Here is a 72,089-nt window from a genome sequence, read left to right as displayed (position 1 = left end):
CACAGAATCACAGAATAAACTGAGTGGGAAGAAACCCAAAAGGATTTTTGAGTCCAAGTCTCAGCCCAGCACAGGAGACCAAGAGCCACACCAAGTACCTGAGAGTTTTGCCCAAATATATCTTGAACTCCATCAGGCTTGGTGCTGTGACCATTTCCCTGGGTAACTGCCCAATCACTCTCTGTGTGGAGAAACTTTTTCTAATATCCAGCCTAAATCCCCCCTGACACATCTTCAGGCCATTCCCTTGGGCTCCATAGAGAAGAGATCAGTGTCTGCCCCTCCTCTTCCCCTCATGAGGAAGCTGTAACTGCAATGAGGTCTCTCCTCAGTCTCCTCCAGGCTGAACAGACCAAGTGACCTCAGCCTCTCCTCACACGGCTTCCCCTCAAGGCCCTTCACCATCCATATGTTCCTCCTTTGGATGCTCTCTCATAGCTTTATATCTTTCTTATATTGTGGTGCCCCAAAGTGCACAAAATATTCAAGGTGAGGCTGCTCCAGAGCAGAGCAGAGCTGGGGAATCCCCTCCCTTGCCTGGCTGGTGATGCTGTGCCTGATGCACCCCAGGACACAGGATCCTCCTGGCTGCCAGGGCACTGCTGACTCAAATTCCACTGGCCATCGATCAGGACCCTTTCCACAATGCTGCTTTCCAGTATTTCATTCCCCAGATTGTCCATACATCCAGGGTTGCCCTATCCCAGGTGCAGAATCCATCACTTTTCTTTGTTGAAATTCATGTGGTTGATGATTGCCCAGTCCTCTAACTAATGTTAGATATTAGGAAGAAATTATTTTCCATGAGGGTGGTGAGACACTGGAAGAGGCTGCCCAGGGAGGGCAGTGTGTGTCCCAGGCCTGGCAATGTTCAAAGGCAGCTTGGATAAGGCCTTGAGTAATCTGGTCTAGTGGGAGGTGTCCCTGTGCATGGCAGTGGGGGTTGGGAATAGATGATCTTTAAGGTCCATTTCAACCTCTTAACATTCTATTATTCTGTGGAATATAATTGTTTTTGCAGAGGCACCTTCTCCAGGCTAATATTAGAGACAAGGTAATGAGGTACTTTGAACTTGGTCTTACCTGATTCAGGGATGAGTGTTCTATTATGTTCTCTCCTTATTTTACATATTTCATTAAAAGAACCATTGATTTCTTTATATATTCCTATAAACAGGATTAATAAATGCTCAGTTCTGCTTCATGTTGTATTTGGTATAGTTTTATATCTAGAAAAGTTAATTTAATTGATTAAGATATGCAAATGCACCTCAAGTTTCATGCTATGGATGGAGAACAGGATGTTGTTACTGTTGACAAAAAGAATAATGACATTTTAGTTTTCGGTATTCACTGTAATATTGTTATTAATAATCAGCTTCTTTTGGTACTAAGATCTGACTTAAGACCGCTTATGTTTGATGAGTCAGGGATTTCTTAGTGTTTCTTTGTTTTAAGGAGTCCATTAGCCCCATGAATTAGAATTCAATAAGAAAGTGGAACATGATATATGAGCTACACCTATACAGACAAGCTGATCATTCTCTGTTTTGCTTGAGGGTCCAATTTGTCTGGTTAACATCTGTGAATATACATTAAGATTCAACCTCAGCTAAAAGTACTTTTGACAGAGAAGCCCAAGTGGGAACGAGAACTTTATGCAAGGCTCAACACCTCACCTGCCATACGGACACGGAAGCAGTCTGCAGAAATGCCCTCTGGCTGAGGGCCACAGGGCATTTCCCACTGTGGATTAGAAAGAGGACACTGTCCCTGAGACCCCTTCCTTCTGCCCTAGTGTTTTCTGAGAAGTGACAGAGCAAGGACCTTAAAGCCAACAGACACCACCAGACAGTTTCTCCTGCACAGCTTGATAGCAGCACCCTAACTTCCACAATTGAAACCTGTTTGCTAGCACATTTCATATTTCACATTGCATGCAAATGAATTAATCTTCAGAGCATTCCTATGCAGTAGGTAAATGTTGCTCTTAAATAAAAAACCCCAACCAGCCAACTCATGAGAAGACAGGAGACAGGCAGTGACAGGAAGGCTTCTGAAATTGCCTTGCATCTGGGCTCAGAATTCAGGAAATCTTTTCATTCCTGCTATTGCAGAGAGGTCATCTTGCTCTTTGATGCAGTCTAGAAAATGAAATGAGCTATTAAAGTCTGGATACATTGCCCCATTAAATTAGAAACATTTACAAGCCCAGCACTGCACATAAAACGTAGATAGCACTTTTCATGATAAAACTACAACCAGACTTGGTTTCTTCATTTTGGATAGTGTGACCTGTGGTCTCTCTTTTCCATCTGGCTTGTGGTTTACTGCATTATGTAATTTTACATTCACTTAAAGGCCAGCCAAAGTAAAATACTTTGCTGGAAGTGAGATGTAAACAAATGTTTGATCTTGCCCTGCCATTTTTCTTAGGTCTTCTGCAGACCTGGGTTACAACATGCCAGTATTCATTAAAGGAAATATATATTAGAATCCATACTGTATTGCTCATAAATATTTCAAGGTACCTGCAAACCTAGGTTAAAAACTATCTTGTCTTAGAAAACTAAAAAGACAGCTATTGTACACTCTTCTTCTTAACACTAAAATCATGTTCTGGAGTAACTAAGTGGACACATATGAATATTTATTTACAATGTCAACTTTAACCACTGCTTCTGCATGCTAGCTTGAAAGTAATCAACTAAACTAAGAAAAGAAAACAAGGAATTCTCACAAACCTTGTTGTTCTATATCTAAAATCTAAACTCCAAATATAAATTATTGAATACTTGATAATAAGAGCCTAAGTATTTTTCCCATATTTTTACTTTAAACAGATACTGTAGATACAGATGTAGTCTTTTTGCATTTACATAAAGCTGGTGTTATTAGGAATATCCACATGAGAGAAGGTTACAAAGATGATCCTTGTAAGAAGGTGAATCAGATAGCATATATTGTAATATAGAGTACTTTTTGCTGTAGCTGAATGACATGTTTAGAAAAGCTGATACTTTGATGAGAAGATCAACTGCACAGTATTCTCCCAGAATCTTCTCCAGAGTCTCAATGCAAACTAACATAAGGACACAACATATGTGTCAAGAGAAATAAACACACATTAAACCAGACATTCATTTTCCTCAAACTACACTCTGAAATCATATGCAACAAAATACTGTGAAAAGATAGGAGTGCAAATTTTACAGCAACAGTCACATTTCAGATAAAGAAAAGCTTTTGTATGAAGTTGTACCCACAGTCCCCAGCATAAAATATTAATAGTTCCAGCTATACTGCTTTATAACTGAGGAGGAAGTGCTCCTAGGAGAGAATAATTTGATTTAAAAAATCCTGATGTTCAACAAGTATTTAGTATTTGTAATTAAAAATGTATATCTCTTGGCTAATATATAGGAACATTGGTGAAATATGTTTGATGATTTTATTCAGGTGTGTGATCAGAGCTTAGTATAAAGAGCCTCACATAAAATTGCAAAAGAACTATTGCTGAGCTCATATACTGAGGCAATAAATTATTTTACTTTTAATAACTTGATTGCCCTAAAATGCTCTTCCTTGTTTTTTGTGCAAGGAGGACTCTAGTTAAATGCTGTATTCGCTTGTTCTCTTTTTTTAAAATAGTCTGGGAGGAACTGAGTGTCATTGTCCTTCCCCTTGCTATATGCTCAGGTCAGGGATTTTTTTTTCTCACAGAGCACTTTTGCTTTACTCTGCCTCACCTCCTTACAATGTCCAGAAGAGCTGGCAAGCTGCTTTTGACAACGTGAACCTTACTATGTTCAGTGTGAAAAGGGAGCTGGTTGTGGTCAAATGTGGGCAGCAAGTCGTCATTTAGAAAAGAGCTCCCAACTAATGGATAAAGTATTTTTAAGCATGCTGGAATGGTTCCACAGCCAAGCTGTTATAAATGAATAGGCCTTTTGTTGTGAGCCTTGATCTCTTCCCTCCTTCTCCCTTTCTCCCTCCCCCCACCTCTTTGTCAGGATGAGTCAATATCCTTCTAATTGGGTGTCCTTTCTGGACTTTTTCACCAGATTTTAGGTATTAGGAAAGTTCAAATCCTTAAACACAGAGCCCAGGTGCCCAGAAACTATTTTTTTTCTTTAACAGATTTATTGCTTCAAGAGGCATTCATTTCAGAAGCCTCAACAGTATTGTTATGGAGTTTTTTGCTGCACACAGAAAACGTAAAAGGAACTCAGCTGTACTTCACTGAAATGGCATTATCATCCCAAGAATGAACAAGCTGATTTGTTATGTCTTTAACAAGAGCCCCGTCAACTTCTAAATCATGTTGTGGGATTGTTCTGAAACCGTGGCCGAGTGTGCTTTCAGAGATAACTACCCTGCTACCTTGGTGGAAGCTCTGATTTTGTCATCACATCCTTTCTGACGGCCTGAGGAAAGCGAAAGTGGGTGAAGCCCTCTCTGTCAATAATACCACAGGAGAGAATGGCCAAACTGGAAGGCTGATAGGCAAGACTAAAAATCTGGTAATGGTGCCTCCTAATGGAGACCCCCGCCATGGTCCTGGTGAAGATTATTTACAGGTGTGTTCACTGATTTTGCAAATTTTTGCCTTGAGAGTCTTAACAAATAATAACTATTTGGAATTCACTGGATCCTGGCATGCCAGGATCCCAGACAAATTTAACCTTCCTAGGAAGCAAATTCTGCCATTCTTATTTCATAGGTAATTAAAGGAGACATGCAAAGATTAAGTGTTGTGCTTACAGATGCAGTGAAAGTTTGTGGTAGATTTTAGAAGAGTTGAGGTTTCCTGTGTTAAAAAAAAAAGCAGAAGAAACTATGTTTAAAGAAATGCAGCTGGGACTCAGAATTTTTATAATAAATACTCATGTATTTTACTGTGCAGTCGTAGTCCATCTCCTGTCCTTTCCAGTATGCTTTTTAAAAAACCCCATTAAGTACCATTAAGTATGTTCACCAATTCAGATTTCCTCCCTGTTGTCTCTGTGAATCATTTGTGGATATGAAGTGAAGAAGAAAGATGAAGACAGAAAACTGTTGGAGTAAACAAGGCCTTCTATTCTTTTTTTTTTTTTTTTCCATAATGGTCAGTGAAAAGGATAAACATGCTCTATTTCTTTTCTGACTAACACTCCAGGAAGTGCCAGCTTGCCAGTGGATCAAAGTTACCTGCTTCCTGCTTAGAGAGACTCTCCAAACCTGCCCACCCAACTCTTCAGCATCTTCCACTTTCCTTCCTCATTTCCATTAAATTAAAAGGGTTGAATTTTATATAACTTTAGACAGCTACATATGAGTTCAGAGGAAGAAGGAGAATGATGATCAGAATTGTCATTAGATTAGTTTCCCCAGTTCTAGAAATCACCAGATTACAAACTAATGTTCTGCTGTTTAGTTGTTCAGCTGCAGAAGATATTGTCTCCTTTTAACCTGAGTACCAGTAATAATTTCTTTGTAAAACCCCCACATTAACCAAACATGGCTGGTTTGTATATAGCAGGCTACTGTGTGGGAACGATTTGAGTTTCTTGGTATTCACTGTCTAAATAAATATGAAGTAATATCCTTGCATTGGCCTTTTACTTATAACTCACAACATTAAAAAAAAAAACATCCTCCAAACTCAATTTCAACTTCCTCTCCAAGCTCTTAGGAGATTTTTCCACTAGAGCCTCCCTTCTAATTCTGTAATGGCCTCTTCCTAGGTGTCAATCCTTGCTTCATCTATACTTTTGGGGACTTAAATGAAAGAGGCTTGTTCCCATGAGACCAGAGAATTGCCACCACGCTGGACTTGTTTCCAGCATGTGCTAACAGGCCAGTCTGGCAGATGATAATTGTTACCCTCTCACAGTGGCAATATGAAACTGAGTCATAAATCCTTCCTCAAATCACATATGCTCACACCTGTCTCAGCCCTCAGTTTCTATGCAGGTAACTCCCTGGCAATTATTCGCCCTTAGCCCTGCTCTTAGGGAGAGCAACATTCTCCTTCCAAATTCTATACAAACTTTACCTATGCCTGCCCTTCATGGGAGATGAGCTGGGGCTCTCACCTTCTTTCAGACCTTCAATTACCCAGAAAAATCTGTCTTTTTAATGTTGTTTTTTAAATGTGCTTCTCTTACTGGCTGATGGGAAAATAGTCATGTGGCTGGAATATTCCAGCATCAAATATCTCTTGTGATTATCAAATGCCTCAGCTCCATTTCAGCATTTATGCACTCTCAAAAGCCATAAATTGCTTCGTGTACTCCTCCACTATGAACACTGTCTCTTAATCAAACTGGATTAATAAGTTTAAGAGACAATACCCACAATATATGTGAATTTTGGCAGGTTATGGGAATAATGAGCCAGATGTACAGGAGATCTAAAGAGCAATAAAAAATTGCAAGTCCATAACCTAGAGCTTACACAGCCTGCAGAGAGCAGAAATATGTGCTGTTAGCAGAGAAAGCTACCAACAGGTTCACAGTCATTTACATTCAACATGAAAATGTTTAGATTATTTCTTGCCCCTAGCAAGCTTAGACCTGTTGACAGGGGTAAGTTTCAGTACTGTCTGATATTTGGTACTAACTATATTTTCACTTGGAAAGGCCTTTGTATCCCAACACAGAACTAATATTTTGCTCTAGAAACCCTTCATGTATTGACTTTATAGTATTGTAGAAGAGATTGATTAAATGGTTTAATTCCTGTCATTTCTGAATTTTAAATTTATGTATCAATTATCATCTATACCTTATTTACCCACACTTAGAGAAAATAGTTAAAATATTTTTTTATTCTATTCTGTTCAGGTGCTGTAAGCATTCTTTCTGATAGCTGTCCATAAAAGTCTACTGTACACACACCTTACCACTGCTCAGTAAGTGCATTGGAAATTAAAGTCTTTAACTTCTCACTTATCCCAAAGTACCCAAAGTAAAATTTCACTACATGGGCTATCACAAAGTGCAACATAAGGAAATCCCATCTATGGACAGCAGCATGGAGCATGTGTGTGTTTGTGTTTTGAACCATAAAGCTGTAATGAAAATATTTTATGGCAGGATCCTCTCAGTTCCAGCTCAAGAGTATCAGATCTGTGACCTATGACACAGGCTCTGCTAAACTAAATATGATGCTGACTTGGTTCAGTAGTTCATGGATTCACAAGTGGAAATTAAAAATCTAGGTTATGCTAGATTGCAGGTATGGCCTGTGGTTTGCAAAGACAAGTGAGATATCATAAACTGAACAAATGTAAATCTTCTGATTTTGCACAGTGTATAGTGCAGGTGACAATAGTGCTTTTCCAGTTTTAACAGTTATGTCTTGTTTAATTGACTTAGATGCATGATCAATATCACAAACTGCACATGGCATGCAGAAAACTGATTCTTTCTCAACAGTAATATTTTATGAGATTGGCTGTGGATTTATAAACAGACAAAATATTTTAAAATGAAGGACAGAAATCCAAAGATAGAAAGACATAAGTAGAAAGAACCTAGTCATAAATTAATGAAACTAAACATCCTTCACACATTAAAAAAATAAATTTTAGTACTGATTAATGCAGTGAGAAGCACAATTCCATCCCATTGATACCATATTGTCATTTCAACCTGAACTTGCAATTTTCACAAGTTTCAGTATTTGTCTTTGAAACTGTTACCTGTCATGCTTAATGAAACTAAGTGACATTTGTATTTCTTTTAGTACATTAATATAATTAGAGTTTTAAAAAATCCACTTCAGGGTTAAAATAAATCATAAAACTTCATTAATTATTGCATGATAAGAAGTCCAGCTTGCTGGATTTTTTAGCAAAGTACCATAGGTTTATGCTACTGTTACTTTGTCTCTTTTAATAAATATTGATTAGGATTAAATACTTTATAACATATCTTTTTCCATTCATGAGTTCTAGGCATCCACCTTCACAAATGAGGATAAATGTATAATCTTGTGGTCTAGTGTAGCATATCCTTAGTGCATGCACACTGTGAGTGTAAACTACAGGGGTCTAGACAGACACACAAACATTACAGAGTATGTACAGAAATCTGTCGTGTATTTTCTTCACTTTGTTTTACCAAATTCCCAGATTGTGTATTTCCCTGAAAACTGTAGAGGAAACTATTGCAGCAGTTTTCAAATTGCTGTATCCATGTGTCAAGAATCTGATTTTTTTTTGGTCAGTGTGAGGCCTAAGTCACTCTACTGTTCCCAAGATCAACCACTTACATTGAGAAAAAGACAAAATATCTTCTGCTTTATTTTAAGAAGCTTTCCTGTGTCATGACATCTTGGTGCTATTTATTAGTTCTCATTCAATCAGAAATCTCATACAAGAGGAGAATTTAGTATGTGATAAGGCATGAGAAGCTTTGGATGCCATAGAAGAGTTATTTGTTGGCATTAAACGGTGGAAAACTAGCATTTCTAGTGTTTCTGCTTAGCTTCATGTTTTGTATTTTCCAACTACAGTTTTATATATATATAACAAGAAAATTAAATGGCTGATAAATTCTATGTTTCTGAAGATTAACTTCCATATTTTTCTCATTGTAGCAAATAATTTAAGTTTTTTTTTAAATTCTTAACACACTTGCTTAGGTTATCACTGGTTATTAAGGTGATTTAGTCTGCTGGCATTTATATCTTGGAACATTCTCTGAGAGAGCAGCTAGTATGTTAGAAGTATAAAATAACCAAGTACAAACAATCTTATTTTATTTACAACAATAAAAGGAAAACAAGCCCACACCTCTGACCTCAAAATAACTTATTTTATAAGTTTACAGGAGCCTGTTTATACATCTTATAAATATAAAACAATAGGAAATAAAATTACACTCTAACTTTAAGACTTATACAGCTTTTTCATTAATACTTTAAAATGTTTTAAACAAACCACAGAAAAAGTAAAAGAGAAATAAAGGAATTTTACACTGTAATAGGCTCCTAGAGTAAACTAAAATGTAATAACTTCTTTTAAAGGCAAACCACAAAAATTCCAGTGATTTTATGTCCACATACAAACATACATTCTTTCTCTCTCAATGATATGCGGCAGACATTACACATAGCAGTGAACAGTATCACTGTGCCACCATTCACCAGGCAGGACTGCATCTCCTAGATGGATCCAAAACTACCAGCTATATGGGAGTCACTTTAAACCTCATTTGCATTTTCTGTTTTTATCAGTATTTTAGCTGAGGTATTATGAGACCTTGTGTAAATATTTGGTTCTTGCATAGTAGGTGGTTTAGAATTGCCATTAATTGGTAGAAACTACAACAGAATACTTTTTGGAGTTAGTATCTCTGTTGTGATATTAGAAATATAAAGCAGCTTTCAGTATTGCTTATTAAAATAATACAACTGAAATTATTCTAAAACTAATGGTCAGTATGACAACTATATAGTCCTTGAAATGGTATAGGCAATTTCCTTTTGTGTCCTTCCAGTTATTTCAGCAACTCTATAGAATGAGGAAGGAAACTGGGCTAAAGGCAATTGGTCCTTAGCTTTTCTTTTCCTTCCTGGGGAAAATCCCCATCCTAGCAGCACAGTCACAGAATTAGACCCGACCTGGACCTAATATTTGTATAACTTTCATTTTTCTAATTAAGAAACTGAGGCAGAGGACTATTTTCCTCCATTCCCTGTTTTCAAAAAGTAAAATGGTGTCTTTTTCCACCCTTGCATGGGTTGCCAGAATGGTCACCTGTCAATGTAGACAGACAATAACTTTTTGATACAAATGAAGTTTTGTAATTGTGTTATTGTGTAATATTATTCTGTAAATTTAGTTCTGTTCAATGTAGAGAACTGCATGTTCCTGACAGGCAACAACCCCCTCCATTATTTTAGGCAAATAAATAAATAAACAAAATCATGACAGTTAAAATACTAGTGGAACTAACTGAGAATAATATTTATATTTCTTTATTCCTATCATCTGCATTTTACATGTATACTATCTAAATGAGCACTTGATGCTAAGGGTTTGCTCCAGTCATCTATATGGATACCCAAATTAAACACCAGGAGCATATCTATTCGGGCAATTAAAAGATCATGATACAGAACAAAAACCCTTCCAAAATATTTTACTTCAAGAAAACTATAATTCCCAATTGATGTTGTACTGGCAATTTTTTTCTTTTTTTTTCAGTTGTCAACATAGGGGTGAGAAATAACTGCAAGATAGCACAGTTGTGAGTGAGAAGCATGAGAAAACAAATTCTGTTTCTATGTATAGCAATGACTTTTTATCAACAATTTGGCTGTGCATTCAGTATTATGGGCTCATAATATGCAAATGCATTTGGCTGTTAATACACATTCACAGCTTACATGTTAGTGATTCCAAAGGAACTGTTACAATATATGCTCTGAATATGTATGAGGAATAATACACAATATGGAAGTAAGAGCATTCTATATTATGAAAATATAAAATAGAATGCACAGTGTTTTTAATAGTCATTCATAGTGTAGTCTCTTGCAGCTCAAAAGGAGCATCTGTACTCTGTATTATCAGCTCATATTAAAGATGTACAGAATTAACTAAATTTTTATAGATCTTAGGATGTGTTACCATGACCTCACACAGCAATATAACATATAGTCTTCTGTTCCACTGCATTATTTATTCTATTTGTAAAACATTCTTGGTTCAGTATTTTCAGATTTAAAATCTTTGGGAACAGATTGATTAGATACTCTTTTCACATAGAAATATTTTTGGTTTTGTAGAATTCTAGATAAGGTATTTTTAAAAACATCATTTGATATTGGTGATTAGTTTGATACTGCTGAGAAAAGGTAATGTAAATTTCATGAATACTCACAATTGTAAGGAATGTGCATGAAATACTAATAAAGAATAATGCCAGATCCAGATGCTTCTCAGGGTGGAAAAGCATAAGGAGCCTTGTTAACCAGAAAAGCATCAGAAATATTTGGTTAAATTTTTTTTGTTGTTATATGCTATAAATACAGCCTCTAGGATTATGAGGACTAAATATTGCAGGCAAATTCATTAAGTGATTATAAATTCACTAAGTCTCTATATAACTCATATTACAATATTCTGTGTTAAGCTAGCTACACTTTTTAATCAATATTCTCTTAAAATTCCTACCCAGTTAACTCAAAAGATGCTGTTGCTCATCACTTGCCTTTGCTGAGATGATCTTTAATGTCACTACAAGTTCCAAATAATCTTCCATGCCTTAAAAATTGGTACAGAGTTTGAAAAATTAGTTTTTGCTCAATTTTATTTCTTCTGATGTCCTAAATAAGTTTTTTATTAATGAAGGTACAATATTAACTGCAAAGAGAAAAGCTGAATAACTGAAGGAATATATGCAAATTAATTAACTGTTGCAATCCAGCACAGCTGTAATTGTATACTGAACACTTCTTGACTTATTTGTAGGGATGTAATGAATTACTAGTTAACATTTTGTTGTGATGAACCATCATTTTCCATGCCTCAATATATGATCTGTTATTTTTCATGAGATCTATTACCTGCCTGAGTGAGCTACTTGCTTGAGCTTGCTAGGGAACAGCTGAAACTACCCTCAGCCAGGCCATGTGATGTGCTTTGCCCTAAGCAGGACAAAGCTTGAGCTGAATTCATCTTCATGCAACTCCTTGAACTTCATTGGAGTTACATCAGAAAAAAATTAATCTCGGTGAATCTTCTTTGCTTGACTTAATAATTCAATTTTAATGAAATCTTTACCACCTTTGTTAGACAATATTTTACAGAAACTATTTCTTATACTACTATATTTCTTATACTTAGTCTAAACAGAAAAACAAAATGGAGAAAAATACCTTGAGCTGTCAGAAATCATTAAACCTCATACTCCCTTTCTCCCCACTATAGAGTCCATCCCGTGGCAGAAAAACATCAAACTTGGATAAGGATTCTTTATCACAGGAAAACATCTTGCCCCCAGGTACAGCCTTACTGGAACAAGATGCTCCTCTAAAAGATAATGCATATCTTTATTTCAGTTCTGGTTACAGAAGGAGTTAAATCTGCATGTCTCTAGTTTCATTTCAGACATCGACTGTTTATTTGTTTCTGTTAGTGCTCTTTGGAGTGGATTTCCTTGGCCTAAAAGGGGGCAGTTGCCCTGCTAGGACCAGCTGGTGTCTAAGGCACCATCAATCCCACAGCACTTCATGCTTTATGAAGTACAAATCCTCATCTACAACACAGCTGCAACCAGCTTTGCCCTGGGCACCTGACAATTTACATGGCTTTTTAAAGGATGCTTTCGCAGAAGGGTAATACAAAAGCTAGGTCACAAACTCCAGGAACCAAAAGTACTCCAAACCAAGCACAATAGTGATCTTCAAGTTCTCTTTTACTGTCCTTTTATGCATATATTGTGGGTATTTCTGCTTTTAATCTATATTTAAAAAAATAGTTTAAAAAATTTATAAGGCTTCAATTGTAATTATGTTAGTTTTACAATATAATTTGGTTTTAATTCCAAGTTTTTTTATTTAGCCCTTGTAAGTATAACTGTCTTTCCATTTCAGCACTGCTGCACTATAAAATATTTAGGACAGAGATCCTGCCATGATCCTAATACTGAAAAAACTGGTGAAGTTTAGAATAATACACACATGTTAAAATTACATATTACAATGTTGAAAATCATGTTCTCAGGCATAGCAGAAGAATAACTTGAACTCACAAGTACCGAGGTACAAGCAATCAATCACAAAAAAGATTCAATAATATTATTGCCCATTATTCAGAACTATTTAAGGGTGTTAAAAGGGAAGCAAAATGTCTTCGGTTCCTCCTGACAGAAGGAAATGAGCATCAGTTAAAGAACAGCCTTGGGGAAGGAAAGGGTAGTGTTAGGATGGAGGGAAAATTTGAGTACCTAGACCTTCATTGATCCCTAAGTAATTGTTATTGACCACATTTTTTATCTGAAGAGTTATGTACAATTTTCCTACAGCATTTCTGAGATGGGGCGTCTCTGCCACCCGCTACTTCCTCCAACACAAACTATTTAAAATCCAAAAACCCCACAAACACTAAAAGTTTGCCTTGGAAAATTCAAACTCAAAATATAGCTTGAATTTTTTAATAATGTGAGTAAACAACCTCTGCAGCTGTTTATTTTGGAATGTTGTGGGCTTACTTTAAATAAACAACTTGCATCTTTCTGGAACAATTTATTCTGTTCAGGGACAAGTCTATTTTGACTGCAGGTAATATCTTTTGTATGGATTGTGTTGGAGCTCAGTCTAGGAACAGTTGATTAACAATTTTGTTAACCATCCTGAAAACATGGGATTATATTGTTCATTTAGTGCACTTTTAACAGAAGTGTATTTTAAAGAATCTTTATAATAGGGGAAGATACTTGGACTGTGTTTTCCATGGTGATGGGTAGTGTGGGGTTTTTTTTTTGCCAGGTGTGGTTTTGTGTTTTTTTTTTTTTTTTGTTTTTGTTTTTCTGGTGTTTTTTTGTTTGTTTGTTTAGGTCAGGGTGTTTTTTTTTGGTGGTTTTTTTTTTTCTTCCTTTCATGAAATGTTAGCTTGCCTACAAACTATTTATTTTCTATTTACAAGGCTTTTGAATTTCTCTTTACATCAATCCTAAGATTTGCCATCAATTGTCTACAAGACCTGAATTTTATTGTTTAGTAATCAGACTATATCAGAATACATTTGTGCAACAGCCAGTAACTTGGTTGCTATAGTAAGATACAGTATACCTCAGATTTGTAGCCTACTTGAAAGGCTGATGGTGTTAGGATCTGAACTGCCCACTTCCTGAGAATTGTCAACAATATTTTACAATGATATGTATTTTACAGGAAAGTAATCCAACAAATATTTGAGATTTGCTGTGCATTTGTTATAAGTACGCTGTACAGGAAGTACCAATGAGCTTTGCCTATCTGTGGTATCTCATTAACAGGAACCACATCTGGACCCATCTTCTTAAAATCACAGCCTTTGGTATGCAATGTGCTGCCTATTGCATAATATTTTTAATGTACAATTTCAGTGCATTGTGCTTTTTGTGTATTGAATTATCTTACCTTTTCTTAATCGGATTTTGTTTAAGACTGCCTCCGACTGCATCTGTTGTACTGTCTGCTGAAGATCCTGTAAATTCACTTAGTTAGAGCTTTAAACTCTACAACTGAACCTTGTCAGGGTGACCTCTACCCATCACCTTTTTAAAGAAGATAAACTGAACGTCATGGGAGTTTACCATGTGGGTTTCACAGATAAGGTTAAAAAAACCCACCAAAATACCAACCCTGGGTGGTATCAGCTCTCCATAGGCATTTATTATCCAATGAAATATTTTGGAAGCAGGGTGTGGTTGGCTAAATTATTGCTCGTCCCACAGCTCTCCTCTATGTTTCCAGTTTCAGAGAGAAAAACACAAGCTTGTATGTTGAGAGTGAGTCATAACCTTTCTTCTCCTACTGACTCTCTTGGGAGTTTGAGGTAAGTCATTCTACCTTATGTTTTGATCACTCTGCCCCCAGGACAGCAAGGAGGGGAATGTGGAAAGTTATGCAATGTTTGCATAGATGAAAAGTGTAGATATAGACACCAACATTATTATTACATAGTAAAATAATAGCTTTGTTGGCCCCAAATGAATTTTTTTCACACAGCTTCTTTTCTACATAAAACATCTTTTTTCTCCCCCATTCGCTATATAAATGTTTAAAGAAAAACTATGCTGCACCAAAAAAACACCTTAGGTTACTGAAATACTAAAAAATTATAGTATTTTTCAGAGGAAAGCATGTGCACCTTTCATCACACTTCTCTTCTGCACCAACAATGACAAAAATAAAGCTGTAGAGTGGTGCAAAATTACTGATGACTTCTGAAATAAGAGTTAGCTCTGAAGGGTGTGGAGTTCACATAGAACTGGCTCCTAGTCAGGTATTTACACTTCATCCCGGTTGTTTTGCAAGCATGTCAGGGAAAGGCTAAACTTTAAGAAGTTAACGTTTAAAAACTGAGCATATTGCTTAACATGTGTGATATCAAAATAAATATCTCTATCAGATATAGTCTCTCATGTTAGGATGCTGACAGTCTATAACTTGTATATTTTATATTCCTACTTTTGTTTCTTAAAAAATATATTTAGATATCTCACTGGCATGAGACATAACAGTAAACCTAGCATATTTACTAAACCATAATAAGATAATCTGCTTGTAAATTTTAAGGAAAATACATTTTAAACCTGGACACACTTGATTGAAAAAGGTGACATACTGTGTTCCCATAAGCAAGGCAAAGCCTGTATAGACACCAGCACATGTGTGAGCAATAATCGCAGTACCCTAGGCTGTGGGCAAGAACAGGGCATAACACTGATGATCACATCACACTGTGGCATGGGAAAGAAGTGTTATTTCCCATATGGAGAAAATCCCGGTAATACTACTTGGCAGCCGGTAGCAGAGGAAGTAGTTTGCACTTAAGGGTTCTACTTTTGAAAACTGCTTGTTCTATTCCTCGTGTTGAGTATTTGTGTGTGCCCGCTGTGAAGCCCCTTCAATGGATATCTGTGCACGATGCCAGTCGGGGCAGGGGCAGAAGGGCGGTACGCGCGGCAGGGCCCGCCGGAGGCTGCGGGGCCCGCGGTGCCGCACGTGCCGCTCCGCGCTCCGAGGCGCAGCCGGTGGCGGGCGATCCGCGGCACGGCGGCCAGCCCGGGAACCAGCGCCGCTGCCAGCGCCGAGCTGCACGCCCTGCCCGGCCTCGAAAGCCTCCCTTTCACATTCTCCTGGGGCTTTTTTTCCCTTCTTGCCTACTTCTGTCTGACGGGTTACGGTCTCCTGGGGGAATTTCCATGGCTGGGGGCCCGGCCGGGGCCAGCGCGGCGCCCCGCGGCCGGCCGGCCCCGCTCAGCCCAGCCCAGCCCCCGGGCCCGTCGCTGGCGGCGGGCGGCGGGAGCTGCACAACCGCCGCCCCGAGCCGCAGCCGCCGCCAGCCGGAGCGGGCTGCTTCATTGTCCGGAAATGATGGAGAAGGAGTGACTGCGGCGGCGGTGGGACAGCGGGTGTGAGTGCCAGGCTGTGCGCGCCACTCACGGGGGAAGGCCCGCGGCCGCGGGGCGGGCGGCGCGGAGGAGGCGGCTGCCGGGCCGGGCCGGGCGGCGGCGGGGCGGGAGCGGCGCGGAGCTCCCGCGGCCGGGGCGCGGCGCAGGGCCGGGCGGAGCGGAGGAAATGCGGAGGTAGGCGCGCCGCGCTGCCGGCCGGCTCCGCCGCGGCCGCCGGGCCCCCCCCGGGCACCTTCAGGGCCGCTCCCGCCCCTGGCCCCGCGGGTGCTCGCTGCAGGGGGCGGGGGGCGCGCCCGCCGCCGCGCCGGAAAGTTCCCGCCGCTTCCCTACTGTCCCTCTTCGGTCCCTCGCCCCGAGCCGTGAGTTTTCTGCGTAAAATACATTAACGAGTCCTTTCATTTGCTTGTTCCTTCAGGGTCGCGTGTTAGTTTTGTTGGAGAGGGGTGCAGGCTCTCTGTTACTTGGCGAGAGAGCTGGCAGATGTCCCAAGTGAGAGAACCTCTTCCTCCGGGGCCTGGAGGGCCAGAGCAAGCTCCGACTGAAAACAGCTCTTTGATCTCTCTCCCTCGAGGTAAGTTGCTTTAAAGTTTCTCCGTAATTGTTGCGCGTTGTATTTGAATGATACATTTACTGATTTGACTAGTGGGTTTTAACCCCTCTTTTTTTGCCCCTCCCATATGTAGTGTATCTCTGGAGCACTTTCGCTTCACCATTTTAGTGTTTTAACCCAAAATTCCCATGAAAAAATTAACCAAAAAAAAAAAAAAAAAAAGGAAAAAAATTGCTGCTCTCAGCCCTGATTTTCAGTACTTGAAAAACTGCAGTCATTCAGAGGCAGATGTTGCTCCTTAAATATCGCTTTTGTTTTTCTCACCTTTGTGTTTGTGTTTAGAAATTCTTTCCTGTAAAGCTGGCCTTCCAGGTCTTGAAGTAAATTATGGAAGTTAGATCCAATAGTGAGAGCCTTGTTCAGGTTGGAAGTCACTTTGCTGTGTTTTTCTTAGATTACTCTGTGATGCTGCAGCTAAAATCAGTCTCTGAGAATATAACTTGTTTCATATCAGCTGTTCAAAAGGTTATTTAAAAGTATGTTCATCTTAAATTATTTATGTCTTATTTGCTTTTGAACAAATTACACTGATACTCTGATCATCTTGATGTAGAGAAGTTTGACAAAGTATATTTTAGGTTATCCTCAAAATTGGGAAGCATGCTTGCCTGTCAAGTCCTGGTCTGTGAAGATGAGACTTTTCTTTGTTTATTTATTTACAGCTACAATTTTCCAGAATTCTGACAGGAGTTTAAAAAGTCTCTGAAAAACAGACAAATAATCTTGTTCAAGAACTGTAACTTTATTCATAACTGGTTAACTGGAGCACAGCCTGGTAATACAGTTGTGCAACTGTGGATTAAAAGTGCAGTCTTTTTTTGTAACTAAGAAAATCAATAGCTATGTGTAATCAGAGCTGAAGACTTGTTTCAGAAACCAGAAAGTATCTGTAGCTAAGTGAAAAATGTTTTGCAAGGGGGCTTTGCAAGTTGGCTTATACTTATCTTATTGTTGGATGGGTTTTGGGGTTTTTTTTGTGCTAGAGAATGACTCATAACTTCTAAACAGTAAAAAATAATAATAAAAGAGATTAATTGCAGAAGATCAAGCATGCAGAACTGAACTTCTAGAATCACATTTTTGCCAGAAGCATCAGTACCTGTGATATATGTTTCTTTTCAGTGTGTTGTTTTTATTTGCCATGTGGTCAACCAGCCACACTGGTCAAATTCTGCATGTAGGCCATACATCAAAGTTACTGAAGTGGTAAGTCAGTGAACTAACTAGCATGGAAGTGGTCTCATTCTCACAGTACCACTTCAAACATAGTGTTTACTGTGAAGTGAAAGTCCTATGTATGATTGTAAATACATGCTTTTTTAAATGAAAAGTAAGGGAACAAATACTGATCTGTCCCTGACAAGTAATGTGCAGAAAATCTAAATGACACAATTAAACCTCCCAGCTTTCTGAGGGATCAGTAAGGTACAAATAAGCATTATGATTATGGTTTGTTCACTGGCCACACCTATCGAGGCACATGCTCAATTTTAAAGCTTATGTAGAGTTCACATAAAGACAAAGCAGAATTCTGCATTCAAATACATTATTTTTATTCTAATGAACTTATATTTAAGGATAATATGGATTTTTAATGTGGATATTTGTTGCTTTTTTCTAGTCTAAGTTTGTTGGGGAAGTGGGGGTGGAAAGAGGAAAAGGTGAGTTCATAACATTTCCAGTCAATATTCCAGCATTTCTGTTGTCAGCTTTGTGGTGTGTGGTTACAGAGTAAGGTAATTCAGATATTCCAGGGCTGAAAAACTAAGATAGTATGTCTGGGACTTTCAACAGCCCCTGTCCTTCTATTCTGTCCCCAGGACATCCAAAATTACACTGACTTCTCTAGAATTTGGTGATAATTTTAAAAGCTTTGATTGAAATTCATATTATTGACCTATAAATTACTTCATATATTTACAGTGAGATATTTGAAATCTGGGTTGACTTAGAATTAAAGATTCCCTAATCAGGAAAAGATGGCTTATCTTGTATGTATAATAAAGTATTAAGTGCATTCTAATGAGAAGGAATTTCTCATTTGTAACAGCATACTTTAATGTGCTTTATATATGTTTAACTGATATAGACACCTTGTCCTGGGAACAAACTTTTCCTCTTGTGTAGTTCTGTGAGGTATCTTCAAGAAATCCAGATGTACAAAGGGTTCCTTTTGCTTGCTATCATATAGATTCAGATGGTGAAGAAAGGAAAAGAAACTTCAGTTGAATTTTGAATATTCAAAAATAGCTATCCCACAACATAATTAAGGACCAGGCAAACTTAATAAAGCTTAGGCAGTATGCAGGAATATTCATCAGTTGTGGACATGGTGAAAACTGGGTTGAGGTGCAATTTGGCCTACAGATGTGGTATGCTCTGGCTTTCACAATTTAAAAGAATTTTTCTGTGATAGTTTAACCATTATGCTCTCTCAACATATCCCCTGTCACTGTTCTTCCTTGTTAGTTCATTTTTCAATAAATGCATAAATATTGGTGAGACTCTGAATGCCACCCATCCACAATTAGTGGGCTGTGAGAGAGAGCAAATGAAATCATGGCATCTTCTTTTGTGGCAATGTCAAAATTCAACTTCAGTCCTTAAAACATTATCTATGTCAGTGTGGTCTGCTGCTCTAAGAGAGACTGTAGGGTGGAAGGTTTAATGTAATTTCTGCAAACATGTTAATTTCTGCCACATCCTTCCAAAAGTGTAGCTGTGCTTGTGCACCCTTGTTCAAGATCCTAGTGATGCCTTCTTTCTTCCCTTACTCATGGACCTTGGAACTAAATTATGATTGCATCTACTTGTGTGATGTAGTCAGTGAATAGTGCCATGTCTCTGATCAGACCACTTCAATTTGATTGTGATCAGGTATTTCTCAACTCATAGGTATCAAAATAATGTCCCTGAGGAAGGAATGTTGCAATTCATGACCATTGGACTCTATGTGTTAAGGAAAATGTTTCATATATTCAAAATTACGGTGTGATTATTGCCTGGACTATGGGTATGATTTTTTTTTGTTTTTAATCCTCTGCATTTGAATAAACCATGAGAGAAATAAACAAGAGAGAAATTCAGGGCTATCATCTATAGATTATTTGGAATGCTTTTGTCTTTGCTTTTCGGTAACTATAAGCTAGAATAACGAAGGAATAATATTTAGCTTTCTCAATTAAAAAAGAAAATAAAACCAATAACTAACAACTTATTACAAACTTGAGACTGATAATTTCACTATAGTAAACCTTTAGATGATGGGAATTCACTAGAATTTTTTATTTTAATGGGGTGGGGAGGATGGAGAAATTGAGTAGAAATATCAAGAATTAGATTCTATAAGTGACTGTTCTCTCTGGTGCAAATCATCTCACTGTTGCTGGATGGAGATGCAGCTCTGATTTGGTATCTCAAGAAACCATATGCAGCAACTAATACTTCCATTTAGAATATGTACAAAGTACTCCTCTTCAAGAATGTGATTCTAATCTTCATGTTTTCAGTGCTTAACTGTTTTCATGATGAGGAACACGAAGGGAATCTGATGGCTAGATGAGATTGGGTGACAAAAGACTTAATGCAGGGGATGTTTGGATGTTCTTGAGGCAACAGTGATTGCTATCACAACAATTATTCCACTTTACCAGCAATGCCTCAGTGTTATGAGTAATATATTTTTATTTTAACGGTTAACCAGTGTACTCAGATTGCTCAAACTTACCAACTATTTCCTCTATAATTTCACTCCCTCTTGCTATCTGACAAGAGCTGGGAGAATCTGTATTGATTTGTTTCATTGCTATGTGCCAGTACTGAGGCATTTATTTAATATTGCTGACTAAAATATCTAAAACTTTGGTAAATAGATGTCTGACTTTAGTTTGTCATGAAAGCATATGTCTGCTTTCAGTTTCACGTGCATACCGTTCCAGTCAAGTGATTCATGCCCTCATGGGTGTGATACACTTGTATTTCATAGAGTTGACTGTAAAGGCCTTGTATCAAGTTTGAAATATTTTTGTTCCATCTTACATCACAGGTTTATTTTATATCACAGTAATTCTCCTTAAATTCAGCTCTGGGCTCTCAGAAGTTAGATTTCTCTTTGCTTTAAACACTTCTTTGCTTTTCTTTTTTTTTTCTTTTTTTTTTTTTTCCCTAGTAAGTAACATTCAGCAATGAGTGTGTTATCCTACTTTTTTTTATTTGGATCAGCCATGCAGTTTTGAAGTAAATCTGTTCACCTCTACTTTGATTTGCATTGTGGAGTGATCCTAGGGAGTGACCTGGATGGGATTCCTTTTGCTCAAAATAATGTGAAAGCTGCAGGAATGTGCCTAATACACTCCAGCCACTAGTAAGCCTTGAATCTTTAAGATTATATCTGAGAACTAGTTCAAAGTAGAAAGCCCCTGGAACATGTATTACATGGAATATTCTTAAAGTTAACTCTTTCACTGTACAGGCCCAGTTTTATTGGCCATTGCTAGTACAGCCATAGCTGCCAAGTATTGCTTAGCACTTGCATGAAACTGGTTTTGTATACATGTGAAACTTCTTTGGATGAATGACACACGTGCATAACTGACTGTATAATTAGTATGATTATTTGTGAAAAGGCTTCACTTATATATCTGACCTTTTGAACACTTTAAAATAATGCAGAATACCTATTTGCACATTGCTGTCCATTTTTAATTTATCATGACTCAAATTTGTTCATGGCTGTCAAACTTCTAGTGCTTTCATAGTTATTCCATAGTTTGCACCTGGAAAATCCTGTGTAAGAGTTTTCAAAAAAATTGCTCAGTTAAATTGCTCTAATTTTTGAGAAGCTATTTTTTTCTGTGGCACTTCTGGAGCCGTTGAAAGTTACAACGAGATACTTAAGTGAAAACCACTGAACTTAAATTAATGCGAATAAGTTTTTTCTTTTTAAGTTTTAAAACAAACATCTAATTGGAGGCTTCCAACTCCATAAGTCATGGATTATCAGTATTAGTTAGATGTCATTAATGAAATGAAATTGTTTCAGGTAAATGCTGGAATAGGTATTCTGTTACACCAACTATTGAATTTATTTGTTATATAAGATGCCTAAAAGTTTTAGGCATTTCATGAAGTAGATGGTAGATGTTACTGTTAATGATTACACTGTGAAATGTGATTTTATCAGGGTTTCTTTGTGCTATTGTTGTGAACAGTGGAACTTTCAGTAGGAAGTAGCATCCTTAGTGGTTCCTTGCCAGCAAGGTTATTAATGAACAAAGGAAGTGTTCTAAATGCAGTGTTTGCCACATGCTCTTCAATCCCTCCCAACAATTGTAGACAGAGAACTGATTGTTACATTTCCTTTTGGGAACATTCTTTGACTTTTTTTATTTCTCACAGATCTACTTATGTGTTTGTGTTTATGTTTTGTGGCAATTGATTTTCTTTTGTAATTGCTCTTTCCTTTGAAGGACAAAATTTCATTTGGGATAATTCGAACCTGGCACATTTATTTTTAAATCTGCATCTACTTGTTGTAGGAAACACTCAGGCCTTCTGATGGTTCATCCCAACAACTAGGTCAGCTTTAGGTGCCTAAGTAACTTTGTTAATAACTTTTAGGTGCCTAAGTAATTTTGCTTCCAAATCTTTCCTTCGCCCCCACAGAACAAAACTGTTGGACCACCATTTGTGATTGCATTTTTGGAGATCAGTGATCACTGGGCCAGTCCATTTTTCTTATTTCTCTCTCCTTGATGAGAATGATGCACTCAGGTTTCCAGAAACTTCTCCCAACAGTTGTTTTTTTCTTTACATGCTGTTTGGAGCAGTCCACCACCTTGCTGGTGAACAGAAAATGAATGTCATAGTGGCAAAGGCTTTGGTTGTTGCAGCAGTATTCATTAAATTCATTTTATATGCAAGCTCCTAAATTTTATAGACAAACTCTAAACCTGTTTCTCAAGTCCAGTTTGTCATTTTGCTGGTCATGCACTCTAATGATTCACATTCTTGGAAGAGATGGCTGAGTCAGTATATAAGGTTATGTGTCATCTAATGAACAGAAATCAGCTGCCAGTCAAACTCTGAGGACATGCACCTAATGGGGACACTTGTTTCCATTTTTGTTTTGTGTATGTTGTATGCTTCATGATACATGATAGCACATGTGTTAAATCACAGAGACCCATTTCTGAACAAGAAGATGTGATGTGGCTCTTGAGGGCAGCTGCTATGTGAATGTATCAATAGACAAACCCTTAAAAAAGAAAAGTTGGTTGTTTGCCAGACTTGAGCTTTTTGAGCTCTATCTTGCAAATACACATCCATTACCTATCTTTTTCTATCAGTTTTGTGTATTAATTTCATCTTCACTTAATATAATTTACAATGCAGAGCAAGATACACAAATGTAGCTCTGAAAAGAGAGATTATTCACTGGGATTGTCTAGGAATTTTTCAGGAATCAGTTTGACATATGTTCCAACAACTTTCCAAAGGCATAGGATGCAGAATTGGAAGGAATCCAGGGAGATTGCCCTATATACCTGTTTTGCCTAATATACATGGGTCTTTCTTGACAGCTGACTATTAATTAAGTTTACTTTTTGATGGGGGTGTTGTAATAGCAGTGTTGTTGCTAATCTAGACTACTGACATTATTCAGTTGGTGGAGTGTTGCAGAATGTATTTGTCATGTTGCAAAGGAGTGTGTGTAACCAGAGGCATTCTCCAAACTAGAACAAAAGTTAACAATCAATATTAAAGTAGTCTTAAAGGTGAAAACAGATTTCTATTCTATGGAATATGTGTATTTCTATGTAATTTAAAAAGAAATATAACAAAATTATGGTAAAATGAATGTATGTACTATAGAAATTATTTATATGTATTTAAGTAATTCCAGAGAGAAAAAGCAGTAATTCAGTTTATTTGCTTATTTAATGAAGCAGTAACTTTGAGATGTGATTAAAATTTTAATTTTTTTCATTAAGTGGCTTACCAGTTGTCTGTAACATAGGTATGATTTGGCTTTTAGCCATCTCAACTCTATACTTTGCGAGCATGTCATATCTCTTACTATTTAAATCTTCAACTTGCATTAGTCCCTGGGCAAGCAGAGTTTCTGCCCATGCTTACCTTCAGAATAAATCACAGGGTGTTCTGTGTGGGTGTCACTCTCTGGGGCTTTTGACTAGAAGCTTTTCAGCCCTGGCACTGCTGTTAGTTTAGGGGAAGTACAGAGCCACACAGGTTGCTGGTTTGGGGCTGAACTGTGGTAGGTAAGAAGTCTGTGTTGCTTTTGTGACATGACCTAGAGTAACTTACTGTGGTTTTGAAGAGAGATTGGATTTATACTTCAGCTCTGCCAGACTCAGAACATAATGAGTCTTTTCTTTCCATTATTTGAACTGTTAAGAAGAGCATCTCTTTTTTTTCTTGGCTGTCAGTATTGGAGGTTAGCCACATGAGAGTGGAAGGGTGTGCTAAAGGAAGCAGAAACTAAAATACTAAGGAAGTCTTACAGAAAGAATTCTTAAGGGTAAACTTGATTGAAACAGAAAAGTGTTACAAACTTACTTGAAGATGCAGTGGAAAAAAAAGTCATGCTTTTCTATGACCAGATCCAGTCATTAGTATTTCTGTCAGAGTAAGGTCTTTGTGTTGATTCTTCATAAACTACTGTTGTGAAAATTCTTAGGTACCTAACATAAAAGTAATGGAATCGACAAAAGACAGGAATAGTCTTGAGGCTGTCTTCATGTGTGATTTGTTGTAATTGGTATGTTGTAGTGGCACCTCTAATATTTAAAAAAAGAAAATATGATCCCATTTTCAACTGTTTGTTATAAGGGAATAAGTAATAAATTCCTTTGTACAAAAACTGAGACATGGTACATATTCAAGAAAAAGCAACTGAATCAAGACACCAGTGTGCGCCTGTTTTCAGTAGTGTGATTCACCAGAAGCGATTTATGAAAAAATGCTCAAATATCTAAAAGAGATCATAAGGTCTATTATTTCTAAAGCCCTATTGAACTAAGTCTGGGTGTGATGGGGTTAATTTTCTTCATAGTAACCCCTGTGGTGCTGTGTTTGGGATCAGTGACTCAAGCAAGGTTGATAGCACACCAGTGGGTTGGCTATTGCTGAGCATCAGTCAAGGTTTTCTCTTTTCCCACCTTTCTCTCCAGTGACTAGACTGCAGATAGGCCTGGGACTGGGAGGGGACACGATCCAGGCAGCTGGCCCAGATTGACAAGAGGGCTATTCAACTCCATAGAATGTCATGCTCAGCAATAAAAACAGGGGAGGAAGTTTTAGGGTAGGTAGCCATTGCTTAGAGACTAGTTTGGGCATTGGTCTACTTCTTGTGGGAGATGGTGAATGATTGCCTCTGCATCTCCTCTTTTACTTTTCCTTCCTCTTTTCTTCACTTATTAAACTGTATCTTGAGACACAAGTTTCTTCCCTTGGGTCTTTCTGTTCTCTCCCCTTGTCCTGCTGGGGGCTGGGCAAGGGAGGAGGGGCTGCGTGGTCCTTAGCTGCTGCTGCCCAGGGTGAGCTGGGCACACCACAGAGCAGCATCTATCAGGATGAGCTGCTCCAGTGGGTAATTCTGGAGTGCCAAGTAAGATACCAAACAGCAGTAGGTTTCTGTTATGTGCATTTACAGGGAAGTCTTCATGTGAATTCAGTAGATCAAATTAATGTTAATTGTTTTGAACTTTCTAGCAAAATTGTTTGCTGCTCAATTGCAACATCGTTTCTGTTTAACTTTTTAATGGTGCTTCTTTTTTCTTGTTAACTTCTACTATTGTTTACATGGTCTTGACAGGCCATTTACTATATCCAGCTAGGACAATAAAAGTGCACATGAAAAATACACATACAGCCTAGACAATGAGAAAGAGAAAAGAGAAACAATAGTGAAAACAAGAAGAGGGATGAAAAATAAATTCATATGAATAATGATGACTGATTGTATTCTGCACTCCTTCAGATTTCTTAGATAAAAATGTAATCTATAGCACTAAGGGCCCCATAATATTAACATTATTGTTTCCTTATAGCCATTCATTGTTTACTACATGAAATAATAGGGTTCTGCAAAGTCATATCCTATATGAGAGCATTGTATACAGCTACTCTCTGGGTCTGTACTAGCACTGCTGGGTACATATTGTAATTTTGATGCCATCAATGTAGTCAAGTAATTTAAGAGCAAAATCTCATAAAATAGCTCATTTAAGCTTAGTATTTGTTGAAAGCAGAGTGCTTTTACACTAGCTCTGTCAAGACACTACTTATTTTTATTCAGTCTATTCCAGAACACTTTTCAAACACTTTTGAAACATATTTGCACCTAATACTTAACTGCACAGGTTAAATCATCATACAGCTAAATTTTCAATACAGTTATTTTGTATTTGATAGATACCAGGCAGAAATAATTTGTATCTGATGTCTGTCAAAGGGGTGGAAAAACTCCATTTTGTGTTGTTGTTTTGGTTTAGGGGTTTTGGTTGGTTGGTTGGTTTGGGTTTTTTGTTGTTGTTTCGGTTTTTTTTTTTTTTGATTTTTAATGTTAATAGGATGAGTATCTAGGTAAGATTAAGTCATGAGGGAAAGGAGCAAAACTCATTGAAGTCAATATCTTCCCATTCATTTCAATAACTACACCAAGTAGTTCCTCTCAGGATGAGCTTGAGCAAATACTGACAAGTTGTTGGTGGGAGGGAGGACTGAGAGCAAAGTAGCACCGAGTTAGCTAGGTCAGACATTTCAGAGGTGGAAATTGATAGAAGGGGAGCAGCAGTGCTTGAAGGCATATGTTACTATACACACAAGATGGCATATATTATTTTGAGTGATGTCCAGTGCCTCAGTTTAATAGGGTGGATAACAAAGGCAGAAAGTTAGGATTTAAAATCAAAGAACTGTGGGTTACATAAGAAACTAACCTTTACTATGTCACAGTAGCAAAAAGTGATTTTTCTGTGTCTCAGGACTGGAATAATTGCTTTACTAGAGGATACAGTATATGAAAGTGTAATACAGGTTTCATAAATGTATTTTATTGAAACAAATAAATAGAGTTAACAGACTTTTCAGTAGTTGCTCATCTAGGTTTATTGTAAATATTAAATGATGTAAATATACTGAAAAAAATACATATTATGAAAATATTTAGTGTTTTACATATCCCTTGACTGAGTAATATAAACTGATTATCTGTTGTGAATAATGAACAAAGTAAATCCAGATTTAGAGATATTTCCTTGAATGCCAGTAGGAAAAACCTGGAACAATCAAGAACAGAAAGATTTGTCTGTGCGGATTTGATTCTTAAAGCATTGACAGTGAAGATGAAAACTGTCACTTGCCTTGGTTTGAGGAAATTCTGGTCTCCTTGTGATAACTGGCAACATCATCAAAACAACATCTGTTACATTGTGAAATAAGCTGAAGAATCCTTCAAATAACCTTACTATGGAATTTTCCCTGCATCTTATAAATGCTTGGAGAGAAGAAATACTTTTTTTTTTAATTTTTGGCTAAATGTTTACTTTTAATCAGCAGTGGCTTTTAAAAAGTATTTTTCAACAAAAAATAGGTAATTGTGGTTTAATAATTTTCTGAATTTTTGTACTCGTCACTTTGAAGTTTCAACTGCATTTGTCTTTGATTATGTGTTTAATTATAAAAAATAGAGAACAAAATTTTGTGAAATTACTATAGATTTTACGTGCTAGACCCACATGTATGTGGGTAAAAAATAATGGGTTTTTGTGTGACAAAGCTATTAAAAATTTTATATGAAAACTTTGTGGAAGGTAACTAAATAAGAAAACACCTCACCCCCCCCCAAAAATATAATTTTTTACAGAAGCTGCTGAATTGCTGAGTATTATTTTGCACAATTGGATACAATATGACTAAAAGTCTTTCTTAATGAGAAATTGTATTGATCTAGGCTAGAAAACAAATGGAAAATCAACTTTATTGGAGGTTAATTCTAAGGAAACAAAAGGCAATGCTAAGACGAGTTATAATGTATGCCATCTTACTTTTAATTTTCAAAATTAGTTTGGCTCACATAGAGAAAAAATACTGTAGAAAATAATATTTTGAAATTTCTTTTGACTTAGGAAAAACTGACCAAGAGACTGCTGTGGAAGAAGATAAAGACATAAGCCAGCCTTCCAGTAATCAGAGTATACAAGCAGAGACACAAGAGCAGTCCATCTGGGGAAATCGCACTGATGGTGACCTCATCAGAAGTAAGTATTTCCAGAACAAATTGCTGCCGCTGAGGCCTGCTTTCACAGTGTAATGGGATGCTGCCTGTTGACTCTGTTAAATGTGTGTCAAATGCAATTGTGTTGCAACTCTAATGCACATCTACTGAATTTATTTCCCAGATTGACTCCTGTCAGCATGCATAAGCAACAAGTATAAAGAAAGGTGTGATTTGAGTGGTACAGAATGGTATAGACCTCTGTAGCATCTAAGCCTTTAAAGCCTTAGTGTTACATTCTTCTCATTAATAGTACAATAGTTAGTACTGCATGTATGCAGCTGTGCTAGGTGTCATCACCCTCAATTTCCCAGGTAATGCATATATATAAGCAGCAGAGTAAACTATGCTTCCAGATGCACTGAGTACTGGTCAGGTGTAAGTTTTTTCAAGGGTTTTGAGTCCTGAAGTAGTAGACCCATGCTATGGAACTGTGGAGTTTTTAAATTAGTTTTTTCAGCTTCACATTTCTAGTGTATGTCCTGTATGCTTTAAAACATAAAAAGGTATGCAAGATCATTCCAATTTTCCTGTCTTGGACTGAAGATCATATGCTATCCATTGTACCCTCTTAAGGCAAAAATATTTCTGTCAATTGCCAGAGGTAATACTCTGTAATGCTCTAAAATTTTGTGAATGCTTGAACGTTAGTTGTTTAAGGGAGGGGCAGCATAAGGAACTATTCTCTAATTATTGGGTGTATTCAGAAACAAAATGGACTAAATGCAGAGTGGTGCTTCAGCTCTCTTGAGGTTGTCTGATCCCATATTTCAGTGTTAGTTTCTCTTTACAATGCACATTGTACTGCTGACAGTGCAGTAAATATTTCTAAACCTACTGTTATCAAAACTTGTGGTTTTTTGCTGCAATTATCTGTTTCTTTTTAGGTTGTTTTTTCAATTGTTTTGTTATTTTGCTTAGTTGGTTTTTAGTCTTATCTATACATTTATCTTCTCTGAAACTTTGTGTTAGTATTTGAAATTATTTTCAAATCTTAGTTAATCCTTTTTTTTTCTCCTAAATACTTAATCCCAGTATATGCTTACACCTCGAATATATTGAATAGTTATCTCAATCCTTTACAGGAAACTTGAATTTACCATATCAGATATTTAAATCTGATGATTTAAAATAATTTTTAAAGGGCTATAAACAGGGAGAATTGTCCTGCACAGCTTGAGAGTTTACTTAAGATTTGCTTCATTCCAAAAGATTATTGTTTTAGATCTAACGGTCCCTTGCCAAGCAATTGTTTTGTGCTTATGTTGAGGATATGGAAGGGTGTATATGGCATCTTCTGCTTTTGGAATAGCCTCCTTCTCATCACCTCTTCCTAGAAGTTTCCTTATTTCCTAAATCCTTGAGGACTGTAGGGTGATTCTGTGCATCCTCTAATCTGTTCACCACCAAGACATACTGCAGTGGCTGCACTGGGGAGTGTGAGGAAATGATACTTTTTTTTCAACATATGGTAGAATTTGCAGCAGATAGTGGAAACCTCTGGTGAAGTGACTTGATGATTATATGCAGTTATATCTATGTGATGGAAGGGTTAGTTGCTGCTGAATTTCAAAAAGAAAAAAAGGAAAAGGGGGAAGATAGGATAAAATGTATTTCAGTGTGCATGACTGTCCTCATCCTGGAGTCATGAGTAGCTTTACTCTGAGTCAGAGTAGTACTCTGACTTTGTGGAAAGCAAGTTTAGCTGAAAGCTGTAAGTTTCTAAAACACTTAATCTTAATAAGTGTGTAGTAGAGGCTTTATTATGAGTCATATTTGATTAGATGCTGTGATGCAAACCTCTCCTTGCTTCAGATAACCTTTAGTTTAAAATTTTCTACATGGAAGAAACAAAAATGATGAAATCAAAGCAGTTTCTTTTTGCGTTTTTTGGGGGGGTGTGAGGCTTATGAGTAGGGAAGTTTGTTCTCCTTTTAAAAATTGAGGAACAGTGCTTGACCAGTTATACATTTTGTAGTTTGCAGAAGTTTTACAACTCAATATACCTAGTAGCCAAGTTTGAAAACTAGAACAAGTGAAATAAACATAAGCTTTCTTATCACAAACAGTTACTTGGGTATTCCATGTAAAAAATAAGTATTGTAGCTCAAAATGGTCTTGATTCAACCAGATCTATTACCCCACCAAACTAAAGTTCACAGACTGTTGTATATTGAAAGAAGTTTAAGGTTAGAAATAAACAGTGTTTCGATTATTACAGTATATTTTAAAACTCTTTCTAAAAATTGTTTTAGACAGCGCATACTTCACAACTGTTCCACACTATTCTAATGATTCAGTTTCTTTCTTTCCCATACAGATTGTTTTCCATCCCCGCAGTTGATGCATACTCCATTTGTCTTAGCATTAGCTTTTACTTTATAAATGTTTCCAGCATTTAATTTCCAAGGTTTTCCTTGTTTGCAGCTGTTTTATCCTGCTGTTATATGGAATTAGATTAATCAGTCAGATTTACTGGCACACTAACAACGAAGTCCAGTGTTAGAGCCCCTGTAATGACTTCATTATGTATGATTTCTCATTTGCACTTGTGAACTCAGTTTACCAGGCAACATTAATAAACTAAAACACTGCCCCCGTTTTCCACAGTAAGATGTTTTACATTCACCTTGCTTTGCCCTTTCACTCTTTTTTTCAAGCTCCCTTTTTGAGCCTCCAGAGATTTCCTCCAGATTAGCCTTTTCCCTGTCTCCTTTGGAGCATCCCTTCTCCTCATTAATGAAAATGTTCAGAATATCCTGGGTAAATGGTTAATCTTACGGGAAGCCTCAACTAAAGAATTTATTGTTTTTGAAGAGAGTTTGAGAATCAAAAGATTACTGTGTACTGACATATAAACAATGAAGGGCTGCATAAGAAGGAAGCAGTTGTGTTACCTTTCTGTGGTAATTGTTAATACACTTGCATAACTGTTACTGGAAGATTGTTCGGTTGGAGAAGGGTCAGGGGAGAACCACAAATATCTCAGGAATGACTGGAGTAGTTGAAAATGTGCCATGTTGTGGAAAACCTCCTGGAATTCAATCTGCTTGGTGTTAACAAAGGGAATAAAGAGGGACTTTGCCTAGTCCCTAAGAAGCATGCCACAACAAACAGAAATTTGTTAAGACAGTTCTTCAACTATAGCAAGACAAAGGGAGAACTAAATATAATGTCAGGAAGTTCAGTTAGACTAGGAATAGGGTGTACTTTTTTAACAGAGTATTTGAGAACAGGAAAAACTGCCAAATCCTTGGTGGCTTTATGTGTGTTAAATTGGCTTTAGTCATCATAAGGTGGCAACTGCTATCCATATCCTTGAATTTTAGGACCTGATTAGAGTCTTTCCATAGTGGTTCCCCCAGCTGGGAAGACACATATTTTTCAGCACAGTTATTCTTCTGGAAAATGTTGATACCTGTTCCCTTCTCTTCACAGGCACATACATATTTTTTATATTATTTCTGACTGTAGGAGTTCTGCTTTACGAAAGAGCTTTAGAATAAGTCCATCTGCTATCTTTTTTGCCAGTGCATTTAAAATATCTGCAAACACCTTCTGCTTATTTTCATTGTATGGTCTGGTGGCCCATAATGAAGTGGTTCTGCTTCTGTTATCACTCACTCTTGGCAAGTGAGGAGGAGTGAATGTTAAACATGCAGCAGGGTAACCTGTGGCTATAGGAATGAAGCCATAGCAGTTTTTGCTGCTCTGTGTAACCACAATGCTCTTCTTTGTTCTCTGGAAGAGGTATGGGATTTTTTTCCCTCTTGGAGAAAAAAAGGCTATAAAGATGGATTTTAGACTACTTAGGCAGGATTTTTGCAGAGGCCACTAGGTTATCTTCAATGTGTGTTGCTATGCAGGGAAGGGAATGTTTAGGAGGGAATAAAATGCCAGTCTTGAACACTATTTGCTTGTGAGGATTTAATCTCCTTTCCATTTCTCCAGCAGAAGCTTAGCTATGTGATATTTAAGAAAACAAAAAACATCTACCATAGATTCAAATTGTCATGAATAATTGATTAATAATAATCCAATTCTGAAGATTAAATACCTAAAATATGCCCATGTTTTACAGATAGAAAGGTCATTGCTATCCATCATTTTCAAGCTTCAATTGTCTCTTTCTCCTCCATGGAATACCCTCCTGATAAGAGTGGTTCTTCAGAGAAAGGGATGCTTCTTTCAGCTCTGTGGTGATCAATTTTACGTGGTCTTCTGGCCACTATTTTATTTACTATATGCTTCTGAAGTAAAAACCTAAATATTTTTCTTTTTGTTTTCTGTATTCTATGTTGACATTTTCACTTTACATGATTATTTATTTAATTTTAAGCTGTGGACATTCCTTTCCTTTGTCTGGCTAAGTGAGTGATTGCTATAGTTTGTTATGCTGTTTGTGTTTGAGTCTGTTGGTTTGGTTTTTTTTTTTCCAACAAGAAGTAGCTAATCTGCTGTTAGAAGTCTGTTTTGTTTGATATTAATCCAGATATCATTTCTTGGCTGTTCTATGATGCACAGTCATCTTACAATTACTGTGATTTCAAATGATCCTGTTTATTCTGTCTATAAAATAGTGCAAAGTGCTTGAGTTAACTTAAATGGTTCTTCTCAAAGCTAGAAAGTATGACAAATACAGTCTTCTTCCAGCATAACAGTGTGTGACTACAGAAATTGTGCAGAATAGATTAATGGAAATTATTCAAAATATATTACTGGGTTTGAAAGGTGTATTCTATTAGTTAAAGAAGTGATTTATGTACAGTGTTCCAAATAGACCCAGGTATAAAAAATCTGTTAACCTATGAATGAACAAAGTTTAATCAGTTCAATATTTATACAGCAGCACAGTATTTGATATTTAGAACCTTCTTTAAAAAAAGGTTAATCTATGACAAATCTGGATAGTAGATGTAAAGAGGTCCTCCCTGAGAACTCCTCTCCTAGAGATTTTCTAATCCTCTCCCTGGCACAGAACTAGCCTGTGTTGCTTCTGTTTCTCCCCTGACCTGGCAGTTCTTTCACTACAGCTGCTCCAAAAGTCTTTGAAAACCTTCTCAGGCCTGTTGAGGGGCCTGGTGAGTTTTACAATCAAAGCCTTTCCCTGTGATCTTCACTTTACCCTCTCCTGGGTGGAGAGGGATTTTCACAGGTGGCTGTACTGTTATAGTTACACTCTTCAGAGTCTGACTGGGTCTTTGGTGTTAGCCTGGAAAAATGGAGGCTCAGGGGAGACCTTATCACTCTCTACACCTGCCTGAAAGGAGGTTGTGGCCAGGTGGGAGTTGGTCTCTTCTCCCAGGACAAGCAAACACAGTCTCAAGCTGCACCAGGGGAGGGTTAGGTTGGTCATCAGGAAGAATTTCTTCACAGTAAGGAAGATCAGATGTTGGAATGGACTGCCCAGGGAGGTAGTGAAGTTACCATCCCTGTGCATATTTAAGGAAAGACTGGACATGGCACTTAGTGCCATGATCTTGTTGCCATTGTGGTGTTCTGTCATAAGTTGGACTCAATGATCTCAGAAGTCCTTTCCAACCTAACTAATCCCGTGCGTTTCTGTGCTTACAGAATGACATGAGTGTTGCTGTAGTAGTCCCTTGTACTACACCAAGCTGCTGCCAGGTGTATTTGTTTTCTGTATATCCCCTTCAACTCTACATTGCCTGCTGAAAGGCAATGCAGCTAATGATGGTCTGAGATAGATGAGGAATTTGTATACTTTGTTGTCACTCCGTGTCAAGAAATAAACTTCTTGCTGTTGTGGATCCATTTACAGAACAGTAGTCAAACTTAAACTGTTCCAGATGACCATAAGATAGGTGTATGTATTCTGCATATCACTAATAGCTAGAATTACTTTGAGCCTTTTAGTTTCTGTTTTATTTTACTTGTGACTCTCAAAATGTTATCTGAATTTATGGTCTGAGGCTGAGGAAGTTTGGATGGCAATAATCACCAGTAACAGACAAAGGTGAAATTCTTTGAGTAGCGTGTGCTTGCTGTGTTTGGGCCTGAAGTAAATTGTATCTTTATTTCAGAATATTTTCCTGTGTTGTATTGGTACTGTCTCAGAATTAATCATGCTGTTATGCCTATATGGGAAAGAATAGTTATCTTCTTTTTCTGATTATTTCCTCTTATAAGGAAAAAAGTAGAATATGCTTGGTTCTTAAAGAGGAGGAATAAGAAAACTCTTGACTGCATTCTATGTGAAATATTATACTACCAAGCCAATGAGTCAGTGTGGTTTTACTCTTCTGTTTTCAGTACTAACAGTATTTACTTAGCCATATTTAGCAAAGAAAACACTAAATTACAAAGTGTAAGGAAGTGTCATTATCTAAGACATACTTTGAGGAACCTATCTGCTGGCAAAAATGTCATGAATTTAAACCATGGCAAAGTTCTTTTTTTCTTGTTTTAGATTTAATTTTGTATTTGCTGTCATTGGTGTGAAAAGCATGGTGTAGGTTTATAAAGCTCAAAGGCAGTATATTGTATATTGTGTTTACATCATAATAATGAAATAAATTCTTCAAAATTGAAGGGTCACAATAGTTTTAAATATTTTTTATTTTTTTATTTACTGATAAAAAAGTGAAAGAGGCGGAGAGGGACTCATGGTGACAGGATAAGCCTCAGCTAAGTAATCACAGTTAAACATTTTCTTCTTTATACAGCTACATGGAGGAAAGGGAGATCTGAATACTGCTTACTTCTTATGCATTCTGATAATATGAGACCTGTAGTGCAAAAGAACCCGCAAATACCTTTCTTTGAAGGTATTTTTATAAAAGACAAGGAGAAACAGGAGCCTATGACCTATTGGTGTCTTGTTGTGGTGTGGCTTTCTATTTTCCCTTAAAAATTTTTTCATAATCCAAACCCAAGGAACCTTTTGACAAACATTAAAATGTCAAACAGCTGTTCTCATTCCAGCTATTTCTAATACCAATTTTTAAAAATCATTTTACTGGCAAAGTAGGCTTCCACATATATTGAGACTTGATTTAAGAGAATGGTTGATTATTTGATACCTGAGCCTTAACTCTTTTTGAATAAACTGGAGTGTTCTGGTGTGTGAGAAAGGTTTTTGTGTGGATACTGCTCTTGAAGTTTGTGATTATAAAATGCAAACTCATACATTCTACCAGAAGAACTTTTCAAATTCTGAGTTTTGAATCATCGGACCCATGATTTTTAGAGGCTTAAATTTTACTTGTAAACTTTCTTCCCTCAAATTCAATGCAGTATCTCAATTATCATGTTTTCTCTTTGGACTATAAATATTATGACACTTGTTTGGAGAAAATTTAGCAATGCTAATGTTAATTACAGCAGAATTTCAGCTAAGAGACTTTTTCCTGTTGTGAAGGTTCCTCACATTTAAGTGAGTTTTATTGATTTATAACTCAAACTTAAGGTTGTATAATGTTTGCATAAAATGTCAAGAAGTTTACTTTTGAGACAAGTCAAGTAGAGCAAAGAGTTAGACAAACCTATTAAAAAATGGCCTATGAGTCACATTTGACCTTCAGGGCAAGTTTTTGCTACTGAGAGACAGCATAAGCTATTGCCATTCTTTGGCAGATCAGGGGCAAGCCTGTCTTCAGGTACAGGTAACTTGGAAGTACATCTTCAAAAATAAAACCTCTTAGCCAGTTAGAAGGCATCTACCTTTCCCAGTCTCCTTTCTTTAGTAGGACAGGTGCATATTTTGACTGTATTCCATAAATTGCAAGTTGAAATAAAATTCACATTTTGACAGAAAAGCAATGAAGGATTATTGTGCTGACCAGAACTGGCTGTAAAAGCAGTGTCAAACCAGAATGGAGCATCCTTTAGGACTGTACAATTCAGGAATACAGGAGATCAGTGAACAGTACTCTTTTTGCTTGAATCTCAAAATGAAAGAAAATAAGTTTTGGTGAGATGATTTAGGATTAACCTGCCTGGAAAAACTTTTCTGAGGGATCAACCTCAGTTTTTCACAGAGGTGATGCAGAAAAATATTTAGATGGTGAGGCAGGATACAGAGTAACCTTGGATAGCGTACATGTAGTTTTCTTATAGGTGACTTTATCAAATTACACAATCTCATTTAGTATTTTGCAGCTCACTTTGTAAGTATGACTTTGTGAAGTATTTCCCTACTTCAATATATATATATATTCTTTTTACTGTGTGATGACTTTTTAGTGATGAGTCACTGTCATATTTTAAAATCAGTATTGGTAAATATTTGTATCCAGCAGTAGATAGAAGATTGGGTGGGACTGTACATAGTTAATCATGCTATGAAGTAACTGACAGAGTACATTAAGGCAGCTGGAGCAGCTGTAAGGTCTCCGTGCTCCCTGAGAGTCTTCTGCACAGCCCTTCTGAAGCTGTCCTGTGCTGGATCAAATCCTGGAAATTTGCAACTAGTGTGAGTTTTGTATTTACAACAAATAAGACAGTGTTTAACTTTGGAAATATGGAAAGGAAAAAAACAACTCAGAACACTTTCTAAAGGAGGAATTCTGGTAAAAGGTATCTGGTTTTTATCCACTCCTCTTCTTGTTCCACTCCTTTGACTGTTACTTGATATACTTGATATACTTCTTGGTCCACTTGATTTTCTGATTCCCATTTGTAGCATGGTGTTATGTCTGAGGAATCTTTTTCTTACAGTTTAGTTGACAGACTCCATTTTAAGTAAATCACTATTTGGTTTTGACTGTTTGTGTTATTATAGAACATCTGCTACTCTAGCATTTTCAGAAGAACAGAGAGATCCCATTTGCTGGGCTATGCTCCCTCCTTGAACAAGAGAAAATAACTTGGCAAAAGCTTTTGTTTTTTATTAAATCAGCATCCACACCAGGAATTCTGCTGTGATAGCTGGAATAGGAGAAGAAGTTCAGGTCTCATTATTTATATTTTGTTGAATTTTTTTGGAGCAGGTCCTTATGTAAAAGGAGAGAAGACTTGCTTGAAAGCACAGGGAAGGTTTCCATAGAAAATATATTTTACTTTCAAAACTTGGGGACAGAAGTGCATTTCATGATGGCTATAATGGAATGGCACTTCAAACTATTGATTTTTAAAAAAACTCCTTAGAATTTTGGGTAATTTTGGAAGAAAGTAAAGGGTGCGTATCAGTGATATGGTGGAATCAAAGTTGGAGGAATGCTGAAGGTTTGTTCCCATTTTTAATAAATTATTCTGTATCCTCTTTCCCTTATTTGCCTTTATAAAGTAAAAGAATAAAGAAAGGACTGGCCCATCCCTCTAATAATTCTGATGCCAAGCCATTTTTCTCTTTTCTGTTTGCATAATTTTCTCTAGTACCCCTTTTTCCTATTTTTGTTTGTTTGTCTATTTGGTTGCTTGAACAGTCCTTTGTTTCACCACTTCTTTCTCAAATACAATGGCAAACCTGTAAGCAATGACAGTGAGGTTGTGCTTATAGGTTGACTGAAAGTATTTTAAAGTGCTTCAGTACAAAAGCCTGTTTCAGCTTCTATGTGTTAACAGCAACATTTAAGCTGGTTTTTAAGCAGCAATGACCTTTTTTGTATTAGCATGAGTAATCTGACTATTGGAGAGCTAACAGTGAATTTTGTCAAGATACTGTGCAATTCATGCAAAGCCCCCAGCTGTTAAACTTTACAACACACTACGAAACTCAGCTTCTAGAGCCATCTGATAATATGAGATTTAATTTTTCATAAAATAAAAAAAAAATTAACCTGGTCTTAGTTTGTAGTTACTGACAAAAGCAGAAAGTTAAAGACTGAAAACTGGGGAAGCCAATAAAAAGCATGTATTAAAAAAATAAAACATTGGTAATTTTTGAGTAGGTTGGCTTCTCTCTTTGTACTGCACTGTAGAGAAACAGGGAATTTTGGCTGAATCGTCATAATGCTAATTAAATAAAAGGTAGTAGGGAAATATTCCATAATGATTTGTTAGTTCTAGCAGCCTCAGAAAATGTTATGGCACAGTAAAATGTAGCCAGTTATACTCAAGGACATGAAAGAAAAGGGTGCTGGAATGAATTCCAAATGGCAGATAGAATGGCAGATTGCCTGGACTCTCCAGAAGAGTGGCTATGGTGGTGTTAAGAACAGTGTAGTTCTGCCCCCGTAGCAGTTGTTGGAGTGGTTCCCTAAGTGTTTTTGTTTGGGGCCAAGAAGTGCAAGTGAGGCTGCAGTGTTTGCCAGGCAGGGAAAAGCTGCACAGCACAGGGGCAGTTTGGCTCACCTCTCACCAGCCTGAGCAGGTGCTGCTGCTGCTGCTGGGAATGCTTTTGTGGCTGAAGCCTTGTGTCAGCAGCAAGGGAAGGTGGGTTGTGTTTGATGTGGTTGCTGTGCTGTGCGTTGGATCTTTGTGGGTAAGACAAGCTTGCTGTCTCAGCTGTGACTTTTTCAAAGCTCTTAAACTGTAAAGGACAAAAAAAAGTAGCTAAATTCTAATGCTTTCACTTAAAATGATGTTTCTTTTCTGGAAATCCTTCAGTTTACTGTAAAAACTTGTAATAAAATATTTTTAAAATGCATAAATGGACATTTTTCAGTATTGCAAATAATACTGACCCAGCATGGATTTCATTTCTGTATCTGCACTCCATTAAAAAAAAGTAATTGTGATTAGTGCAGAAGGATTTTTTTTTCTGTGAATAAAGAGATGTACGTCTTCTAAGACAAAACAAAAGGTTTTAAAACCAAATAAAACAACTGTGTTGCAAAAAGCACCGATTCCAAGCATGGAGCTAATTCAAATTTAAATGCTACTTAAAAATGTTTTAAACCCAACGATGAACTAAATAAACTTCAGTGGGTCAAATTGCATAGTTTTGTAAGTTGAAAGAACTGTTTTTAATAGAGAATGAAAATAATTCCATAGGTACTGTTGAATGCTTTTAAACATGCTGGAATGAGAATAATCCCTGTCTGCATGTTAGAGATAAAAACTAGTATTTTGCTGTTAATATCGTTTGGGCGCAACAATTTCATAGGGAATTATATCTTGTTTCATGAACAGAGTGGAGAATCAGAATTTTAGCTCAGTGGTGGAATGAAAGAAAAATGTTTTACAGGTAATTACATCCCATTAAAACAATTTTTCAATTTTTTCAACTAATCTGATGCTGTCCTATTGAGGTAATGCATTTGTTTCTCTGAATTTTTGCACTTGTTGCTGTTGGTCACTGATGTGGCACTGTATTTTTCTAACAGGACAGATTTGTAACTGTGTGGCTGAGATATCAGAGCTTTCTTATGTATTGTTTGAGCAGCTTATGTTTTGCTTCCTTTCAGGAAACCAAGTGCATCATTTTTACAGGAAGTTTGGTTTACAGCAGGCACGGTCAGCAGTCTGACTTTTGCTCTGCTCTAAGGGATGGACCCGTGAGCAGCTGGCAAAATCTCATTTGTTTTTTGTTTTTATTGCTATACTGAATTCATGCAATCGAGGTCATTATGAAAACTTGGCCAGGATTTGTGGGTTTTTCCAGCCAAGTCAGAAAGAGGTCTTGCTAGATCATTTTGGTAGAAAGTGATAAATAAGCAGTTAAGTAAAAAATATTTGCCTTTTTTCCTTAGTATTGGTGACGATGATTGATATTCAGTGCATTCAGTGTTGACTTTGACACACGAAGCTCTCAGTGGGAAAAGGTTTATGTTCAGAAAGACTCTGTTGCCTTTTCCCTTGGCATATGAAACAACTGTTTTTGAGTCAAAGTTAAACTGCCTGTCGGGTGGGGTGGGGTGGGGAAGGGAAAAGACAGCTCTTATACAGAGATTCAGCCTTTTAGTCCATGGTTGCTTGTAGATTTGAATCTAGGGAAGAAAAAAAGAGAATATAGGTTTTTCAAGGACTCTAAAAAGAGCACTTTTCAAAGTATATACTCAAGAATCTTACATGTAGAGCTTTCACAAAAATATTTTGGGTTAGATGGTGCCTTGTGACTTCAAGGTACACCAAAGAGTTAGTTCAAAGGTGGAAAAAGAACTCTCATTTCTGGGTCATCCTGATGCCAAGCTGGTGCATTAGTGGCATACAGCCGCCCTTGAGACAGCCTTGGTGACAGGAGCTGTGCCTGGACTTTGTGTGTGATTCAAAATCCTTTGTTGACCTGGGGTCCCTGGAGTGCTTTGGGATGGGGAAGCCCCACTCATCCAGACCATGGACTTAGAAACCTGGTGATTTGGTGAGGGGTATCCTGTACCCATCTGATGGACCCTGCTTGCCATAAGGGAATTCTTGCAGCTGAAGAACATCCATAAATGAGACTAAAGCTCCTCAGTGTGTTGTCTGTGCAGATAGATGCTGCTTCTCTTTCTCCTCACACTTTGCTTTTTCAGGATCAGGAAACAGACGGACGTTTGCTGCTGTCTCAACCATTTTTCCACATCTTTTTTCTCCTACTGGCAATCACTCTGTTAACTATGAAGTCTGCTGTTATGAAAAGATGGGTCATGAAGAGTTATTGTTGTGGACCTCAAGTCCTCACCCTGCTTTCTGACACAGAATTTCCATTTTCCATTGTGCTGCTAGTGCTGAGTGTGGCTGATTTTTGGCCTGGGCTCCAGGATCCTCTCTGACCTTGAGCAGAAGGGAGCTATTGCTTCAGCACCTGATCTCTGTATAAGTATGAAATGTTCATCTTTGTTATATTTCACTGCTTATCAACTAATGAGTTATCATTTAATTCTTTTCTTACTTGCAAAATCTGTAGCAAATGCTTCAGATTCGCTGGGATTTTACTTGTGGATTTTTTTTGTTTCTTCTTCCATACTCTTTTCTGCTCTCACAGAAGTAAAGTGGCTCAGCTCACTATGTATTATTTCTCTTTGTCTCCTTCCCTTCCAGAGTTCTCTTCTTCTGGGTAGTTCCTATAGGCTCTTTTTTCTTTTGATTATTTTGCTCTACTATTGTTTTAATAATGTAAAATTCCAAGTTTTGGCTGTCATTTGGCATTATTGTCCATTTTCGTCCCTTGTTACATTTTTCTTGCAGCTGTGATATTTTTCTTTCTTTCTTTCTTTCTTTGGTTTTCTGGTACTTTGTATCAGCCAATGCCAAACTTAGCATCAGCTATGTATTGCAAGAAAGAATAGCATAGCGAAAATAAATGGAGCAATGGAATCAAAAACTCAGTTATCAATTTATATATTACTATATTTGTACTCATGTTCTGTGTTTTCCTGCCATCTTTTCATATAATCCTCTCTGTTGCTGTTACTATGTTTTCACTCCTTTTTGATTTCTGCAATTAGTTTTGTTAATAGTAGCAGTGGGTACTAAAATTACAGAGATTACAAAAGATGGTGCACTGAGAGCAAGTGATCACACCTGAGGTGGAACACTTTCTAGAATCTTCTGAAATTCTGTCACTTACGTGAGCTGAGGATTAGAAATCAAAGGAGCAGTGAACATTAAGGGAATTGCTCATTCCAAGCATTTCATTTTGGGTTCTTTTTAAAACCAAGTACAGCCAGTTTATATGCATTTTTTTGTATGAGTTTAGCTGACCACTGCAATCTTGACATGTGCACACTTGATATATACGGTCAGTCGAAAATAAACCTGACCTCAGAATATCTTTGTACTCAGAGGTGAATGCTGTATGGGCTTGTCTGAGAAGCTGCTGCCTCACCATCCCACATTTTTTCCTGTGGTAAAACAGAGTCTAGTTTGTCAGTGGTTGCAGGGGTTTTGAGGAAGGGAGCAGGAGGTGCTGGAGGCAAGAGGACCTGTTTGTGCACTTGCTCAGGTTATGGCTGTTAATGACACTGAGGTTATCTCTCCTGACTGGTGCATCCTGCTGTGCCGCTTATGAGGCAAAACCCAGCAAGCCATATCCTGTTGTTTGTAGCTTCTCTTTGATGTTTTTTACTTTATTTGGGAGCAAGTAACACAATGGTGAGGGGCATCAAAACTATTTCAAATATTTGAGACTTAATGTGTCAAATTCCATGGGACATCAGTGTGTCTTTATGCAGTGGTACTATTGTTATGTTGTAGCAGATACAAATAGCATAACTGCTGTAATGGCATGCCACCAGCTTGGATTACCTTTAGTGGTTGATAAACTTTCTTTTAAAGTTAGAGCTCCAGAAACAAAGCATTCTGTTCCTCAGTGAGATGGATTGTATTGCACTCCTAGTGCCCTTTGTCATTTCAGGGCCCATCTTCACATTTAGGAAATTGCTGATTATTTGTGTTGAAGAAATAGATCTATTTTATTACATTAAGAATTAGCAAAAAGCTAATTCTCCGATTCTTAGTGCACTGATTATTCACTTCTGAGATCCAGTGTTTTACAAGCCACTGTGTTTTATGAAGGAAAATGTAACAACAACCAATCAAACAAAAAAAAAAACCCCAAGTAGATGAAGATGCCTCTTAATAAATTACCTCTGTGGAAAACACAGGATGAAATAACTAAAGATCTCACCTTAAATAAGAAAAAAATCTTAAATTATAAAAAACCCCCAAACTAACCCACAAACTAGCTGCAACAGCAAACAACCGAACAAGAAACTAGCTGCAGTAGTAACTAATGAATCTATTAAACTCCATAAATATGCCCTAGGAGTGTTGGATTGGTGACCAGGAGTAAACCTGCTATTCCACATGTCTGTGCAACTGTTACCACTGCAGTACATATTTGTAACGCTATGAAACACAAGAGCAAATACAGTACAATTCTTTTCCAGTCCTAGCAGAATGCTTGAGAAGAAAAATGGATACAGAAATGTTGCAAGTGGAAAGTTTGTGGTAAAATTTCCCACTCTTGAATGAAACATTATGTAGGGATTTATTCCCCAGGTGTATGGGTGTCTGTTACCTATAATGCCCTGCTTTGTGTTTGGCTCTTGGTATTTTGTGGTGAGTTCCTGTTGTTTGTTCTCAAGAAACAACAAACTATGCTACAGTAAGAACTGTATTCAACTTTATGTAGGTGTAGTTTAACAATCAGTGCAGTATATGAATTCTCTTTATTTCTAATTATATTGCGATCTACCAAAAATTTCCAGATCATCTGCAAAGTTTATCATAGATGACAATATTTCCAGTCTCAGAAAAAACATTGCTAATGATGGCAAGATGTGTTTGATAAAGAAGAATAATTTACTGACAATCTAATGGTAATTAGAAGCCAAAGGGTATTTTGATTCTGAGATAATTGTTACAAGATAGGTAACTAAAAATGTTAGGGGTTTTACTCAGTTTAGCAAATATTTAAAATTTGCTGTTGCAGTCATTAAAGAAAATCAGTGGGCATTTGTTCATTTTGCAGAATCACATCAGGAAGGATGTAGGATTTGTAAATAGAGAAAGTCACCCCATATTGCCAGTTGGACTGCTTTTCAACTTTGTAAACCTTGGCTACGAGCCCTTTTCATGCTTCCCTGTGCTAACCGCATCTCTCTGGGAATGTCAAAGACATCTTTATACAATTCCTGCAACCCTTCAAACAGTGTGTAAAGTCCTGCCAGAGGAAGGCACTGCAGGTGTCTTTGCACAGATATAAGAGTACTTTGGGCACTGTCTTGTGCACTTGTGTTGCTTCTCAACCCATAGACACACATGCACACGTTTGCCATTCTTGTCCACCTTTCACCAAGTGAAAGCTGACAGGATAAAATGTCTTTTCCCTTTGTCCCCTGCCAGCCTTGTTTCTGTTATATCAGGTGTTCCCTGGATGTGCTCTCAGATGTATTCTAACAAAGTGCTCTCAGTGTGGGTCCTGTAAAACTCGTACCAGCAATTTTACTACAGTATTTTCATTACAAAGGACATCCTGTTTCATAATAATATATTGTATTCATTTTGAAGATGTCCTCACGTCTTACAAGAAGGAATTCTAAAAAGGTGGTTGATGCTGTTAGTTGATACTTTGTTTTCCTTGTAAAGTCAGCATGGTATAAAAAATTCAGTGTAAAAAAATGATTTTAAAAGATAGATGGTGCCTTGATGGTACCTTGTTATTTAGTTAATGTATGCCTTCTGTGATATGGTAGCTGCAGTATATGCTATTTATGTCCCAGAAAATATTCAAAAATAATTGCTGACAAAAGCCACTTCACAGGTTGACTCAGAGGTACGTCTTGTAATCTGAATGTTAATATTCTGGATAGCTAGACAGAGAAAGCTATTGATGTAGTTTGAAGATCATATTAGAGACTAGTCGGGATTTAGTTAGAAAGTGGGGATGGAGAAGGATTGAGATACTTGAGTTCTCCCAGTTTCAGTAACATTTTATGCTTATTGAGCCTATAACACATACAATATATAATTTTCTTGAAAAGTTAAGATTTTTTTGCTAGTCTCTGGGAAATGTTGCCTTTTATATCTAAAGAATTTATGTTTTCTCCACTTTCTCCAGAAGTAATTTAGAATCACCTTAATTTTACTCTAGAATTCAGGCAGCCCCTGGTTTTACTGTGCAATTCTTGACTGTCATCTGCTTTATTTTCCCCCTTATGCTTAAATCAGTGATGCAAAGAAGCACTGATAAAAACCAGAGGCCTGATTCTTACCTCCCTTACATATGGTCTGTTCCATGTGATCCATGCAGAGGGAGTAGGAGCAGTGTCCACTGAGATCAAACAGTTCCTCCAGCTCAAGTTAATTGTAGATCTTGACTTTCAGTGTTAGTGGAACCAATCAGGACCTCTGTATTTCCAAAAAAACTCATCTTCCTATTGTAGTTGCAACCTTTTGGGGAAGAGAGAAAGGTTAAGAATACAGTGAAACAATATGATGTATTTTCTCAATGTTTGAAAATACAATTACAGTTTTACAACCAGGAGCTGTGCATTTTATTCTTCCCACATCCACCTGCAAAAATACTGTTACTGTGGCCTGATTTGTCATCATAAACTGTTGTGTCATACATAAGGAAAAAAATTGTTCTTCCCTCTCTGGGTGTGTAGTCAGATAACTCAGGCTGTAAACTGGAAAGTTTTTTTTCCATCACTTTCATTGGCCAGACTAGCAAAACTCCACAGATGTCTGTGTCAGCTGCTTTGGAATGGCTTTTGATGTGATTAGGCTACTAATTAACTGTCTCAGTTCTTCTCTCCCGCCTGATGTTTTGTTTTGATTCACTTTGACTCAGAGGAGTCTGCATTCAGTGTATGTTTGTTTTTGTGTTTTGTATAAAATCCCTAATGATAGCTTAGACTGTCTTCTTTTGGTCCTCTTTCGGTTGAGAGTTTCCCTCTGTTGACATACATTTTCCTCTTAAATGCATGCATCAGAATTTTTCTTTTAAGAACAGCTGGGACTTTGTAAGGTGTAAATCAGTGTGCAGTCAAGGTGTGCATATCTTTGTGAATATTCATTTAAAGTGTGCTAAGAGTTTTACAGTCTGAAGGAGAATGTGCATAGTTACTTCAAAACCATCAAATACCATAATAAATGTTTACTACTTGAATTCACCAGATAATAACCTTACAATTAAATTATTGTGCAAAGTCAGTTAAATAACAGCAGAAGTCACTGTATTAAGGCCCACTTTGCAAGGAAGCCAACGAAAAGAAGGTGTGAAACACGCTAATAGATTATATGCTATAGCAATATAGGGCCTTTTTATTGCTTTTCCAAGGCAGCAGATTCATGTGCAGTTATTACTACCTGTATTATCTGCTAGTTTTCTATCAAAAAAGATTCAGTCTATTGAATCATTAATCTAATATTTATCATTCTTATTGAAAATCCACTAGTGTTAGCACTGTATAAAATATTGACTTAAATCTACTGGTTTTGCTAAAGATTAAAAACATATTAACCTGAAAAGCATGGTATTTCTTAGGACATTTTGAAACTACTCATTGTAGATGTTTGAAATGACAATTTTTCTGTGTTGTCTGAGGAATGATTTTTTTCTTAAATCTTTAACATATAGTAAGTGACCAGTACCGTCCTGATTTGATGATGCTGAATGTTCATCCAACACACATTTGAAATTTTGATGTGTGTTGCATTAGTTAGTGAATATCAAGAATAACATTTTTGCTCATACATAGAGTGTAAAATGGGATCTTTTGTAGCAGCACATGGCCTGTTTAGAATGATATAACAGGCGCTGAATGTTCACATATCAAACAAAATGCCATCTTTCTGTAGAAAAGAGGTGTCAAAAAGTTTCTTTGTACCTTTAACGCATGTGATTATGTAGTACAAAATGCAGAGTTTGTAAAATTTCTTGAATATACAGGCAAAAAATGAATAATTCAAAACAACTCATAAGTTCTACATTCTATTGTATCTTTTATAACGCAGGCAGAAGATAGCATTGTGTTCCCAGTAGAGCTGAATTTGCACAAGTTACACCTCGGAAAATGCCAGATGGTCTATGGTCTACTTTTGAGAGCTGTCACATATGTAAAGATTTGAAAAAAGAAAGACAGCTGAATGAGAGCAGTGGATCATTAAAGAGAGAGTGAGAGTCCCTGGGTATCACTGTGTTTTAAGAAGCATTGTGTCGTTCTCCATATTACACCTTTTTTTTTTTTTTTTTTTTTTAAGATGTACACAACCTTTAAAAAATAAGGTAAAAATATTTCTGTTCTAAACTGAGTAGTTGTGGTTTAATCTTGGAACTGTCAATTGCTTTTGTTCTTTATGCTAGAATGCGGTCATGTGGTTCCTAATTGGTTTCAAGTGTGTTTTAACCATAAGATTCAAGTCTCCCTAGTGCAAAATTATCAATAAAGTTAAAATAAATTTAAATTGAGATAACTAATCCATTTGGGGTTTTATTCCATTTTGATTTGACCTGCGTATCACACGTGAATACTGTAAAGCCAGTCAGCTAAAAAGTTGTATGTTAATGCTAAAAGATGCAAGTAAGGGTACTTTGGGAACAATATTACTTAATAAAAAATTAAAATAATAAAAAACCATAGAAAAGTCCCTAAACCATTAGTAAAAATAATAATCAAATAAAAAACCTGTAACTGTTCTGATTTCCAAGTCTTTCCATTTATCCACAGTTTGACAGAAACACACCTAATTTTAAAGAATGAATTTTGGATATTTTGTCAAGTTCCCATATTGTAGCAAAGCCCCCAAAATATATAAACAATTTGTAAGCTGCCACCACCAATTTAAGTGGCTTAGATAAAGGTCATAGATGTCAGTTTTATAAACTGACATTCAGACATAGAGAATTTTTAGAAAAGTCTATTGCTTGTGTTTATTGAGGAAGGTTAACTGCTCTCCAGCAATTCTAGTTCATTGGTACAACTGCACTACTCCACAGCAGGGAATCATAAGCAATGCAGGGTAAGGACACATTACATGAAATGTGAAAAACACTGTTCCTTAATTACAAAATTTGCATTTAAGTTGGATAATGAAGATAAAACTATGGGGTGCTGTAGATGTAAACACTGAATTTTAGAGAGTAAATTTTCATTTCTGGTATTGGCAAAGATTTATGACTATTTTGCACATATATGGAAAGAGAATCTACACAAAGGGTTCCTGGTAGTATACTTTTAATATTTATTCAAATAGGAGAAAATTCCACAAAAATTTGGTTTGGGATGTTTATGAGAGTTTGGAAATGTTAACCAAATATATAGTGATGCATTAAATTTTAGCTTTCATATTTTTCAGATTCTGTACTGCATTAGTGTATAACTGTGAACCTCATATAAAGTGTCAGCAAGTTCTCTTCACAGTCTAGTCAGACAAAACAATCCTTTTCCAGCCTGAGAACCAAAGACGCCATTGCAGCTTCAGGTCCAAAAAGTGTAAACAACAGGGAATTGAGGAGCAATCTGGGAGGATGGAACTGCATAATGTGAAGCTGTAATTGGACAATTAAGCCCAATATGTAAATGGAGCAAAACCTCTAAAAGTGTGAAAAACTGTGACCCAGGGTCTATCTTGGGTGTAGTCTCAGCCAGGCTCTGGTACTGCCCAAAGTGTATCCTTTGAAGGCCTTTTAATAAACACCTACTTTACTCCTTTAACACTGTCTAGTCTCTGTTCTAGGTAGCCTCTCAAGGCATCCGTAGCCCAAATTGAATTCCAAAGGGAAGAAAGTGCCTTTCTTATGCTTCTGTTCATAGATTTTACAAACACTAATACAAAATTGAAGAAGCAGTTTCAGAGTTGTCAATAAAAAAGCCTTTGGGTACCAGTTACTTCTTCAGGTCTCAGATAGTGTGCTCCTGTTTTGTTGGCTTGGAGGTTTCTGAGCAGTTACTACTGGTAATGGAAAGGGATGATCTTTGATCTTTATTCCCTGTAAAATCTTCGGGGAGTCTAAAACATGAATGTTTCCCCCAGCCCTCTCTTTCTTTCCTGCAACAGAAAATTATCACTTTGGTCAAGTAGGTTCAAGAAGGGTTACTCTGACCTAGATAAATGTGGGCAGTCAGGGCTATCTTCTGAAAACGTTAGTGGCATTGACTAAAATATCAAGTGGCAAGAAAAGCATGAACCAGTTCATATTTAAACTATTATGAAAAAGAATCCTCTGTTACCTGTGAGCGTGACCAGAACATAAAGTTTAAGATTTGTGTGAAGTTTAATCTGGAAAAGTTGATGATTGTGGAGAAAGCAATATGAGAGCAGTGTTAGTGTTCTGGATAAAAGGAAAGCATTGGGGGTTTGTTAGGCAAATTTAGAAATGAGTCCTTTTAGAGACCATCTTGGTCTGTTTGTCCCAGTAGTATTTATTGGAAAATTAGTTAACTTGTACCTGAAGTGATTGGTGGAGTAGTTTCTTTAAGAACAAGCTACCTATAATTATCTATATATATTTTTACCTTGATACTGTGAAATCATCAGAAAATGGATATGAATCATCTGAAAAGAGAATGAACTGAAGCACTGTTTTTCCTTACTGCTGGCACTAATTCTTCGTCCCTTGGGTATCTAATAGAATCTGGACTTCTTCTTTGACATAACATTTTTAAATAGGTGAAGATTGGACTGTCTGGAAACCTCTTTATTTCCAAGCATGATGCAGTGTTTTGATTAGGAGAGATGATTGGGCTGATACTTTTTGATTGTGAAATCTTGTTGTGTTACTGTGTTTACAGTTTAATTAGTTTTCCCCCATGAAACCTGTATGATTTTTTCTAAATAAGAATTGTTACATTGAAACCATTTTTCTTTATTACTAAGCTTTACATTAAAAAGTTATGCATATTTTCTTTAGTTACAGACTAAAGAATACATAGGAAATCCCTTTCCATGTTACAAATATTCTCCTTTTTGATACATTAGCTCAACACAAAATGGCTGAGTTTCATACTTACTCATTAGGATAAGTTTATAGCGTGTACTCTTGGAGACTTAGCCAGGTCACTGCAGATTCTTGCCTTGGCAGGGTTTTTCTTTTTATTCCTTTGACCATTTAAATGTTTTCACTAAATTCCAAACTGGCCCATTACAGCCATTTCTTAACTTGTGATTCTGAGTTGAAAAATGCAGAGGCGGGGAGGACTCTGGCTTGCCACAGCTCTGTGGTGTTTGAACGCATGTTCTTTCTGGTTACCTCTTCCACAGAACCAGATCTTGGTTGGTTTTGTACCTCTCTGTAATCCATGAGCTCTATGATTTAAGCTCAAACTTGTTAGTTACCTGGATATTCCTGTTCTTCTATAATATGCTGGGTGGCTGAGTGTTAGGGGACCCCTACCATGTCACTCAGGTTGTTTTCTGAATGCTGGCAGCCTGCATCTTAGCCCATTACTGGGGTCTGTATCTTTACTCTTACACTTTTTCTCTCATTTGGGTGTATTTCACACGCTATTAATTTGATTACATCAATACAAATTTATATCAGTTTTGCTACATTCCTTCCCAATCTTGACTTTTTCCCTTTCTTCAAGTTACTTGCATTATTCTCTGTGTGTAGTTCATAGAGCTTTGCAAGCCTTTCCTTGGATTGTCAAATGGATAATCAAGGTCTCATGAAGATGTGACATGCTTTTTGAATAACTAATAATTATTTTTAATCTAGAGATATTTTTTGCTTTATTGTCTTGATGGGGAATGTTAACTTGTCAGTCTGTTTTTAGATCAATAACAGCAATGAAAGTTGCATTTCCAGTCTAGCCTAAAGTGGTCAGTTATCAATTTGCAATTTAAATGAACCCTTTCTTTCTTGTTCTTTAAGCACAACCTCAACGTTTGCCTCAGCCAAATGCTTCAGCACTGGAAAGGAGTGAGGAAGAAAGTGGCAAAATCCAAAATGGCCATGTGGGTCTGAGTAATGGAAGTGGAATTCACAACGGGGTCAAGCATATGCCTGCAGACAACAGAAAGCTTTCGTCTCCTGTTTCAGAAAAAATGCACAGAAAAATTCAGTCCACCTTGTCTGTCAACAGCAACAGCAGTAAGAAGAGTAAAATAAGCTCTGTGTTTTCTCAAAAGCCAGGTACCTCACCAGAAGGTAAGCTGATATTCTTACTAAAAAAACCAAACTGAATAAAGACCAACCAAACCTCAGTAAAAATTATACAATCAACTGAAAATAATTGAAGAGTGTGACTCATGCTCCAGAAGCAAACAGAACTTATTGAGATAAAAGACATGCTTCTTTCCCAAAGGAAAATATTAAGTATTTGAAGGAAAGGGAAGGAATGGGAGAGTTCTTGCTTTTGACATTTGGTCAACATGATCTGATAATGTTTTAGTCTCTGTACTTAGTATCCTGAACTGATAGAAATTCTTGTCAACATTGTCACACGTACATCAGAAAAAAACCCATTAAAGTACTACTAATTCAAGTCATAGTAAATATTTAAATCCAGTAATGGCAGGCTCTGCGAGGGTAGACTTTGCTTTTGAAATGTTCTGTTAGCTGATATCCTGACTAGCTGTGAGGTCTAAACACTAGATAATAAAACAGTGACCTGTGCTTCAGTGTTCAGTATGCCTTATGCTATATTTGGGATGTAGATAATGCACACAAAAAAGCTTCATACTCCTGAATAACTTAAATAAGCAAAAGTAAATAATTTCTCTCATGTTTTAGCTGTGTCTCTATGCTCTCACTTCTTGAATTTACACTTAAGGTTCCAGAGTTCCTGAGCTTCTCAATCCACTGCCTTCCCATTAGTACTAATATACTCAATGGACTTTGCGACTGCCCTTAACAAGAGCTAGAAATTTTTTTGGTTTGAGGCAGGCACAGATGTGACTGGTTAAGAAAAAACAACTCTAGAGGGAGGGGACAGACACAGATCCATAGAGAAATAGGAGATGGTACTGTTCAGTGAAGTGGGGAAGATTCTCAGCCTAGATGAAAGGATGAGGCATCAGAAGGACCACACGTAGTGCCCTGAATGAAGCCTGACATCAGTGGAGTGACTCCTTTTGGCTTCAACTACTTTAGTCAAACTTAGTGGATCTGTGTAGTAATATCAACAACAGCTTCAGTCAGACCCTTCCATGGGCTGGTCCCCCTAGCTATTGTTTATTTTCATGTCTGTTTTCAAGAATCTATTGTTACTTTTCTGTTGCACTTTTAGTCCTCTAACATTTCTTTCCAAAATCACAACTTCATACTTCCTCTGTATCCTTCTCTGTTACGTGAAATATCCTTTTATCATTCTCCTTAGTGCACTTTGAAAAGACTGTATCTTAAGAATCCTAGATAGATACACTCTGTCATTCATCTGTTCATGTGACTGAAACAAAGTGCAGGCCTCTGAATTTAAGAAATCCAATCTCCAAAGAAAAAAAAGCCAAACTGTTGTTTCAGAGGCAGTGCCTATCCTGTTCATTCCCCTATACAAATAATTATGGCAAACATTTCCTTTATTCTTCTAAAATTATCCTGTAACAAATACAGTTGTTGGGGTTTTTTTCTGTTTAATAACTGAATATCATTATGTCAAATTAAAAAGTGTTTGAGGAGAAAATTATTAATGTCTTAGATTTAACTTTAAATTCTAATGTCTGATTTTAATATCCAACACAATTGAGTTAGTTGCCATCACACAATATTTTTATATGCAGTAGAAATTTTGTTATCCTTAAAGGCATATCTGATTAAAATACAGATCATTAAATAGTGTTGTCACATTGTATAACTTGCATTCTTTCAAAGCAGAGAAATACAGGATAGTCCTTATTGTCACATGCAATTTCACAAGTCACCTAAGAGCTAAAGTTAAATAAAGTCAACACTGTACATCTGGCATTGTAATGTCCTTTTGAATGTAAGAACTTGGATATATGCTCTGAGTAGCTTGTCCCATTCTGCAAATGTCTGCAGCTCTAAATTTTCTGTTACTCAGTCTGACCAAAGCCCGGGTTTTATCGTGCAGTGATTAATGTCTGGTGTATTGGAATATGCCCATAAGGGAATATTTGTTTTTAAAAGGGATTTTCTGGTTTTGAAATTTATTTTGCTTTACAGTTCTCTGGCAGGTGTGTTTTATATTTGTGTAAACACATCTGCATGCACACATATACAAGCTTTCTGACAGCTTCTTCAGTTTTGCAGTAAGGTACCCTATGGGGCTACATGACAGAACGATAAATTGTAAGTAGTATTCTTATCAAGCTGTTACCTCTCAGGAAGTATTAATATATACTTCATTTGTTCTATCATCCCAATTTTTTAGAAGATGCACAATCAGAAAGTCTGGCAACAGTCAATTGAAATATTTAGATTAACACAAAGAAGAGTTGACTATTTAAAGGAAAAATGATTTATTGATAGCTTAAAAATAATTGTGTTATTACTACATGTCATGTTAACCCCTTATGACTACTTCATTACAAAAACCTGATATAATTAGCCCAGTTACTTGTTTAAAGGACTGTAATTGCATTTAAATCAGGAATATATGCATATATATATGGATATGCTTGATAAATAAATCTAATCATACCAAGACAGAAGATTATATTATTAATTTCAGTGACTGAGGATTACATGGACATTCTTTCAAAATGGTATACACAGTTTAATTTGAACCCAACTTCTGCAGCTTCTTTGTATAATTTTTGGGCAAAGAGGCATTTTTCTGAGCAGTTGCCTCTTCTGATTCACTGAATTTCTCTAGAGGCTATTGACACAGCTTCCAGGAAGATAGAAAAGATACAAAGCTATTGAAAACTATTTGTGACATTGCTGAACTACTTGGCCTTGCTTTAATTTGTACCATGTTAACCTCACACGCCACTGGTTACTGCTGAAGAGTTGCTGGGTTTGAATTTACTTGAAGGTGTGTGTTTGTATTCAGGCACATATAGTGTATAGTGCACTAATATAACTTCTAGGTAGTTTTTTAAATGGTCTTATGGAGAAAGAGACAAACTATATTTCTTTTGTACTGTGAGTAATAAATCACCTAAATTAACTCACCTGCTTAGTGCTATTCCTTATGTAGTACCTTGGATTTTATTCTTTAATTGCTAGCCTTGTTTGGTTTTTTAAACCCGAAAATACACACCCTGTATTTTTACTTCATCTGCCTTGTCTTCCTCCTTGAGTGTTATGATCTGTTGTCAGTCAGGAGACTAATGAAATTAAATGAAGGAAGGTGGCCAGAGAAAAGGAATAGATAATGTCCTCAGAAGGAAGAGAAGCAAAAATTTTGTCTGTCAAGCTGAGTTTAAACTATAGGAAAGACAAAATATTTTTCATTTTTATCCTTCTCAAAAGCTGCATTCTTCTTGATTCTTCTTAAAAGACAAGAAGTGAATATTTCCGGAGCACCATACTTGGTTGTAATGCAAAGTTTGCCCTGATCTAGTACTTTATTCTAGAATATTGTATCTGTTGACAGAACAGAAAGCCTGGAAGGGCTTCAAGCAGGATAAAATCAAGAAACCTGATGGGCTTGCCCCCCATCCTGCACAGGAGCATATTTGGGCTCGTGCTCATTAGAAATGTAGCATGCTGCTTCACTGCAGGTTTCAGTATATATACCAGAAAGCTAAATGAAGTTCAGTATTACTTTACCCTGGCTAGCACATCTGCCTGTGAAGGTTGGTGCTGCTCCTGTTGGTCTCCAAAGTACTAGGCATTCCTAACACAAGCTATGAAACCTCCCAGCCTGCCACCCCTCAAAAATTCACCCACCACAGTTAAGAACTCTTTTATTAATTGTTCCAGCTGAAAACTCCACTTGTGCTGTGGGTCATATCTTGTGAGCTTTTAGAGCTGAGTGTAGGGAATGCTTAAAATGTAACAGATATTTTTGTAGCAGTAGTATAAAAGCTTTAAAAACTTCTTTTTAAATGAGTCTGTAGTGTATGTGGCCATGTCAGCATTCCAGATGATGCTGGTTAGAAACACTTTCACATCCAGTGAGACTTAGGAGGTTGTGAGTGCAGTCACCAGTTGTGCTTTTCCTCCACATCTATTATTAATCCATATTGTCCCTGAAGAAATCTTACTCAGCTCCATAACTTACACTACAAAAAACCAAAGGAATTATGAAATAGTTGCAGTGTCACTCCTAAAAAGCAGTTTTTAAACACTGTTTCAGTTCTAAAGATTTTTCAAAGGGACTGGATAGGTTTCAGTGAATATTGGGAATAAAAAAATTTTTAGCTCAAAGAAATTTTAATAATATTTTGAATTATTGATGTCAGAGGTGTCACAGTACTTCCAAAATTCTGGTTGGTAGGCCATTAGCAAAGAGAATTGTAACTATTTTGCACCTGTTTATTATGAACAGTGGAGAAAAACACCTTGGAAACATAAAAAAGCTATTGTAAAGGAGTAAAAAGGAAGACAGTCTAGTTGCTGTGTTCAGATGCAGAGTATCCAGAGCCCTGATGCAGATCCAGACCTTTCCAGAGAAACTTATAGAAGAGAGGAGGTCTAAAGGAGGCAGCAGTGAGGCAGGAGAACAGTAGATCTAGATGTCAGGAAATGAGGACAGATGAGTAACTGAACACACACATATGTGTATCAGAGTGGTGGAAGGGAAGTAATAATGGCATGCAGTTGGAGGAGGAAAGGAAAGTTGGGCAGGGGAAGAAAGGAAGAGGAATCTAATTAAGGGAGTGAGGGGCCAAAGTAGGTGCTTATTATTTTCTAAAACCCAAACCAAGTTTTCCTACCAAGTCCTTATGAAGCTTGATGTTATACATTTTTGAATCAGAGCAATAATTTATGAAAAGTTAAGGATAGAGAGAGGGAATACAGATTTTTATTTGTTTTTGACTGAAGCTCTCACTTCTGGTCAAGTTGTTGTGACCTCAGAAGTTACTGTGTTTGGCAGAGAAATTCTCACAACTCCAATGACTCGATGATTGAGTTTAATGTGGTACTTCACTCAAAAGGCTTTGAGCATACACAATTGCTGTATTCATTTGGAAACAGTAGATTGTTAAACTATGCTGAATGAACAGATCATGAGCCTGCCTCCTGTATGGACAGTGAGATCTCCGTTCTTTTCTTCCCAGGCTCTCTAAACCAGAAAGGCAATAGAAGGCATCTTCTTTGCAATTGGTCTCTTTCAGGAGAGGTCTTTAGGAAGTGTAATAAGGCTAGATGCAGAAGTGAGCTAGATAAGGAAAGCCTGCAGCATGGGGGTGAGACTCTGGGGAAGGACAGCCAGTGCAGACTTGCCACCACACTGAAGTTACCATTAATGCTTTCCCAGAAGCAGAGCCTGAAGGAACCTTCCTCAACTTAATAGACTGTATTTCTTGTGCTGCTGAGCTTAGAGATGTGATGAACTATTTCACTGAAAGAAAGTGTGGATTTTTTTTTTAAATCCAGTGTTTAAAATTCAACATTTCAGGGAACATTTGAACGAGACATCTGTCTCCTCCTCCCCCTTCTTTTTAGTATAATGCAACTTCATCTGTTCTAGATTTTGAATCAAAGCATGGGGTTGGGGACACTATTTAACTCATGCTGCTGACCACATTAATTTATTATAATATCCCAAGTGGTACTGATGGCTTAACTGAGGGTGAAGCAAATCCAACAAACAGCCTTTGTGTTAAGCCAGGGTCTTAAGAGCCAGTAGGTGCATATACGTGGAAAGTAATGTGTAGTTGTCTTAGCATGCTAGCAGACTTCTGTTTGAAGTAGGAGTGTTTTACTTTGTTTTCTATAACTTTATATAGGAAAAATGGTTTCCAGGAAATTTTCCTTTAGTGAGCATGATTTGCAATAGGATTGTGTTGAGTTTTTTTCTTCTTGAGGGACACCACAGCAGCACTAAGTTTTCTTTCATATACTGTTCAGTCATTTGATTGGTATTATTTACTGAAATCCAGTAAAAGTGTGCATCAATAGCCTAACATTGCAGAAGTATCTATTGGCCATCTCTCAAGCTGGCTTTTTTTTAAACATACATACGCTTCTGAAAGCCATCCCACAGCATTAAGTGGTATTTAGGCAGCTACTTGTTAGTATCCTGCAATCTCTCTACTTCAGCTGAAATTTTGTTACGTTTTAGAAATTGGTTCAAAGTGGATTTGTGTGTGAGCATGAAGTGCTAAACAGGGGTCTTTGTTAAACAAGGTTGTAAGGTTGTATCAGAACACTGCCCCACAGACAGTGGGCAAATAACATTATCATATGGTCAAATGTGTGCTTTTTAAGAATGCATTTTGAAGAGTGATGTATTTTAAGTAAGGTTTACATCATTTTTTTGCACAGAAGTCTTGAAAGGTAATTTACCTGTTTTTTAACAGGATTGAGTGGAGAACAGGGCCTGTAACAGAAAGAGGGTCTTTCAACAGCATCTATTTTATAAGGACATAGTCTAGCTAGCATCTAAGGACATAGTCTAGCTAGACCTAACTTGTCTCAGTATTTGCAATGGTGAGCAGTGGCAATGAAGGCTTCATATTCTAAGGAATTAGGTATTGGAAATGAGCGGATTTCTTAGTATATCTGTATGTTTGAAATTACTCCTGAGGTTGTATCTGTATTGAGGGCTTAGAATATAAGCTTTGATGAAAGTTTCCATGTGTTCAGTGTGTTTTGCCTGCTCAGGCAACATTTGAATTTTCTTGTTCAATAGAGATAATAGGTTTTTATTTTAAATGGCGAAATGTCACGTATACTAGGCTTTTTAAGTATGTTTTTCCCTGTCTTAATAAATGTCAGTCTTTCATCTAGAAGTAACCATACTCCATACAACATGTCAGTTTGTTCTTTCAACCTTTGCTTGTTTTCCTGTGGACATTTTCCTGGGTGCAGTGATTTTTCTCTGAAGATAGACAGTGGGTTGCAAAGGCTGCCAATGAGCCCCATTGCAGGAGTGGTGGGAGGTGTGACAGCGCGTGTGCCGCTGCTCAGGAACTCTGCTCCCTCCCTGCCTCTGCAGGGCTTTAGGAGCCGTGTGCGGGGTGGTTCCTGGCTGGGGCTGTGCGCTCATCCCGCGCTGTGCGCTCATCCCGCGCTGCCGGACTGCGGGGCGCCTGTAGCGCCTGCTGGGGCTTCTGTTCAGGGCTCTGCGGGGGCCCTCTGCAGCAAACCCCTGCTGAAGACCTCAGCTGTCACTTTGATTGTGGGTTTGCCCTTTTTGATTCTCTCTGTGAGACAGCAGAGTGCCTGGAGATTTGTTTTGAGTGGTCTGAACTCGGTGAATATAGTTAGTAAGAAGCTGACCAAGGTCGCCATCCTGTAAGTGAGCTTATTTATCACTGTAGACATGAAAAACTTTTATCGTATGTGACCTGCCTGCTTGGTATGAAAGCTTTTTGAGTCAGTTTGTGATAATTTAGTGTCAAACATTACAAAAGCAGCACATAGCAGCCTGCACATGCATTTCTCTGTGCATTTTTCAGTTCATCTTCTGCATTTCCTGAACGGTTTTGATGGTTGATAGTTCTCTTCAAAATCTGTTTTTTAAGTACAGCTGCACCTTTTCATAGAAATGAAAAGGAGGTTATACAAGGAAAATTTAAATAAAATAAATGTATGTTTCAGTATTTGAAAGAAATTGAATACCATAGTAATATCTGTATGCAGAACTTTTAGAAGGAAAAAGTGGTGTGAGCGTGCCAGTGTTTAAAGACATAGACAAACATTAAAACAGTTTTATTTTTATATTGTTTCTTTTCCTTAAATGAGTGTAGCTGTTATAACTGGGGTAATGCAGACTTCTGGGCTTTTATAACAGTGTGTAAACAGTTTGAAGGGATCTTAGGCCTATTTCTTGTCTGGATTTTGTCTGTGGTAATATTTAAAACCCAGTTAAAGTAGATGTTACATGTACTGTATCCACTTTATGGTTAAATCAGCATATGGTTGGATGTGTGTGTGTATGATATAAAGCAGCAAAAACTTAAACATGCTGGTTGGGTTCTGTTTGCCTTGGCATTGTTTAACAGTTTTGATGAAGTTCCCTAAGAAATTTGTGCCTTTTGGATATGTGCCAAAGGATTAAGGGAACACCTTCACTTGCATTGGTTTTAAAAAGTGTCAGATGAGATGCCCCTTTTAGCTTCAGGTCTAATTTTCATTCCATACAAAATGAAAGAATAATTTAAGATAAGCTTCAGTATCTGAAAGCTCACCTTTCTTCCCCAAACATGAGTTGGTCTAATAAAATGTACTAGCACTGCCTACAGATCAAGACTGTTGTAAGTTATGCCATTTAGAATAGTTTATGGGAGCTTGGATCTAGTCAACAAATGTGATAGAGTGTTTTAATGAAATCAGAAGCAATTGGTAAAAGAACTAGGGTAGATATAGTGGTTTGGAATTTTTTTTTTTAAGGTATGCCTCTAGACAGTGTTCACACCCCACATCCTCACTGTTATGTAGTGACAGTCTCTAGTGCAGCATTTCTCAATTAAAGAAAAGTGTAATATAAGAATTAAAAAACAATGGAAATTTGAGACTGGTGTGGGTATAGTGTGGAAGTCCTAAGAAAAAATTTATCTTCATTAATGATTTGCCTGTGTGATGTGATGAAACTTAAATGCTTCCACAGAAAGGGAAATCGCTTTAATGAAAGCTTAAACCTCAGAAACTTCAGAGTTAACTTACTATCAACAGCAGTGCATCATGAATGTCAAGACTAATGGAGTTCTGTCCACAATAAAGATGTGCCCCTAACTCTTGATTGTGTTACTATATCTAATGGGAAAAGAAGATTCTAATTCTCAAACAAACAAATAAACAAAAAAGAGCTTAAAGAAATTTTAAGCTGGCACCAGTATCATAACTGGTATTGCTGTATAATTTCCTTTTTAGAAAAGACTAGAATATACTCAAAGTTTCCAGAAAACACATTATCGGGCATTAAAATTGTGGGATCTCAGCACCTCAGGACGGAGGTGCAGAGAGGCCGAGACCACCCTTGGGGGGCTCGGGAGTCCTGGAATGTTGCCAGAAGTGTCTGGTGGCTGGACTTTGATCCTACACAGGAGACGACACCTGTATGAGGACTGGGAGGAATTCACTGGGTGAATGGTGAAGGGATAAGTTAAGTAGAGTGTAAAACACAGGGTTTAGGATTTTGGTACAGGGGGGTCTAGAGAAGTAAGATGGAGGAATTGGGGCGTGTCCTGTCCTTCTTCTTCTTCTTCTTGGCCTCCATCTTCTGTGGTGGTGGTGGCACTTTGGGATTGGTTATTACTAGAAGTGCACCGGTTAATAAGGATAGAAGGTATTGGGGAAAAATGATAAATATTGTACACGTAACTTAGGGTATAAAGATAAGTGACCGCCCGGGGGCTTGCGGAGTGTGCCCATGGCTGACTTGCTGTGCAGACCTCTGTCGGGCTGAAAGAAAATCTTTTAGATAAACAATTAATAAACACCGAGACCGAGACAAGATCAGAAGTCTCTCCTCGTCCTTTCAAGCGCCGGGCTCTTCAAGGCCATCCCTGGGCCTTTCCAGGCCACCTAGACAGCACAGAAAACTAACATAAAATCACCAAGTTTACAAATACATAAAATATATTTAGTTCTAGTTGGATTAAAGTGATCCACTCCTCAGTCACCTGAAAAAAAAAAGTCAGATTTTGATGGGGTGAGGTTAAAGAGTGGAAGTTAAGAATAGTCTTTATTCTTAATGTTAATCTTAACATCTAATTAATATTAATCTAATGTTATTCTTAATTCTTAGTAAATTTTAAGGTTTAGACTAATATGTAATTTTCAATAGTCTCCTTGGTCTTATAAGCAGGAAAAAAATACTGGAGTGTCTTGTGCAAGCAATGAAATATATTGTAGTTGTCTCCAGCATGGTAATGAAAAACCTGTGGTCATCTCTTTTGAAGTGAGCTTTGTATAGCACCTTCATGGCTGTATTCCACTGATCACACCAGCAGTCAGTTTTAGCTGTGTAATGTTTTCTGTGGAACTGTCAGGTTGCTGTAGGAATGTTGATACTAGAGAAGGATGAGTTTTATGTGGCGTGGTGGTTTGTTATTACTACAAAAATACAGTGTATCTTTTTCCTATAATTGTATCTGTACATTAGAAGCCAAGAAATAGGGGTCAAACATGGAAGAAATTATTCTTCCACCCATTTTATCCAACTGTATTACAGCCCTTTAGAGTCATGATTCTGAATTCACCAAGTTAGGTAGGACTAGGTAGCAGCATGCTTTGTCATGTGTTAAATAATTGCTACCTGGATAGCTATTAAAAGTCAATAACATGAAGAACATAAAAGCATGATTATTTCAGGTTTGTCCTTGAAATGTGGATCAAAGTTTATGTTCATTGTGCAAATGAGTCATTGCAAGAATGAAGAGAGCACTAAAGGGGATCTCTGCTTTCTCTCAATTGTTTGTGCAGGTTAAGTAAAATTGTTATATAAAGATTATTTGAATCAAATATTAGGTTTGCCATCTGGGGAGAAGGAAATAAAAATAAAGAGTAGGTAAATAAATCCTTTTAGTGTTTCAGTCATTGAAGAAGAGACGGAAATAAAGACCCTCTGTAGAGTTTCCATAATAATACTAATGTCCAAAATTCTTTACTATGTCTTGGACCATTTTTCATAGCTTTTACCTTTGAAATATGTACATTTAAATCAATGTGGCCTCTTCTTGTAAGTCTTGATTTGGTGGATATTTTAGCCTTGGAGGGAAAAGTTCTTTTGTGGGTCCGGAAAATGCTTTCTGAGTAGAATCTCTGTTTTATAACCTTGAACTCTGTTCCTTGCCCATCACTAGTATTATAATGTCTGTAAATGTGTATTCCTCTCCCTGCAATTTTACATATCCTTGCATGAAGCAGGCAAGATTTTTTTGAACATCTTATTTACAATATGTATACACACAAAGTTTCATTATGGTGTACTAAAAAAAAATTTCTAGAATGACATTTGTTGTTGTATTAGCTTCTTCAAGCTGTATTTTAAAGATGTGGTATACTAAAACCTTAGTTCCTCAAATATAAAGGTTTCTTAGATAGAACTCTTGGCTTCTTTATCTTTTTCCTTCATATTAAAAGAAAATCTGAAAGGAGATTCTACCTGAGCATATTTAACACCATCTCCATGACAACCAGCTAATTAATCGCTATCAGTCTGGCTTTGGTCCTTTTCAGTGAACTGATACTCTCCAGCTCTTTTTCACATATCTTCTGTGTTTTCTATGAAGGTCATTTATTTAGTGACATTATGTCTTTGGGAATAAAAGCTTTTTAATACAAGAAACAATTTTCTTTAAAGCACGTTAAATGTACCTGTGGTTTCCTCTCAGTTTTGTTTCCTGCGCAGTAGTGGGGAGATTTTAAGGTTAGAGTTTTGGGGATTTTTCTGAAATTTCAATCTTGCTTCCATCTTGCTTTATCTGAAATTTCCATCCTTTTCCTTTCGGGCATAAGGCTTTAGCAGTACATTATGACTGTGGCCACATTGCAGCACAGAATTGTCCAAGCTAAGTTTGCATCTAAGTAGTGTAGTAAGTAGAAATGGGCTGAGGGTTCAAGTAGTTCCTGTGCTTTTTGGGACAGATTTGGGTGGTCTGAGCCTCTGTTGCTGCATTGCTGTAGGTATTCATGCTTGCTCGTGTAAGTCATCACTGCAGTATCATGCAGTCAGAGTTTCTGCAATGTTAGAGGTATTTGGAATCAATCAACATACCTGTCATGGCTACTGCACAATTTTTAACATTTATAAATTTGGTTAGAAGGCCTGATAATAGTATTGCTGTTGCAAGTAATTGCAAATTTTCCCCTATGACAGCAGTCTTCAGCCTGCGAACTGTGAGAACTTAACCTCTATAGAATGGAATGTCTGTAGGTGCTTAGAAAAACTGTCCATATAGCTCAATATCCTGCTGTTCCTAACAGACTCTCATAGGGGATACTTGTAGGGACTTGTAGGACTTGACTGTCCTACAAGAGGCAAGAGATAGGGTGAGGTTCTGCAGGATATTTCCCCCAGAACATTTTTCCAGTCTTACCTGGCTGTGGCTAAAGACTTCAAAGTTTGCAGGCAGTAAAAAGAACAAAAGCTGAGGCTAGGAAGGAAATGTATTTCTCCATCCTGAAACACATCTTGTATTTTCAATGTTTTGTTTCTGAATGACTATTCACTGCCTCTGATAAATTAAATATGTTTATACATATGAATTTATACACATCATGTAAATAGAGTATATCCCACTATCCTGCAGTCTCCTTTTCACTGGCACATGTTTAGTTCCAGTCCTTGTTTTCCTGTCATGTCTCATGGATGTATTATTGTTTGAAGTTATTCCATATATTTACTCTTTGGGTGCCATATTTTTTGCAGATAGTTTGTGGGACACTTTAATTATCTATGTAATTTAGTAGTACTTCTAAAAGCTGGTTATTGATGTTCAGGTATAGTTAAGAACTCTTGAAGATTGAATTAGCAATTCTTTTAATGTACTAAGTAGATTAATCTAAAATTAAAGGAAGAGAAGAATCTGTGTTTTGACTGAATATTTTATATATTGTTGAATGTAAGAAATGCATATAGCATGCAGTTAAGCTGTATGCAAAGAACAGTAAAAAAATCAACAATGTTTAGGCAATTCCTTTATTTTCCTTCACATGTATTGAGCAAACAAAATAGTTTCAGAAAGGTGAGATGAACTGGGAAGGGCTGGAAATTATTTTAGGTAGTTTCCCTCATTAGTTGCTTTTAAAATTATTTTTATCAGTTTGTGTAAGAATGTATAAATGAAGATAATAGATATGGATATTTTACATAATAAATGACTAAGGAGATTGATCTGAGCAGCTCTGAGCAGTTTAGTACTTGGGATTTGTATGAAGTGAAGTGGTGACAGGAAACTCACACAGAGTTGGAGATGAGTTGAGCTGCAGAAGTGACCATGAAGATGGGAAGAGGGTTTTTTAGATTATGTCTACTCCAAACCATTTTCATTCAGCTGCTTACTTGACATTGTGATGTATCTGGATTTAGAATGACATATTAATGATTTTCTCTTTTCTTCTTTGCCTTTTTTTTTTTATTGTTTTGTTTGCTCCTGACACGCTACTGAACTATTACATATGAAGATTGCTGTGTTCACTGTATCCTGGCTTGCTTGTTCTGTGAATTTCTCACGCTCTGCAACATTGTTCTGGGACAAGCGTCCTGTGGCATCTGCTCGTCGGAAGCGTGCTGCTGTTGCTGCGGGGACGAGGTGGGGGACGACTGCAACTGCCCCTGTGACATGGACTGTGGCATCATGGACGCCTGTTGTGAATCTTCCGATTGCTTGGAGATCTGCATGGAATGCTGTGGGATCTGCTTCCCATCGTGAAATATTTATCCCTTTCTATTTTATTCTCTATAAAACTGGAGAGCTTCTCTTTAATAAATTTGAGGAAAGACAAGGTAAGATTTTCACACTTGCACTGTTAATTCCCTTTATATAAATATTTTTTTAAAAAGCGATCCTCAAATCTGTATTCTAACACGAATTGTATAGTTTTGTATGTGAAACTAAAGCTACATTCCAGCTTCCTTTTGGCTTTGCAAATGGAAGAGTTTATTGAAAGTGAATTATAGGCCTGATATTGCAGGCCATACGAAGGCAAAATTCCCATTTGAATCGAGTGATAGGTTTTGGTCAGAGAAGAGACTGCAAGGCAAACCTTAAGTATTTGCCTTTACCTACATTAATGTTTAAACACTCAAATGCGTCCATGCATAACATGCCTTTACAGGCATTCTGAAAATCAAGATATCTCTATTTCTCTTTGGGTTGAAAGCAACTTTGCTCTGTTGTTTTAAACTTAATTCAAAAGCCAGCATCAGAAATCTTCCACTGGTTTTGCTACAATGATCATGTCGGCAATATGTCTTTTGTTTTGAATATCTCATTGATTAGAGAGCAGTTCCTGGTATTTTCCATTGCTGAGATTACCTGACAATCTAAAGTCAAATATAAGTTTTGCCCTGGGCTAGAAGAGTACCAGGATTTCTTTGTCGTCAATCACGACAGAATAGACACCTTATCATTTTAGTTCAGTACTATTATTACTTGAAATGCTTTCTGTTAAAAGAGACTTTGGAAATCTGTGTAGACATGAAGCACATCCTCAGAGTAACCAACTAATAGACTAATGATACTTCAAAAATTGGCTAAAAGAGGAAAATTATTAGAAGAAAAAGAATCAAGTATCTAAACCAGTGCATAAAGTGGCCTGGTCATGGCTGTTTGTGGCTTTGGAGCCAGTGTTACATAACTTACTATGTATTTCTTTATGGTGTAAGAAAGATCTACAGAGGGTAGTAGAACTTAAACAAGGCATAAAAACAAATTTAAATTGACTTTATTAAGGAATTCTTTCATATTCTTACATGCAAAAGCAAGTGAAAAATGTTTATTCTCAGAAACATTTTAAATGTTATTTTTAAATAACTGTGTAAAAAAAGATCACTTAAAAATATATTATATGCTTTAAAAATAAAAGGACTGGTATTTAAAGTATTTGAAAAATGCAGTTAGGGTCTGTTGGACCTAACTGTATATTCACTGTTGCGCAATTAAGGTTTTCCAAGAAATATCTCTCTTTTGTATTTGTAATTGTGGAACATAAAGAGGTTTGTGGCATTCCCAGATTTAGGGAATTAGTCTACCCATTTTCTTTACCATCTTCTAATTTCTACCCTCCATGTCTGTAGCTCACAAACTGTTCTTTGTAAACCACCCACACATCTTGATCTCACAATCTTTCCTGTTTACATACCAAGTATTCCATTTGTAGAGCATAGATTTGTAGATCTCCTAAATTCAGTTCTTGTTACAGGAGTCATCAATAGCCAGTAGCATGTGTGTTGAGGGAATTGGCCAAAAAAGTCTCTTTCTACTATGGTGAATTCAGTTTATGCAAATGTGACAAGCTAAAGATCACAGGAGTGTGAAGCTAAGTCGACAAAAGGTCTGATATTAACCAAAGCTTCTTCTTGTGAACACTGACTAGTAGTGCCTACTACTGCGAGTTATCACTGAAGCTAAATCCTTAACTCTGCTAGGGAGCTGGGAAGTGTTACATTTTGCCTTAGCATATGCAATATTGTGGTGTATTCTGATGCAATGCAGATTCACCCTCAGAGGGTTTCCTAATCTGTTTTTTTGATAGTTACTACAAGTATTATTCTTATTATGGGTTTTTTTCTTTCATATAATGGGCCAGATTCTGATCTGTATTCCATAAACTAAGTGCATTTCCATTCATGTCAGAATTTTTTGTTGGTTAAATTCCAGTTAGAGAGCACAAAAATATTATGGTAATAGGCAGGCTAATAAGGAATAATATAGTTAAATTGATAAATTCCCAGTGCTCAGAATCAGGCTCATGGGGCTCAATTATGACTCCTAAAAGGCTGAACCACATTGGGAAGGGGAAAGAGGTGCCTTGGTTGAGTGGCATTGCCTGGAGGCATTTTGTCTTTGTAAGGCATAATGCCTCTGGGGAAATTGGGGGCATCACAGTGAGCATTGGGACTCAATGCACCTTGGAAAAAGTCTAGACAGTACTTTGTCCATTGCAGGTGTGTGGTTGACACCGTGGTTGTGGGAACATGTTCTCTGGGGCTAGACAGCTCCATGAACTGTTTTTCCTCATGTCCTTCTGGTCACAGAGGTGAATTAGGGCTGTTTCTTGTCTGATGGTGCTTTTGGGACAGAGAAGAGGACTCCCCATCTCTTGTCCTGCCCCAATATCCATGCCCTGCTGGAACAGGTTCAGTTCTCTGCTTGGAAAATGCACATTTGTGTATCATGCTTTTAGTGGATGCTAGATCTTACTAAAAATTACTTTTACCACAGGTTGATATGGTTAAAAAAAAATTAAAAATACTAGTGTAGGAAGTTATTTTCCTGTGTAAAAGTTATCTACAGAGTTTGTCCTGCACAAGGCCTTGTATCTACTTACTGGAACTTAGTGGGTTTTTGATTTATTGAAATTATAAAAGCAATAATTATGAGAACTTTGTTCATGCATATGTGTATGTACTTTTTCTCACACTCTTGGACATACACACACAGATATGTCTTTTCCCACCTTTTTTGTGAAATACAAGGAAGTGAAAATAGTGTTATTAAACCTCATAATGATTAGAAGTATCAAAGTATTAAAGACAATTGAGAAAATAAAAAATTATGTATTTTGTTTGACATTTAAATGTAGTCTGCTACTGTGTGTCATAGAGATATTAGCACTTTTGAAAAATATATCTTTGTAGCAGAGAAAATTAGCATGTAGTTTAAGGAATTCCTCTCTGTATTTACATCCTTAAATTCTATTTTGTAATTTTCACTCTATAATCAGTCTTGTAAGCACCTTGTGTAATAAAAAAAGCAGAATCAGAAGTCAAATGTGAAAATAGAGTTTAAATAAAATGAAAACATTAGAATTTAATTGTCTATTTTATAATAGTTCTTGTGAACTTGTACAGTGTTTCAGTTTATAGTTCTGCAAACTGGCCCATTTGAAAGACATGCTGTTTGTACTTTATATCAATTGGATGTGCTACTTGCAAACACTATTTTGAAATAAAGATCTTTATTTTGAAACTTTTGGATATCACTTTTTTCTAGTCTTGCCTTGTTACTCCTCTGCAGAATAATTTAATGTATTTTTGTGTCTTTTCTTCTACTTTAACCCTGGGGTGACTTGCACAGAGGGTGAACCGGTGTACAAGTTGTCTTACAGGTGGAGCTGAGCCAACTCAGGCACTAGAAGCTGTGCTAGCATGAACCTCCAGCAGTAAAAAAGTTTGTCATTAAGAGGGAAAATTCATTCCTTGGTGAAATTGGATTAATTAGGTGAAATTACAGTAATGATTAAATTTTATCAAAATGAAAGTTATTTTAATACATCCATTGCAAGTCTTCACTTTACTAAAAACAAGCTGAATTAAGAGTGCAATCGGCTCTTAGTATTCATATTATTTTTTTCTCATGTCAGCTTAAGCTAAGTGTGAGAATCCTTATAATACCTTAAAACTGCAGTAACTGCATGTCTGCAGTCTTTTGCCTAATTTTTCTACATCTATACCACCACAGAGGGTCAAAAAAACTTGCTTCTCTGGCCATTACAGAGGAAAGATGATAAAACTGGCAGAAATTGTGTTTGAGTGTGTATCATGAAGTCTTGCATTGAGACTGTGCACCAAAATAATTGTTTTAGTAAAAGAACTTACAAATGCATAGAAAAAATAGCATCCTTTGACACCTATTTTAGTTGGTCTAGCCAGTATCCATAATACATAAGATTTGTAGAAAAAGATGGCTCCTGTGAAGAAGGATCAGGAACATTCAGGCGCTTTTGGATTGAATAATGGCTCTATTTCAGTCATAGTTCTCATGTTAAGAATTGTATGTTGACTTAGATGAATCACTGATTTTATAATATTCTAAAAGAGAAAATTTTCTGATCTTCACACATTTATGCTCTTTTCACATTAACTTAATGGTTGCAATATTTGATGTATATTCTTGGAGAGCAGTGCCAATTGTATTGATGTATCTCCATGTTAATGCTTTTATTGTCTTCAGTCTTGTAACTTTCTAAAAGGAAACAGAACATAGAATGAATGATGTATCTGAAATCTTACTTTTGGCACCAAAATTAAGTTAAACATTAGAGAAGTATCTCCCTAGTGTATTGTCTTAGTCTTTGAGTGCATACACCACGTACTGGAAAACTCCACATTGTGTTGATGGTAACAGTAGTAGCTCTAGAAACCTACAGACATTATTCTTGCATTTTCCCCTACCTTCCGAATCTTTTGCCAGCTCTTAGCACTTCAAAAGAGAGCAGGGAGACCTTAACTCAATTTTAACCATGAAAGAAGTTCAGTAAAAATAATATGCTGCACTCACTTCCAAGATGCACTTGTAGACTGTGCTCAATGCACTTGAACGTGAAGTTGATTGCTTGTACTAATTTTAGCCTACTCTTAAACACTTGCTTATGCTATTTACCAATGATTTGGTGCTAGTGTCATAAAAGGATGGGTTTTCTCACCTTTAGAAATCTTTAATATGATCGACTATTTCTAGTATAGTTGGAGAGAGAACATTCTCTGAATTATCATTCTGTAAAACAAGCAGATGTTTAATTAGATTAGATGTTCTTAATGTCTTTGTGGTTTTTAATCATAGGTTCATAGAATGGCTTGAGCTGGGAGGGACCTTAAGCATCATATAATTCCAACCTGCTTGCCATGGGCAGGGATGTCTTCAACTGGATCAGGTTGCTCAGAGCTCCATCCAGCCAGGCTTTGAACACTTACAGGGGTGGGGCATCCACAACTTCTCTGGATAACCTGTTTTCATGCCTCATCACCCTCACATTAGGAATTGCTTCCCAATATCTAATCTAAACCTCCCCTCTTTCAGCCTTAAGCCCATTCTCCCTCATCTTATGACTACATGACCTTGTACATAGTCTCTCTCCATTTGCCTTTTAGGCTCCCTTCAGGTAACTGGAAGACTGCAGTTAGGCCACCCAAAAGCTCCTTTTTCCAGTCTGAACAATTCCAATTCTCCTATCAGTTCAGCACACTTCATAAAACACTGTGTACAATCCTGTTTTCTTATTTTTTGCATGCATATTATAGCAATTGTTAGTACATTACCATTCAGTACTCATAAAAATGGAATGTAAGATGAAAGACTGTATAATACCTTTTATACATTTTATAGTGCCCTACTGATTTTTATTCTGGTATGCATTATGCTATTTTAACTGACAAAGTACTCCACTGTAATTGGGGCTCTTTATATCATCTCAGTAGGGTATGTAATTGGTGCCCAAGCACTACACAATTCCTCTTCAATCAGTGATGTAGGATTCAGAAATTTGTCTCATCTCCAAGTTGCACAAAGTGACCACACTGTGAATATGCTGTACTCCAATATATTTCATGTTCCAATCCTACTTTTTGAGGCACGAGATTCGCAGTGCCTACCTTTGTTTCCTTAGTTTTTTTGCAATGTAATATGTTTGGTTTTGTTTTCCTTTAAATTTTGGTTCAAAGAGAATTGAAAGGGTCTTCATTGTGCAAGTCTGGGACAATATCAAGATACATGTTGCATTGTAAGTCGTTTCTTCATATTTTCTATGTTCTCTGCTATATGCAACTTCTAGTCAAAGAGACTTGTAAAAGTGATGTCTTTGGAACTTTGGACTTGGCATCTAAATAACTGAAGCTCAATAGTGTTGAAATATTTGAAAATGAAAATGAATTGATTAGGTCTTGCTCAAATAAAGTGCCAGAAGTTCTATCAAGATGGATTCTGCAAATTTTTTCAAACTGAAAATCTTTAAAATAGTTCTGCTTACAAGAATAAACTAGCATGTTAGTTTCAAACTATCACATTTGAGAGTGGAAATATATGTATATATATATATCTCTGTGTGTGTATATGTGTATATATATATATATATATATATATATATATATATATATATATATGCTCTAGTTTTTTGATTCAGAGCTACCTTCAGTTACTGAGGACTAATTAAGAACAAGCTACAAAGAATAAATGTATTAAACAACACAGTATTTCTTTCCTCCCTAGGAATTGCAACTCCATTTGTCTGTTTCTTCATGTGAGGAGGAGACACCTTGATTACATATTTAATGTAGACTAACAGCAGTGGTTTAGCATCCACAATAACTTCAAGGTCATTAGAAGTAGCGTGTGAAGGATAAAAGGAAATGTGTTACAAGGATCCCACTACTCTTGACAACTGCTGTCTCTGCCTCAGTAATCTGCTTTGCAACTACCAAGCTTTCATGGGGTTAAGTGTAAGAAAATTAGGATATCCATGACTGAAATTTTATATTCACTCTTGTTTCTTCAGAAGGAGTAATTAGACATATTTACACAATTACATTTTAGTAAACTATTATGTCAGTTTAACTGTAACACATATTCTGGTTAAAGTACATTAAACAGCAATCCAGAAGCAATTTAGCTGCAGAAGGCATTATTTTCTATCTAATTATTTGCAAATTAATGAATAAAATTAAATTCCAATCACTGAAAAAATGAAGTAATGGTGAGAATCAGAACTACATATTAGTTAAAGCTATGCAATGCATAACAGAATTAAAGCCGCCTTTTATTCAAATTCAATGCTTAAAAAAGAACAAATCCATCATCTTGAAATTTGACTTGTAGCTTGACATTAAAAATAATATGAGTAGAATTTTCAGTGGGGTAAGCACAAAACTAGTTCAAGTAGTGTCACTCTCAATTAATGTACTCAGGTGCTGTGCCCATTAAAATTCCCACTTGTGGGTTCAGCTCTCTATGCAAATGGGGTCATTACCTGGAGAATTTAATTGGGTATGACACTGGGAGTAGGAATTTTCCTTTCAAAATAAACCTTCTTGCACACATTTTCACTAGAAATTTGATTGTTACATATACTTCATATTGTTTGGCTCTATAAATATTTACCAAAATTGAGAATGTCCTCACTTACTTGTTCTTTTACAGGCAATTCATAATGCATCAAAATCATTTTTAAATTGTTCCATGTATTGCATATGCAAGTCTTGTTACAAAATCTGTGGTGAAAATCTCTTTTTTTTTTTTTCGTGTTAAAATGGTATTTTTGCATGTATCACATCCTTTTAAAGCTGATATTAATTTCTATAATGTCTGAAAGCAGAACCATAGTGTTTTTGTAGTACATGTAAATGAAAAAAAAGGTTATTTCATACTGAACTCCTACCATACACATTGTTTGGAAGGGACAAAAATTTATTGTATTTCTTAGTAATATTAATTCCAACTTTTCTGGGCATTACTTTGCATAATCACTTGCATAGGGCTAAAACTGAAAGATATTAATCTCAAAATGTACATACAAATCTTGCAGAAACACAGAATTACATGATTGGGTGAAACTTCTACAGAACTTCTAGTTCAGCAGTCTAAGCTGTAACAGTGTCTAAAAATGTTTCTTGGAAGCCTCTGATGAAGGGAGTTTTAGTCACTAGAGGTAGTTCTCACTTGTGCTACAGTAAAAGGAAGCTGTTTTCCTTCAATCCCATTTAATCTTATTTTCATTTCTGCAAATAAAACTGATGCATCCATGTTCTATTCCCAGTGGATGTGTAGAACAATCACCATTCTCATGTCATAACCTTTCATATAGTTTGTATACTCCTGCCTAGTTTCTCTTGCCTAATCCAAAATAATATAGTCCCAACCTGTTGTTTTTCAGTGCAACATTCATTTCAGGCATTATAAAACTGTATGAGCTGTGCTTCTCATTTCTCTTTACTCATCTCATTACTCTTGCCCAAAGTATGGCAAGACTGAAGGGGCAACCCATGAAGGAATTCTTTGTCCTGCTAATAAGAATGTTGGGTAGTGTATTGAGGTAAGAGATACATTCATGTCAATAATGTGCATGGATTTCTGTGGCATGAAAGTGACAGTATTTCATTTGCAGCTTAACTTCTGTAAAGGAAACAGTCCAAAGAATCAGCATTATGATCATCTATATAATCCCTTGAAAGATTTTTGTGGGATTTGCAGAACACTTTAAAAAATTTCCAGGATGGAGACCTGCAAGTGTTGTATTAGCAAACAAACTGAGAAAATGAATCAACCATATCATTAAAGCTTATCTACATTTGTTACTTCTGTATTTTCACTCCATCTCAGCTTTCAGCTT

The 72,089-nt window shown here is 36.8% G+C and overlaps 1 protein-coding gene across 3 annotated transcripts; it reads left to right on the top strand.

Moving 5' to 3' along the window:
• Nucleotides 1-14,439: 14,439 nt before the first annotated feature.
• Nucleotides 14,440-66,958, top strand: MDFIC (MyoD family inhibitor domain containing). Of its 3 annotated transcripts, none has more exons than XM_059473206.1 (5): nucleotides 14,440-14,536; nucleotides 16,534-16,689; nucleotides 27,879-28,010; nucleotides 50,175-50,450; nucleotides 63,450-66,958. In XM_059473206.1, the coding sequence occupies exons 2-5, from the start codon at nucleotides 16,599-16,601 to the stop codon at nucleotides 63,695-63,697; spliced, it is 747 nt and encodes a 248-aa protein (XP_059329189.1). In that variant the 5' UTR covers nucleotides 14,440-14,536; nucleotides 16,534-16,598; the 3' UTR covers nucleotides 63,698-66,958. The 3 variants fall into 3 exon arrangements, with proteins under 3 accessions (XP_059329189.1, XP_059329191.1, XP_059329192.1); XM_059473208.1 differs by lacking the exon at nucleotides 14,440-14,536 and adding an exon at nucleotides 16,014-16,120; XM_059473209.1 differs by lacking the exon at nucleotides 14,440-14,536 and adding an exon at nucleotides 16,245-16,292.
• The last annotated feature ends 5,131 nt before the right edge of the window (nucleotides 66,959-72,089 follow it).

Source organism: Ammospiza nelsoni, chromosome 5 (assembly GCF_027579445.1).
Source record: "Ammospiza nelsoni isolate bAmmNel1 chromosome 5, bAmmNel1.pri, whole genome shotgun sequence".
Lineage (NCBI taxonomy): Eukaryota > Metazoa > Chordata > Aves > Passeriformes > Passerellidae > Ammospiza > Ammospiza nelsoni.
The sequence above is the reverse complement of the archived record's forward strand: the minus strand, read 5'-3'. Positions and strand labels throughout refer to the sequence as shown.

Bases quoted from the DNA above. Each gene is read 5' to 3' on its own strand.
- MDFIC (XM_059473206.1), top strand. From the start codon at position 16,599: ATGTCCCAAGTGAGAGAACCTCTTCCTCCGGGGCCTGGAGGGCCAGAG. The intron at 16,690-27,878 runs GTAAGTTGCTTT...CTTTTGACTTAG, and splicing joins TTTGATCTCTCTCCCTCGAG to GAAAAACTGACCAAGAGACT. The intron at 28,011-50,174 runs GTAAGTATTTCC...TTGTTCTTTAAG, and splicing joins TGATGGTGACCTCATCAGAA to CACAACCTCAACGTTTGCCT.